The sequence below is a fragment of the Barbus barbus genome (assembly GCF_936440315.1).
Source record: "Barbus barbus genome assembly, chromosome: 30".
Lineage (NCBI taxonomy): Eukaryota > Metazoa > Chordata > Actinopteri > Cypriniformes > Cyprinidae > Barbus > Barbus barbus.
Window position 1 is genome coordinate 14,333,084 of NC_136758.1, and position 72,089 is coordinate 14,405,172.

Consider the following 72,089-nt stretch of genomic DNA (forward strand, 5'->3'; position numbering starts at 1 on the left):
TTAAAAAATAACTTTTGGGGTCAGTAAGATTTTATTTATTAATTTAAAGAAATTAATAATTTTATTCAGTAAGGATGCATTAAATTGTTCAAAAGTAACAGAAAGACAAATGTTATAGAAGATTTCTATATTAAATAAATGCTACTCTTTTAAGTGTCCAAATGAGGACCATGGAAGCAATGAAAATCAACAAAAGAGAAATGTGCAAGTGCTATGGCAAGTCTCAGTTAGCTTAATGTAGTCTTTTAAAACTGATCCACTTTGAAATTTAATTTTAATTCACTAATTAAAAAATCTAATTATAAAAGAAGCATATTATATATGCATAAATTGCATTTTTTTAATATCTTCTGTAAAAAAAAGAAACTGTAGATCTAGACATGTTGCTGAAGTAGTATAACTATAACACTAATGTATCCAAAAAAACTGAAAAATCACATTTCATATCTGTTACACCCATCTGGCCAGGGAAAAAGTTTTCCCAGAGACAGGAATATGAAGACAAGACTTTTTCATATTTTCCCTGTCTCTACTCATTAGCAAGCTTTACCGCTCTTCTTCATACTTTCCCTCCTCAGTGGTGTATCCTCTCTCTTGCATATGGCTTCACTCTGTGAAGAGGACGTCCCGCCGTCAGCGTGCCTCATTCTCTTCGGTGCATGTTGGCTGGGCTCCACGGCAGAGTTGAAGCCAAGACCTGTCTAGATAGCCCATCAAAAAGCACTCTATGTGAGCCCACACTCAGAGATCTGGTTTTTCTGTGAAGTTCTTCATTACTGTAACTCTCATTATTTCATTATCTAATAAATGAATGGCAAACTACATGTTTGATAGTATTGTGAAAAGGGAGAATAATGTCTTTGAAATGCTTTCAAAAATTGCACATCTAGTATGTTGTTTTTAGCCAGGTGCTACATCATCAGCTAATAATCTGAGTGAAAGCTTTTCCATGAACCATCACAAAGGCCATCTCTTGAGCGCATCAGCTCTGGGATGTTGTCTAACGTCCACGTCCGGTAGCTATAAGCAGGGTGCTGCTTTCCCAACATGGGGTCAAACTTAGCGTTAAAACAGGGAGTAATCAGATCAGCCAACTAGGGCTTTTTCTAATCGTCCTGATGGAAAAGTGTGTTTTTTTCGGAGGCAGGAGTCAGCGGTAGGATGAGTTATTGTGAAGTGATGGACTACCTCAGACCAGGAGCAATCAAAGAGATAGCCCTTGCATCTCCAAATTACTGCTGCCCGTGCCTCAGATTCATCAACGGGGTGCTGGTGGAGATGCCGGCCAGGAGGCTTCGTACAGTTGTAGGCCCTCACACACACACATACACACAATAGAACGAAGCACTCAGAATTATTTGTGGAAATGAAACCTCTGTAACAGAAGACTGGATCAGTGCCTTCACCTTTTCCCACTCACTGAAATTAAATGACATTTATTTTCTGTGGCAACAATGCATGGGAAATGTTTCAAAACGACTGATTCCGGGAGCGATGCGATGAGGTGATTGATGGAAGTGATGTAAGAATCCGCGTGTGACATCTGTAAGTGCGTAAACTAATGGGGGAATTTCATTAGTCTCTTTTCCAGGATCAAAATCGTTGCTGTTAAAGAATTCTTTCATCAACACTGCTGATATTGAGTGCAAAAAGCAATTGTGCGTAATACAAATAGCATGTAATTATGCTAAGAGGACGAGATGTTTTTACTCTGAATGTGGCACCGAATGTTTTCTTCACCTCATCTCACCTTCGAACTTTCTGAACCAGACAAACAAATGATGCATGATTGGATATTTAATTTCATTTATTTATTGATTCTGTCAGTTTTCCATTCGGCTATCTCATACAATATTACCAGCGTCGGAGTACAGTCGTCCAAACTTGTCAAAGACCTGGCAGGTAGTGAAGACAGTCTTGAAGGGCTGAAATGATAAGCACATTGATTGGATGTCAGCAGTTTGAAAAAGTGTTTTACACTCAGCAGAGATGGTGCAATTATTAATAGTTTTTCCATTTAACACACACACACACACGCACGCACGCACACACAAACAAAAATACACATGCTTCCACCAAAGGAAAATGTTATTGCTCAGAGTTCACAGTTATGTCGAAGTATCAACAAATATTTCTCTTTAAAATCTTTAAAAATAACTTTTGGGGTCAGTAAGATTTTATTTATTAATTTAAAGAAATTAATAATTTTATTCAGTAAGGATGCATTAAATTGTTCAAAAGTAACAGAAAGACAAATGTTATAGAAGATGTATATATTAAATAAATGCTACTCTTTTAAGTGTCCAAATGAGGACTATGGAAGCAATGAAAATCAACAAAAGAGCAATGTGCAAGTGCTATGGCAAGTCTCAGTTAGCTTAATGTAGTACATGTAGCAAGTTTTTTTATATATAGTTCTATAATAAATAAAAAGAAAACAAATAGAATAGAAAAAGAATAGAGCAAGCTAGCGTTAGTTTTATTTGTATTTATTTTTTAAGAAAACAAGCAGTTAGTAGTAGTGTTGTCAAAAATATCGATATTTCGATAAATATCGATACTGAAATATCTGAACGGTACCAATATTAATTTCCCGAAGTATCGATACACCGATACTAGCCGAGCTGTCACTTTCACTTCTCTCCAAAGGCGCGTGCCGCACTCGTCTCCTTCGCTCTGGTTAGCAAATAGTGAAAAGTGAAGTGAATAGAAAGATGACTGCTCTGGTTGTTGAAGAACACAGCAGGAGCGCTATCTGTAGGGATCTATGATCTCCGCGATGCAGAGAACGCGCACGGAATCCAGTCATAAAAACGGAATTGACAGTTTAACGCTGAATGTCACGGAATTTGTCAAAGTTTGGATGAATTAATCAAAAGTAGGTCATTACACTTAAATCAAATCGCGATATGGACTAGTATCTGTAAATATTAAGCTGCAAAAGTCCATGTAAATATGAATCCTGCATGTTCTGCGCGTCTCTGTGTGAATGCGCTGCACCTGCGGTTTTGTTTACTAATGTGGCGCTCGCGGTGATTTCAGCGTCTGCCGTCTCAATGAGGACATAAATACATCAACAATATCTCCAGAACTGATCTGAAAGGCACTTTACCAGCATTTTACCATTTAATTTGAGTAAAACTAGCATCATATCATACACACACAGAACTTTAAAGGTATTCACGACAACCCGTCAAAATAAAGGTTCGGTTTAACTTAGCCGAATTTTAATTAGTACATGTATTAGTAAACGTTAGTTTCAATTAACATTTAACTAAGATTAATAAAAGATTAATAAATAAATCAACAAATGCAGTACCTCAAGACATTTTTTTGTTCATGTAAAATATACCGCATGTTCTCGACTTGTTACATTTATCTTTAAATTAAAAAAATTACCCCCTTAATATTGTGGCAGTTTTTTTCTCCGTGGTATCGAAAATGGTATCGAGTATCGGTATTTTTCAAGGTATCGTATCGAAGTTAGAAATTCCAGTATCGTGACAACACTAGTTAGTAGAGTGCAAGTCTAAAAGGGACATTTAATTTAAAAGTCTGTGAAAGTGATTTTGTGCCTCTTTGGGATCACACAATAAAATGACGTTCACTTGCAGAACGCAAGCTTCTAGAGGGCACACAAGTCTGAAGTAATGAGTTTAGGTAAAGGAGGATCAGAACCATTTTTAACATTGATAATAATAAATATTTCTTGAACACCCAATCAGTATATTTTAATTGATTTGATTTCTGAAGGAGACACCGAAGATTGGAGTAATGGCTGCTGAAAATTCAGCTTTGCCATCACAGAAATACATTACATTTTTAAATATATTAAAATAATAAATATAAACATTTTTTGAAAATGTTATTTTACATAGCAATAATATTCAATAATATTACATTTTTCTTTTTTTTTCTTTTTTTACTGTTTTTATGCAGACTTCTTTCAAAAACTTTCAAAAATCTCACTGACCCCAAACTTTTGAATGGCAGTGCAAAAAAAATAAAAAATAAAAATATCAGGATCAAAATAGAGAAAACAGTAACAGTCAAAAAGTGCATGAGAATGGAATAGATGAGAAAATTTGGTTTATTAGGAAAAGAATAGGACAGTTTGATGGGAATAATTTGAGTTCATATTGAAATATGAATTTTGATGACAGATTATTTTTTGCAAATCTGAGCACAATTTAAGACAAATTCTAGAGCAGAGATGTCAGATCATTATGGTTTTTTCACTATGGCCAGGAGAAAAATATGTTTAAGTTTAAAGGGATAGTTCACCCAAAAATGAAAATTCTGTCATCATTTACTCACCCTCAGGTAGTTCCAAACGTGTATGAATTTCTTTGTTCTGCCGAACACAAAAGAAGAAATTTTGAAGAAAGTTTGTAAGCAGGCTGTCTTGGGGCACCGTTGACTTGAAAAAAAAAATACTATGGAAGTCAATGGTGCCTCAGAACTGCTCTGTTTCCCACATTCTTCAGAATATCTTCCTTTGTGTTCGGCAGAACAAAGACATTCATACAGGTTTGGAACTAATCAATAAATAGAAGGCGGCATCAGTTTACTGTCGGGGATTTGTTGTGTCGCATCGCGCCACATCCAGTGTAGACAGCATCTCTGATTATAATGGATTCTATTTTATTTTGTCGCGTCCGGTGTAAAGACTTGCCGAGTCACAGGTCTCAAGTCCAAGTCATGTCTCGAGTCATTGTTGTCAAAGTCGAGTCACAAATATTCTTTGATTATGTCGAGTCAAGTCACAAGTCCTGAAATTTGACTTGACATAATCAGTGACTCGAGTCCACAACTCACAACAAGTTTTACAATATATTTCCACTTAGATCTAAAATTAGGAGTTAAAAGGTGTTTAAAATGACTACACGCAGAAAGATCGTTCTCTCTCTGCTCCCTACCCTCGATCCCTGGATGACCACGCTAACCTCACAGTAGCTGCTGTGACTAGCATTGGCTCTTTATCACTGCTATAATACATTCTCCCAGTCAGCCGGTTAATGATGAATACATGAGCCACAACAAATCCTGCCCTCTTTTTTTTGCCACACTGCACAAAATATCTGCGTCAGATATTTTTAGTTGGATTGGATTCAGTTTTTGCTAGTGGCCTAGTTGCTGCAGCAGCTACACAGGCTGTCTTAAAGCGTCTTTCCAAGCACGCTGGCTCTCAGTGACCCCCCCTAGAGGCTGACCTGGTCTAAAACACGCCACCTTCATCTCCACAACTGCTTAATATAAGAGCCTGTGAGGAGCGTTGCTGCGTTGAAATGGAAATAACAGGTTTGAGTAAGAATAGGAAGAGGAAAGGGAGGTTGGGAGAAAGGCGATTTAATTATATATTTCATTTTTTAAGACTAAAAAAAGCCGAAGTTGAGCAAGGACAACCTAATGTCATAGACTGGGGCGCTGACTGTTTCCCTCTGGCAGGCATGCATGTGATCCCTCTGTCAGTCAGCGTACGCCACCATGACAATCATCTGTGTGTCTCGGCCTCAGGAAACGCTGCAACTAGCTGTCCTTGTAAACAGCACCCACACTAACTCTTAACAACTGCACAGAAAATGCAAAAGGACACTGTCTCCAAAGTGGAAAATAGATTCATTCACATTGTTCGCTATATGAAAAAAAAAATCTAATAAAATATATATATATATTATCGCAAATACTTTGATTGTTGTTTCATGACAAGGCTTAGTTGTAGACGCATAATTAGATGACTAATGACTGATGCCAGTCGGTGTAGATTGCTACAGTATGTATGAGTTGAACTACGACTGGTTTAAGGTTAATACAGGGGGATGAGAGATTAGTTGAGTTCGCAGTCTTACAGTGGCAAAGGCCAGAGGAAGGAGCAAATACATAAAAATGAAGAAGAGAAGGTATTCAGAAATAGACTGTGAATGACAGAACTCATTCTCATGGATAGAGGTGAAATTGGGGCAGCAGAAACATTCCAGTAACACTCATTTGTTCTGACATACACTGACAAATAAGCTAATTACATAAAAAAGATCATATTCGGTAACACTTTAGAATAAGCTTCCATTTATTAACATTAGTTAATGTATTAACTAACACGAACAAACAATGAACAATGCATTTATTACACTATTTATTAAACTTTGTTAATGCTAGTTAATGAAAATACAGTTGTTCATTGTTTACTCATGTTAGTTCACACTACATTAACTAATGTTAACAAACACAACTTGTGAATTTAATAATGCATCAGTAAATGCTGAAATTAACTAACTAAGATTAATAAATGCTGTAGAAGTATTGTTCATTCTTAGTTCATGTTAACTAATGTTAATAAATGCAACCTTATTCTAAAGTGTTACCTCATATTCTAATTAAGATCGTCAAATGTTTTGATTGTTCGATTGTTTTATGTACTGTTATATGCTGCAAAATTCTAAATATATTAAAATATATAGTATATATTGAGTTATATTTAAGCTACAACAGTTTATTTATTAATTTATTTTATTATTATTTGTGATTTTTGTGTGCGTGTTCTTTTACGCCAAATGATTTTACTGATACATATTATATTCTACAATTTTATTTATAAATGAATGAATAAATTAATAATAATGATTGAATGCTGCAAAATTAAATAAAAATCATATTATATATTGACTTATTTTAGCTATAACAATTTATTATTTATTAATTTATTTTATTATTATCATTTATTTGTGATTTTTTGATCCCGAATATGTATGTATGTGTTCTTTTGTCAAATTATTTTATTAATACACATTATATGAAATCTACAATTTTATATGAATTTTATTTATAAATGAATTAACGATTGAATAATAATGAATGTATTGATGAATGAATGCTGCAAAATTGCAAATATATAAAATATATTTACTTCTATTATACTATAACAATTTATTATTTATTTATTTATTTTATTATTATTTGTGTTTTTTTGAAAGGATATGTGTGTGTTCTTTTAATTCCAATAATTTTATTAATACATATTATTTTTTTAAATGAATGATTAAATTAATAATAATGAATTAATCATAATGAATTAAATGATAAATGAATCAATGAATTAACAACAATACATTTTTTTATATTGTTATATATATATATATATATATATATATATATATATCAAATATGTATTCTGTCTACAATCAAATATGGAATTTTTCAGAATTCTAGCATATGTTCATAACCGACTATAACAAATGCCCTTAATTAGAGACAGCCAGACACATTTCTAAAGTGCCCTCAGTCCTTTTGAATGTATAAAATGAATCTCTCCTCTAGCTGATGTTCTTATTTGTCACGTCAACATGTTCTCTTAAAATAGCCGTACTGATGTTCTTTGTTATCTTTCACCTCAGAGTGTGTTTCATTTAACAGCTACATAACAGCAGTGGAACAACAGAAGACTTCAGATAAGCACTCAGGGCACTTAGACACTTTTTAGCCCATATTTTAAGCAAGCATTTGTTGCCTCTCCCTCCAACATTACCCAATAAAAACAGACAAGGGATAAAAAAAAAAAAATATGAGATTGATTTATTTGCTCCAATGTTCTTCAGAATGAAGCTTTTTTATTTTTTTCCCCTCACAACTGAAACCAATTAGCACAGCTAGCACTTGTAGTGCAGAAGGTAGGTCAGCCCGGAGTAATAAAAAAGTATTGACTTTTCTCTGACTGTAAGCAGGCTGAAAGGGGTGCCGCGGCCTTGTCGTACATGAAAAGAGCTCCATTAATTTCACTTATTTCAAGAAGGGCCCCTGTCAAGTCCTAATGCGTCCAATGCACTTTTCGCATTCATACACGCTGACATCTTAGCTGGGCCTCAGCCGAAATGAGTTTACATTATTTTAGCTAGTGAGAAGTTGACGGCGTAATTCCCACTGCACAGCTCTATACAGGCTGGTAGGGAAATGGCAGAGGACTCTTTCATACGTGGCTACTCCTGGCTCATTCTAAAGGGAACTGAACGTAGCCTTTGCGCTTTTGACTGCTCAAATGCACATTAAAGTATTTGTTGTTGTTTGTGGACTGACAACATTTTTGGTAACGTGTGAAATGCTATTTGAATTTAATGTGAGTTAGATTTTGCACAAAAAAAAAAAAAATGTTGCACTAACATTTTATATTTTAAAGAGCTTATGTTCCCAAAAGCACATATGATATGCACATACACTAAAAATGGTCTCCAAAAACATCAATCAAAAACTTAATCAGTCTAAGGTAAAACAGAAGCTCTTTATGCTATATTGTAATCAGCCCAATTTGACATGGCAGTGCATAATTATATCACCTTAATCAAATGCTTGATGAAATGCGCATTTTATAAACCTAACGTACAGGTTTTTTTTTTTACGCTGAAAAAGTCTTTTTAGCTTTAAAAAAATGTAATTTAAAAAATACTCCCTTTTGAAAAACAAGGCGACACATGCACAAAAAAAAACCAAACAAACAAACAAAAAATTCGGCAATGACAACAATAATTGCAATACGTTTTAAAGATGGTGGTGGGATGAAAAAAAAAACAATAAGCAACAATATTGTGCAAATATTTATCAGTGAGGAAAACAAAAATCTATTAGAATATTCCTGTGATAGCAAAGCTGAATTTTCAGCAGCCATTACTTCAGTTTTCAGTGTCAAATGATCCTTCAGAAATCATTCTAATATGCATAATAATATATATATATATTTTTAAATATACATAACAAAATATTAAGTATTAACTTCTTTCAAATATATTTTATTGGGTTTCACTTCAAAATATTGCAGAGGGGATGTAAGGACTGTCTAATTATTTGAAGGTTTGCAAACATTTATTCAGTAAACAAACATTTTATTTTGTGGATAATCACTCTTATCTAAATCCTTATTTTACTTTCTTGCACTATTCAGAATGCTGTAGATTTGACAATTAAGTCACTGAAAATCATAAACGTGATATAATCAAGTTATTTCAGGTGACATGACCCTAATATAGCTCTCAATCAGACAACACACTCTAACACACACAGGCAATTTCAGCAAGATTAACTGGCAATACCAGAATGATGCAGTTTTCACACAATTACGTAATGTTGTGTGGCTAAAGTAATCCTTCTATCTCAATTGAAGAGACCTAGTGCATAGCATCTAAATGAGATTTCTGTTGAACTGCAACAATTCTCATGTAACACAAATCCCTGTCCTTGGATGCTAACGTACAGTAACTCTGATTTCATTAATTCATTCACACCGTGAAGAGAAAAATTATTTCAATTCATGCTAATACAAAATCTTCAATAGCTTTCAAGTAGCTGCATGAGCCACAGCACAGATGAAATTCAGAAGGGTCAGTTTTCATTGTAAAAATGACAGAGGTACCACTTCATATTTGTGTAACCCGCATAGAAGAAAGCACAGATGGAGGAAACGGTGTAAAAGAGCTGGGGGTCAGAAAAGTACATGATACTGTGGAGTCATTTTATTAGAGCTTTTCTCACTCTGCCCTACGATACAATGTTTATTTGCATTGTGCTTTTTCTAAAACTAAAGTATGAATGTATTATGCTTGAACGAAGGTGCTGATTTCTGCTGCTGGATTCATTTAGATTGTTTTGTCCAGATGCACAATTAAAATAAATAATTTGCAATGCATATGTCTTTAAAATACACTTTTAAAAAGATCACAATAGATGTATGTCTCAAAAGATGAATAGATATCTTATATCTCACAATATAATTTAGTCGTCTCATTATTTGTCTTTATATTTCACAATTTTCGCTAATTAAGTCATATTATATATTATATGTTTGCCATTTAAAAGTTTCGGGTTGGTAACTTAAGTCATCCGTGATTGACATTGTTAAATTATCTTTGCTGTTGAAGGATGATATTAATTTTCTTAATGTTTAAGGCAAAGGCCATTTCAAATCAATCGCGACGCATTATATTTATTTACTATTTATATGAATGGCTATAAAAAAGGAAACGCTGACATAATAGAAGAAGGTGTAAAGTTAATTGATACAGATGTAAGAAAAAAGTGAGAGACGTGTCAGGCGAATTGTTTATTACGTGGCAAATGAAGGGGCCGAGGGATTTTATATCCCTATAAAATAAATATAGTGAATCACCCAGAGGCTCTTGGTCACTAATGTAGTCCGGTCTGGAATATGAGCATATGTGTGTGTGCGTAATAGAAACACTCACATGCTATTTCCTATCCTGGAGTCAAAGCAGGTTGTCCTACTTTAATATCACTTATTTATTGCTCATTATGAATATCATTCGGATTTAAACACACCTCATATATCACACATATCATGGTGATGCATTATTCCGCCAGTGATTAACAAGAGCAGCAACTAACAAAGAATCATTTTAGGCTAAATATTCCAGTTGCCTACAACAATAATTAAAAAAAATAAATAAATAAAATCTACTCCGGTTGTGCTTAGAGGCGTTATTCGGCAAGGGGACAATGGAGATGGGGGTCTAGCAGAGGGAGTTTGGAAAATAAATTACTGAAGCAACATTAAAATAGAAGAGAGAGAAAATAAATGTAGGCTCAGGCTGTGTGCTGGTATTCTGGTGCTAGGATATATCAGTTTGAAAACATGATTGATGAAAGTCTAATGCAAGATGATGGAGAGGCTTTTGCACCGAGGCAATGCACTTTATTAGCCACCATAATTAGCCCTGGTTGTTCAATTTGTTAGAATCGGTGGTGATGATGCAAAAATCAGATCGTAGGGCTGGCTAGTCAGCGTATAGCCTGATGAAGGGTCATCCTTGTCAAGGGGCTATTAACTTATGCACTAATTACAGAGGAGAGGGAAACGTGCGCACCCCGTGCCTCTCTGTCTGTCTGCATCACTTCTGATCCACAACTAGGCTGACAACACACCGCTGTGGACCGTCACTTCATATCTGAAACAGCTCAAATCACTAATACCACCTTCCACTGATTCCATTTAAGGGTGTTTCTTCAACTACAAGAACTTGTGGACATGTAGAAATTAAATTTTTAAATTTTTAATAATTAAATATTATTTTTTTGATACTTTTGATACTTACCGGTGTATTTAATTGGTTTACTACCAATATCCAACAGTGTGTATGTTGTACATGCACCTCAGAAAATTATTTTTTCACCTCATTTTTTTTCCCTGAACCATCGCTATTCAATTTTGAGGTGGAAATGACATTTTTAAGCATTTTTGGAATTAAGTACCTCACTGCCTTAAATAGCTAGCAATTTAAGTTTCCTAAATACAATTAAATAGTATTTCATATTTTTTGGATAACTCAGAAACGACACAAAATAAAAAATAATCTGCTCACAATTGATATTAACAGATTTTCTTCATTTTATATTTAATTGAAAGCATTCTCTTTACAGACACCATTGTAAAGTGTGCTTAACTTTTGATAAAAACTATTATTTTAAAACTTTATAATAACAAACTTGTTGGAAATGAGAACTAAGGGACAGTCAATTTTTTTTAACTGATAAATTCAAGGGAAAAAGTGGCTTCATATAATGAAAATGTAAATATTTTAAGTTTATTTCACACTTTTTAGATTATATTTTAAAATTCAATATAATTTTTTGGATATATGTTTGGATTTTAAGATTAAATACATATAAAGATCAGTTAGTTTTGTGCCTAATAAACAGCCTTAAATGGAAGAGGAAAAATGACAGAAGGACAGACAATGCAGATTTAATGCTTAGATTTAACGTTTATATCCATAACAGTTAAATTCACTTTGTTCAGGAAAACTTTTGTTTCTAATGGACTTCAGTCTTCAAAGAAAAAAAATAGGAACCTCAAAAGAGCTCTATAAAAAGGACCTAGATTCAAATATCAGAGGCAAAGTTCATTAGTTATGTATCTGAGCATGTCTGAAGCCTCTGTAATCCTTCCTGCATCACTTCCTTTTATCTCCACAATTGAGATAAATCACCAAGCACTGCTTTCAGGTTAAGACATGTTAATCTGGGAAATAACACATCTCAAGGTGTGGGTCCTATGAGGGGTGGGATGAACAAATGAACAGAGAAGAAAGGAAAAAGAGAATGGGTGTAATTAAATCAGAGATGCACTTGGAAATTACCATATCCATCATTATCTTCATGTGAGTCAATGCGAAGGAAAAAAGTGAGGGGCTTAGGAGATTTATTAAAAAAAAAAGGATTGCGTGCAACGTATTTCTCATTGGTAACTGTCAAAGGTAGGCAAACGTGGAACATTTATCAAACCACAGACAAATGACACTGGGTTACTAGTTAGACAGTGTAATAAGTGCCATCTAATTTCCTCTTTAGAATCAATTTATATTTCAAAGCTTGGGATCGTCATCAAGGGACAAAGCTTTTCCTGTGAGAAATTAGAGATGTGAAAAGTTTTCTTTTCACATAACGTATCTAACATACCTAGCACAAAATACCTTTTTCAGGCATTTTCCACATTGCATTTTCATATAGACAAATATATTAAAATAAGAAATGTTTTACATATCTATTATTATTTTTAAAATTATTTTATTATTAGCTTTTATTATTCTTTACGTATCTATTTACCTCAGATAGATCTTCAATAAAATGTAAAAAAAATTTATATACATAACATAAAAAGCTTCGTAATGAAGGTACACAACGGTACAGTATTTTGTTTTATAAGACAGAGATACATATTCTAACTGCAGTTTGCATAAATCCAATATCCGAATCAAACCCATCGAGAGTGTCGGCATCTTAAAGCGTGTAATTCTCACGGGAACATCAGTGCCTCTGGCGCCTGGGTCTCTGTGTGACCCGGGTTAAATGGAGGGCATCTTTTGGAGTACATTACTCTCTTAGAAGTCTAATGCATTTTGATTAATCAAAAACAGCTCTGCAGTCGCACTCTTCAGAGAAGGATGTAAATAAATATATAAGCAAACAAAATAATTAGACAAGCAAAACGTACCCTGCACCCCACAGTGATAGAGGAATGGATGGGCTCCTTGATGATGAGGTGGGAGAGAATGAGCGAGTTCTTCCAGATAACTCATCCAAATAGTGTTGAGGGGAAAGAATAATCCATTCAAAGCAGAAATGCTGTGCGTACTTTGCATGAGCTAGCTGCATCAATTACAGACACTGAGGCAGCTTTGCTAAGGGTTAATGAGCCTGGCGTGTGCTAACAGATCAAACGCAAGAATGCCATGAACAAAACTGTAGATGGTTACTGCTCCATGCCTGTTCGTACGAAACCTCAAGTGTAAAAAAAAGTAATGAGGACTTTATTTCTTGTACTGTAATTGTGAATTTATATCTCAGTAAATATATGAAAACAAATATATATATAAAAATCACAGTAAATATATGTATCAATTTATGAACTGATGTAATCTTTCACAATATGATTTTATATTTCACAATAGGAATGTATATTTATTATGCATTTACCAAGCACAAGTTTGGGGTCTGTGAGATTACATTTATTTATTTATTTGTATTTAAACAAAGTCTTGTATTATTAAGATGCATTTATTTGATTATTTGAATATTGTGGCATATTATTATTTTTTTAAATTACTGTGTTCAATTTTAATATATTTTAAAATGTAAGTTATACCTGAATTTTCAGTAGACAGTATTTACTCCAGTATTCAGTGTCACAAGAAATCATTGTAATATGCATATAAATCATTCTAAAATGCTGATTTGGTGTTCAAAAAACATTTATTATTATTATCAGTGTTGAATATGGTTCTGCTGTTTAATAATTTTCTGGAAACTATGATACTTTTTTTTTTCTAACCAGGATTCTTTGATGAATAGAAATAACAACATCAAAAGTACAGCATTTATATGGAATAGAAGTCTTTTGTAACATTATAAATGTCTTTCATTTAGCTTTTGATAAATTTTATGCATCCTTGCATTATTAATATATACAAAAAAATCATATTGACCCCAAACTTCTGAACAGTTTGAACAGTAGTGTATGTAATACTGTGGTAAAGGTCTTCTGGGTAGGGAATCACCCCTGAGGCTGAGGGTTTGCCTCATGTTTAGCTATGGATCAGTGATAATCCTTAATATGGTGTCCTATGCCACATCAATTATGTTGATCATAGTCTTCATTGCTGTTAGACGGTGTGAGCACAAGCCTCAGACCTTCACAGCAGGGCTCGCAAAATTTCTAAATCTCTGGTAGCCCTTCGGGCAGGTACTCTTCAGATTTTGTTAGCCCGAAATTAATTTAACTAGCCCAAATAAAATAAAGACCATAAATGTCAATCAAAAACATTTTCAATACACAAATATCAACAAATATCAAGGAAAGAGTTTTATTTTACTACTTACAAGGTATCTGCAGAATTCTTAAAAATCTATTTAAGGCAATTTGAAAAATTATTTCTAATACCATTTAACGTATTTAAAACCTTAAACTCTTCAATTTAGTTGTATCAAATTTAAGGACCCGTGGGAGCAATGTTCCCTCTAATTTTTTTTCTTGCTGAGCAAAACTTTTCTCTATCGGGCGGACATTTCGGGCACCTGAGCAAAAGCATTCTTTATACCAGACCTGTACAGCACGCTCACAAAAAGGTGTGTACATTTGAACTTTAATGTGCTATTTATATTTGATTTGACCCTTGATGTAACTAAATGATGTACATTTTAGGCTACCTGAGAAAACATTTTTACTGCAGTTCAAAAGTTTGGATCAATGTTGGAAACAGTTGTACTGCTTTTTTATTTTTTTTATACTGTATTTTTTGGGACCTGTGATATTTAAAAAAAAGAAAAAGTTAAAAACAACAGTGTTTAGTCAAAATAGAGATTGTGTGTTACTGGATTGACTGGAGTATTGACTGGAGTAATGATGCTAAAAATTCAGCTTTGATCACAGGAATAAATGCTATTTTAAAGTATAGGTATTAAAATAGGAAACCAATATTAGAAATTGCAATAATATTTCACTATATCACTGTTTTTTTCTGTATTTTTGAAATGAATACAGCCTTGATGAGCAAGAGACTCAAAGTCAAAGACTCAAAAACAAGGTCAATTATTTATCAGGTTTATAATATAGCCCTAACATAATATATTATCAAAACAAACTATTTAAACTGATAGAATAGAATAGAAAAGAATACAAACTGAAGCAAAACTTAAGCTGAGATCTGTAAATTAAATATAAAAACATGAACATGTGAATTATTCTATAGCTGTATAAACATGGTTATGAAGTACAGTTTGTACAATACTCTTGTGTGTGACTGTACATGTTTCAGAGTTTTGTTACGTTCTTTGCCCATCCTCCGTTATTTCCAGCAATTAATCAAGCCACTCTTCTTTAATACATGAGGATGTTTTATCTCACATGCCATTGCGTTTGTGTTGTCTCTCGTGTTGAGCGCACCGCAACCATTGAAGTATTCAGTTTCTACAGCGACTCATTTGGTGCATCGTTCTCTTTCTATGAAACCTGTAAACCGCATTCACCGGCTCTAACTCTGTCGTGACATCAGCTCTATAGCGGTTTGCCCGAGCATTGCTATTCTTTCCCTTTTACTGGAGGCATTCAATCAAGGCTTCCCAACTAATTTTTGTGTGCGCGAGGCACATTATTTCTTCTGTGCTGCCACGCTCGTGCTCAGCTTAGAGGGAACACTGCGTGGGAGCCCTGTATTTAAGGTAGCCCGTCGGGCAGGGCAGTGATACATTTTGGTAGCCTGACTGGAAAACACAATAGCCCCGGGACGTCGGGCTAGCGATTTTGTGAGCCCTGCACAGTATAAATCAAGACACACTGGGCTACTTTCCAAAAGAATCAGAGAGAAGCACGCACCGCGTCTTTTAACTTGTGACATATTACGGAATGGCATAGATATGGTGAAGCTAGACCAAGAACTTTGAGTGTCTGATATATTCAGGGAATGACCTGATGAATTCTGTTCCCTCTCAAAAAAAAAAAAAAAGTCAAAAATTTTATGCCATACAGATAACAATTAAAACGCAGAGCGGAACGAGCTGCCACATCTAGTATCAACCAAGCATACATGAGCGGTGTCAGCAGTAGGGGCTCTCTTATTTATTTCATTCCGGAGGAGGTATTTCCGGGCAATTGCGCTGGATGCAGAGGGTAGTGCCTGCTGGTAAGAGCTAATAAAGAACTCTCATCCATGAACGGCCTTCAGCAGAGACACAGTCAATTACCTAATGTGAGGACTTTGAGGGGGGAGAAAGCCTTTTCTCCTCATTTACTTGTGGGTATTTATTAAATTGCTGTCAAATTTGACAAATTTGCGACGCTCAACATGGAGGTTGTTTTGGTGGGGGTGCGTGGGTTTAGAATACAGATCCCATATCCCACTTCCCGAATCATGCCAGCACACAGAATGTGTTTTGGCAGTTCTGCATGTGCATGCTAGCGAAACGTGTACCTTTTTCCCCTTGAGGTACTCCTTGTGCTCCTCTCTGAAGTGCTTGGTCCCATATGCCACCTGCTCAAAGGGGGTGGAGGTGTGCATCATGCCCTTGTACTGCTTATTTCGGCTTGTGTTTGAAAATGGAAGAAAACTGTGTGAAAAGAAAACAGAAATAGGAATTAAGATATACTTCATAAGCTAATATACAATGAATATTGAAAAAACACGTTCAGAAGTTTGGGTCAGCAAGATTTTTAGTTTGAAAGACATCTCTTGTTCTCACAAAGGCTGCATTTATTTGAGCAAAAATACAGTAAAATCAGTAATATTGTGAAATATTAAATTTCAAATAACTATTTTACTATATTTTAAAATATAATTTTTTCCTGTGATGGCAAGGCTGAATTAATATCAGTCTTCAGTGTCACACGATCTTCCAGAAATCATTCTAGTATGCTGATTTGCTGCTGATTTGAAACATTTCTTTTTATCATCACAGTTGAAAATGGTTGTGATGTTTAATATTTATGTGGAAACTGTGACACATTTCTTTCAGGATTTTTTTGATTAATAAAAAGTTCAAAAGAACAAATCTTTCGGGTTACACTTTATTTTAAGGTCCGATTCTCACTATTAACAAACTATTAACTATGACTTTTACCTCAATAAACTCCTAATTTGCTGCTTATTAATAGTTGTTAGTTTTAGGTATTGGGTAGGATTAGGGATGTAGAATATGGTCATGCAGAATATGTGCTTTATAAGTACTAATAAAAAGCCAATATGTTAATAAACTTCATGCTAATAAGCAAAGTTAATAGTGAGAATTGGTCCCTATTTTAAAGTGTTACCATCTTTTGTAATATTAGTTATGTTTGATAAATTTAATGCGACTATGCAAAACTATTTTTTTTACAGTGTATAAATAGCCAAATTGACATTTCCAACATTAATTCTATTAGCCATAATGCATAAAAAATGTAGAGCATAATCTCAGTGTCGGCCCAATTACTGGCCTCTGGTCTTGGCTAACATGCCTGCTAAGAGCTAACGCTCTGCTATTTTCACAACACAGCACATGTTACTTATACATCACCATGTTGCCTCATCCCTCCCTCACAGGCACTTTTCATTCTAGTCCAGATAATTTCCAAACCCAAATCGTTGTGATGTCTTGTGGTTGTGTCTGCACATGCTGCGTGTTTGCTGGGCACACGTTCAGTGCAAATAGCGGTTACTTAGGAAAAATGCCAGATGTTAATTACAGTGAGGTTGATTTTGTAAATTGTACCCAAGACACTTTGCCTGGAGGAAGATTTATCCAGTGCGGTACAAGAGGTGTCTGCGCGAGGCTGGGTAAATGTCCGCTGGGCATTGGCTTGGCTTGCCACAAAACAAACAAACAACCAACAACCTTGGCACTTTCTGTGAACACAATCTGCAAAATAAAAATAAAAATATTCCCAATGCTTGTTGTGTCGGTTCCCTTTTTTGATGATGAAACCAGAAGTACAGGTGAAGCCCTGTCCTCTTTAATGAAATCAAAACAGACAAATATGGAAAATGTAACCATAATCGCTCCGCCTGGAAAAGCAAAAGTTGCACAAATACGGTGCAAAATTGGCACATATTCAGAGTAAATAAAACAAAAACAGATGGGATCGTTAGATCAAAGACTCTGTCTCATATTTCTGCATTGATACTTTCTGAAACATCTGTTTAGGAAAGATAATAATACTGGCTGGGCCAACTGAAGTGAAACTTTCTGGCAGAACTGGAGTTTGTTTGACACTCTATTTAGTCATTTTCTTAAAGAACCATCCTGAACAAGATCATTATTTATTAGAGGGCCTCTCCTGTCACATGAGTACCACATAAGCAATAATGCTTCCTAAAGCTTTGATGGCGCAAGGCAAAAAAGGGGGTGACATCAAACACCGCGCTGGCCCTTTAAATAATGGCCCAATCTCCCACAGACATCCTTATCCACTAGAGACACCAGCCTCCCTACAAGACAGATTACAGTGCAACCCATGCTAATGTGCACATGGGACGGACATCACAGAGCAAAAATTAATGTGGCCCCAATGTCCCAGAATACACAACGCTTCTGCTGCTTGCCGGCTGTTTCACTTACTGCTTTCATTGCCACTGAATTGCATTTTAATAGGGTAGTTTTTATTCATTGAAAGCCATTAAGGAAAGTTTGACTTCTCGCAGGGGATCTTTTGGCAGTGCAGACCAATGCCCAGTGACAACACCCTAGGAGGCCACCAAAACAGGAAAAGGGGGAGTGTTTGAGGAACTAGAGAGAAAGAACAGAGAAGAGGCAGAGGGAGAGAAAAAGAGAAATATGTAGAGATACAAGTATTCAGTTTTCCCCTTGCACATTTGTAAGCCAACCTGCTAGGTAATATTGGTTTTAAATGGAACAGAATTAAAGACTAATTAATAATAATAATAAAATGATAAATGAAAGGAAAGCTTATATGCTTACATAAATAATTCCTTAGATATTATTAAACTTTTATTTTATTTACTAATTTATTTTAAATAAATCATTAATTTGAATTGTCTGTGCAACCTAATTTAGTCTGGTTGATTCACTAATATTAACTAATATTTCTGACTTTAATAAAACAAAATTATTTAGTGTATTTATTATATGAAACACATTACTAGTGCACCTGACAAAATATTTTATAATGTAGTTCTCAATGTTAAAAAAATTAAAATATTTTTAAAATCAATACACTTTACAGTCCAAGTACTTATTCCTTGTCAAACTATAAGCCAGCTAGTTTAGTGCAATATGGAGCTGTTTGTTTTTCTAAATAATGGTAATCCATCCCAGCATTTTCTGCATCGGAGGCTGAGGAGACATCACTAGGACTGAAATTAAGCTGGTGGTGAAAAAAAAAAAAGAGAATAGAAACATTTTGGTAGCTCTTTGAAACTTTCCGTAGAAAATTAGCAGGAAACGATAGTGGGATCCTGGATCAAAAAGACTCTAATCATGCTTCGCCATGCCCTGCAGACACCACATGTATAATACGATTTACACAGTAACCACCTCTCCTATTACAGCCTGTTTGGGGTATTCTGTGTTAATGGGGTTAGCTAATTTACTGTTTAAAGTTGGAGCAAGAAGAAAAAAAAAATTAAACATGATTAAAAAACACTGCACATTGAGCTGGTAATTAAAATAAAACGGAAGGGTTTTAAAACAGAGATGCCACTGTTCAAGTAACATTGTGAAAAATGCTAATATGATAATCCCCTGCAATAATTATATAGCAGAGAAGACAGCTAATAATGTCTCTGCAACGATGAAATGAAACGCAGTGTAGGGCTATTAATAGTCAAAAAAGCTGTATTTTTGGCCAGAGTTGCTGTTGTTTGTTAACTTATTTAGCAACTAACCCCACTTGAGATTTTACCATCTGCTCCGAACTTTGAGAAGTTCTTTTGTGGGGCTTCTCTTGATGTGTGATTAATGTGCATCTAGACAATGTCATATATATATATATAGCCGGCTTGACATTAAGCATTCTCATGTGGTTGTCTTTCGGACAAGTAAATTTGTCATTTACTTGTCCGAGTATAAAAGTTACTTGCCCGGAGAGAAAAAAATAATTGAGTTATAAATATAATTATTTATTGTGGTTATACAAAACAAATTTAGTTTATTTAGTTAGATTTTTCTTTTTAAATAAAATAATGAAAAAAATAATAAAGTGTGATTATACTGTTATATTTTAACATAAAAAGGGAGTATTAATTACAAATACAATTATTTTATATTAACCTTAAAAATAAAATGCTAATATGTCCTTCTTTTTTATATATGAATTTTCAAACTTAAATTTTTAATTTTTTAATTAGAGTTCAATTTAATCAGACAATTAGTATAATAAGACATTTGGGCTGTTACCAAACTAATGAAATCAGTATCAACAAAATTCATCTTTGCAATGCAGAGGAAACACAGAAACTGCATCTGAAATAAAACGTTGAAAACTGATATTTTAAATAATTAAAAAATACTGTAAATGTGAAATTAAAACCACCAGTAGGCGGCATCAAGTCGCTGTTTATAAGTGAGTCATTGCGACTGAACCGAATCGTTTAAATGGTTGATTCATTAAGGAACGAAACACCGTCATGTTGCTCAGAGACGCGAAACAGTGCTGTGGCTGTGTTTGGAATTATTTTTGTTGTTGACATAGCGCAAAAACAGGCAATAGGATGTCATAACGTAAGTCTCTTAATGTTAACCGCTTGTTTATTGAACTGTTATAAATTCACATTCGTAATCATGATGGTTTTTGGAGCAAAAAAACGGCGCTCGATCTTCGTGTGAAACTATATGAAATTATATAAATATAAATTTTCTGCTCCCATCTTGAATTTTCTGATCATTCTTCATGCGTTGTAATACTGAATCATGCAGCGAAAGAACGCTCTTGCACGTGAGCTAGTCTAACCTAGACGATGTTACGCGTGCACTCTGTATGTGTGTTTTGTTTGATTCTTGCAATACAATACACTTGTTAAAACAACAATTACGAAATGATCGCAAACGATATATATCGCACACCCCTATAACAAAGGCTAAATCATAAATAAAGGCAGTTATTATTGTTTTTGGTATTGACTTTTTTAAGTACGATTGGGCAAGTAAATGTCTCTTTCACTTGCCCGTCCAAAACATTCACTTTTCATAACATTCAAAACATTCACCGGACAAGCGTTAATGTCGAGTCCTGATATAGAGACCAAGCACTCAACAACTTACACTATTATGCTTCAAAACATAATTCTACATTCACATAACATCTTTAGTAGCCTCAAAATGTATTTGGACAGTTAATTTCACCAAACATTTAAATGAACACTAAGCCTTCTTGATAATGCAGTGTAAATGTACTGTACAGATAAGATGTAGTGGCTCCAGAAAGTATTTGGACACTTATCCAGTGCCATTCATATATTTTTAAATTTGCCTTAAAGGCACAGTTCATGAATCAATGAAAATTCTGTCATTATTTACTCACCTTCATGTTGTTCCAAACCTGTATGACTTTTTCTGCGGAACACAAAACATGATAACATGTTTGTTGTTGTGAATGTTTCAACAGTTTTTATTCATATAATGAAAGTCGGTGTTGTTTAGGACACCACTGACTTTCATTGTAAAAAAAAAAATATATATATATATTTTGTGTTCTGCAGAAGAAAAAATAAAGACATCCAGAATTTATGTCACGAGGGTGAGTAAATGATGATTGAATTTTAATTTTTCCCTTTAATTCCCATTTAGAAATATATGAATGCTATAACATACGTGTCCAGATCCTTTTTTGGATCATATTGAGATCTTGTACAGTGAATTTACACTTTATTATTAAGTACTGCTACAGAATATGTTCCATTGATTATATTCAGCTCCAAATCAATACATACATGCATTTCACACAATCTCTAGTGCAGGGATGTGTACATGCAAGCACTTGTGTGTGTAACTTACGTCTGGTCGATGACACGAGTCCTCCACTCCTGCCGTTTGAGCTCCTCTCTGGCCTCCTCCAGGGCAGTGATGGATGTGGCCATGCGCAGGCTTGGCTCCAGGGGCCGATGCCGCTGCTGCTGCACCTCCAGAGCTGGGCGAAAGGGCCCCTGACAGGTACGGGGGATAAGGTAAATGTTTTATTGCCCAGACCCGCCTGCCTTGTTATTGATGAGGCCCCTGTGGACGGCCAGCTGGACCCTAGAAAGCCCCAGTCTTTTCATCTAAGACATTAACACACCTGACCAGTGCTGATAATGATACCTTGACCAAATAGTGAAGGCCCTGAAGAGGCAGGGTAGAGACTTCAAGTAAATGCACTAGAATTCACTATCAAAATTCACTATCAAATCTACATGCCAATATAGAATAGCCGTGTCAATAATAATTTTTTATTTGAGACAATATTTTAAATTTTCCCTCTGTAATTTATTTTCAGGGACATTTTTACTCTTATGAGGGCATTTTTGTGTGCTGTTTATTAATGTCAAACACTTAATTCGAATCAATCATTAAACTCATTTGCAAAAAAAAAAATCTCAAGCTGTTATTTGTGAAATTCAATTAACATCAAATACAAAAACTGGTGCAAATAAATGCATATATTCCACAATAATAACAGATTTTATAATAACTGATTGATCTTAATGTTCTCAATCGCTTAACATCACATTACATTTACCTTGTAATACCTTGGCATATGATTGTGGTAATCAAACAATACCATGGTACTTGTCCAAAATGAATGGCATTACCATGTTATACCATTCCTTTTAGACAGATACCATGGTACTGTACCACAGGCCTCAGTTATTTTGAACATAAATATCCAACATGTTGACACACAAGCTTTCATATGTGTTTAGTTGCCCAAATAGAAAGTTTTCCTTTTGAACTGGCGCAAATACACTTGCGGCACGGCTACACATGCATAACTTATTGTTTTGGTTAGTCTTAGTTTAAATGTGACCTTCAAACATTGCTGTTTTTAATTCATGCTGGTGCAACATTCTCTGCCCTTGATACTATCAAGACCAGATCAGCACCTGGCACTGACCAATCCCCTTACTTCCCCTAACAATACACATAATCAATCTATCACGCGCAGATGCTTATCACACAGGGAGAGATGCTCCACCTCAGACCACAAATAATTGGGAGAGAGAGAGAGATGGCATGAGGGAAGGGGAGGAGAGAGAAAGAGGGTGGGTGCTTATTCTGGGGTCTTTGTAAGGGCAAAATGTAGATAAATAATGCATCTTCATCTATTGCACATTGTGTGAAAGATGTGGCAGTTTTTTTTTATGAATTCCCACTAACTGGGCCCAGCTGGAGTGAAAAGCCAGCCCAGGGAGAAGAGCTCGGGCTCTAATAAAAAGAAATGACTCACGCTTCATTTCTGCTCACTTATGTTTTACATTAATAGAAACCAATAATAAGAACCAGTTACCATAAAAGTCATGGACCGTAAATAACACAAATGGCAAATACATATCATCAAATCTCCCTCACAGCTGGACAAGATGACATGCTAGATTTGGAAGTACTTAAAGATATTCTTTATCGGAGCACCTTTACATGTTGCGGTATTCCCTTGCTGAGAGTCCCTTAATGGGATCCATGGAATAAAGGGGCTTGGGTTGACAGGCGTGCTTATCACCAGTTATCTGGCTGTCCAAATGCTTTGGTGGTATCCAGGCGAGAAGGGAGACACGTTTAATGATATTATTCCATTTTTACTGCAAGTTTCTCAAAATGATCTCATGGTGGCAATAAATCCTGGCTTTAATCATGGTTATCGCAAGATCTCTTTTATTAATTGTCACCACACTCTGTCATCTTTTTGAGGCCATTTCATTGGTAGAGTCTAGAGGGACGTCAACAAATGCTTTGAGTTGATAAAATATCCCAGTAAGGGGTGGTGAGAAATTTGTTATGAATATAAATGAAGATTTTAGTGTGAGTTAGCTAAAAGACAAATAAATGTTCCTATAACAACTTCAACGTCAGCTTTCAGGCTGTGTCATGCTGACGTCAACATGAAACATTAGCATATTGCCTGCCCACTTGTTGGTCTTTTCGAGTTGGTCTGAATGAAAATGCAAATTCATTCTTTGCCATTAGGTGCTGCTTTTAGAGTGGCAAAAATAGCGGTTTCCCGGTAACGCTGTACACAAAGCAGCACTGCGCTCACAAACGCTGCTTTATCAGGCATTACAGGCATGATGAAATGAAAATGAGACCAGTCGGACCAATCACCGCAGATTAGCAGTTTGGAAAAATGAATCGTTTGGGAGTCGTTGAGCAAGTAAGTTAAAAATAAAATGCATAGTCTATTATAAGACAATGGAAGTGTATTTTGACATTGCATGCATGTCAACCTGTTGTTGGGGACTCCCAAAACCAAAATATGCACCTTCCATTACCCATAATAGGGGCACTTTAAGTCTGATTCATGAACAGATCATTCAGAACTGTTTTGTAAACTGGATCAACTAATACATTGAAGAGATCAAGATTTTCAACGAATAACAACAATTTTATTGTATGACTTTAGAAGTCTTGAAATAAAGTACACAAGCCATAGTGATAGCTTTTTTTGATGATTTTTCATCTCTTTTGATGCTTGAAAGTACTCTTGTGCTCCACTAAAGAAAGAGCGTTATACATTTTTTTAAACAAGATCGGGATCAGTAAATGAAGACAATTTAATTGTCTTTTTTGCATTAACTATTCCTTTAAGGGCAATGTCTCACCTGTGGCTTTTTGTGAATGGGTGGTAGACGCTCCCGGTTTGGCATCAGGTTAAAGAGATCAGGGGTTATATTAGGGGTCTTTCTCTCTTTAGGAGCCGATCGCACTAGAAGCGGCTTGACTTTTCTCAGTCTCTGCTCCATCTCATCAGGTTCTGCTCTGAACGGTGAATTGAAAACACCTGGGCACTAAGATAAGCACACAAACACAACAATCCACAATGTTATGCTTCTGTTGGCATAATGAAGAGAAAGTCTGTTTCTCTAAAAGACTGCCCTTAAACCTTGCAGAGCAAACCTCCAAACACATCCTCATGCCCTCTTTAATAGCTCATTTGCTAGCAATGGACTGGCAACAGCTTCCATTGTACCTCTCATCATAGGTATCCATGCAAAGCCTACAGCAAAACACATTTAGCTTTCAGGAAAAGGAACCCACTTTATTCGGTCGACCACAGCAAAACAATTATACTTGTCACCTCCCCTGAATGGACACACATCCATCACTCTGGCATGTGTCATGTCTGCTGGCGTAAATGTCTGCTAGCTAACAATGAGCTGTCTGATCTTACCATAGCACTTCGGTGGTTCTTGGTTTGGCCTGAGGAATAACAGCTAGAATAATTAGTCTCTAATCAGACGATTCCTCATATGTGCTTAATTAGCAGCGGGAGCTTTTTAAGCTTTATTACTATATATGCTAATAACTTTTACAGGTAATATGCTCCTGCACCCGTTTGGATAGTGTTGCCTTGGGTGTCACATGGTGGGGGGTACACCACAAACTCCCAACTTGCCTCGGACTTACAGGAAAAGAGCAATGATGTTGACCCTCGTACCGAGGAACTACATCTATGTCAGCGCAGCCACTTTTGTCCAGCGGAATTTTCTCTGGTTAACGATGAACCATGGGAGACCCATCCATTTCACGGAGACAAGGTCAGACTGTGGGAACATAAGTTGCCCAGCGTAGAGACAGAGAGAGTGAGAATGAGAAAAGCAGGGAGGGGGAAAGAGAGAGAGAGTGAGAAAACTCGGAAGAGAGTTAAACCTTTCCTGCACTGACAAGCACTTAACTCTGAGTTTGAGTCTTGTAGTTTAAATTATTGTCCTCCTTTGGATGTATTGTCAGTCATAAGTAATGTGCAAGTTTGAGGTCAGAAATATTTTTGACATTTAAGACTTTTAAAAATGGTTAAAAAAATATTTAAAATAAATTCTGTTCCTTTGAACTTTCTATTTATTAAAGAATTAAAAAATGATCACGGTTTCCACAAATATATTAAGCAGAACAACTGCATTCAAAATTGACGATATTAATAAATGTTTTTTTAAGCACCAAGCACCAGCATATGAAAATGGTGTTTTAAGGATCATGTGACAGTGAAGACTGGAGTTATGGCTGCTGAAAATTCAGCTTTGCTATGACAGGAATAAATTACATTTTAAAATGTAGTTTTATATAAATAAAATATATGTAAAACAGAAAACGGTTAGTTTACAATATTACTGTTTTGTTTAAATTAAATGCAGCCTTGGTGAGCATGAGACTTTGTAAACATTTAAAAATGTTACCAACCCTGAAATTTAAACGATAATATCTAAGTAACCATTTCTTACTAATCATAATCATTTAAAACATTGTTTTAACACATATTCAATTCTAAAATGATTATCTGATCATTAGTTTATTTCAAATAGATTATTTCCATTATAAATGTTTTTCTTGTGGTCCACGGTCCTTTTCTCTTGTTGAATACCCTGGTGTTATATGAATTATATTTACAAAATACTTTTGTCAGCATAGAAATACTTCCAGTAATCAGATTTTTCAAAATATATTTTATAATAATTGTATATTTTTATAAAAATAATAAATTTAATTTATAAAATATATATTTTTTTCTAAATAATTTCAATGGGACAAAAAGGGAATAAAAACAAAATGTAAGGTACACAGTAACTAAAAAAGAAGAAGAAAAAAATCTGATGACTAGTAAACTAGTCAATCCCAGCATCCCCATCCCACACACCCCTCTTTTTATCCTTATCTCCCTCTAAAGCATCTTTTAACTAGCATGTGGTCCCTCGCATCTGTTGTCCATTAGCCATTAGCTGATGTGTATTATTTCTTGGTTTCTTTCCTCAGACTGCAGGCAGCTGGTAGTAATGTCCTCTTGCCCTGTTCGTGGTGTGGCTGGCACTAAGCGTCCAGTGACCAGAGCAGGAACATGGGCATGAGCGGTGTGGCCACAGGAGGCTGTGATGACCATAAAAGCATGAAGGAGAGGCCACAAAATGAAATATCTGCTCACCCCGCACTGCTGCTGAATCAACAATGGCCAGAGCACTTCATCATAATTATCAAGACACATTATAGCCAGAGGGATTTCTGAAAAGAATATATATATCAGCAGATGATTGCAGCAGTTAGGAGCCCTGCTGTAAGAATAAACGCAGGTCTTCATACTCCATACCGACACAGTTTCTTTTCAATCGTGACCTGAGATAAATGCACATATATGTATGCCGGATGTACGTACATCATGTGCGTCTCATTGATTCGCCACTGACCTGTTTAGTGCTCAGCAGGAAGTGGAGTCTCTGAGCCTGGATGTTTTTCTCTTTTTCCTCTTTTTCTAGATTGATCCTTTCTCTCTCTCTCCTCTGGAGCTCTGAAAATTCCTCCAGGTCTCTCCTGGGAAGCAGAGAACAGTACACATAAACCTACAGTTTTTCCAACTTACTCTTCTGTAAACTCTTGTCTCAGTCCCAAGACATCAGACGATGTTCAATACTCTTGTGGGCTGTTCAAGAGAACAGCATGGCTGACATAATAATAGTACGACAATCTGAATTCTTATGATTAATTCATACTAATACATGACAGACGTGTGCAAAACTGTATTTTTGTTATTTATATGATAATACATACTGTATAAACATAATTGAACATCAGTTTATATTTTCTACCACTACATTTATGCCTGTGCTAGAGTAAGCATAAAAGAAAAGAAAACAATAATGAACATAAAATGCACAAAATACTTTCTGTTACATAGTTATTTTGCTCTGTACACTGACCTTTAAAAATCACCTCGCTTTTCCTATGATGCATTTTTCTCTCTCCGTAAAAGTAAATCACAAAATAAAACAAGTATGCAGAGTAGTCTGGGCTGTGAGCATGTTTTCTGTTGTGGTCTGAGGTTGCAATGTTTGCAATGCTATCTGACCAGCCTCGGCTTCTTTTGTGTGGCATCACGCTGTCTGTGTGACCTCTGCTAACCTATATCCTCCGCTTATTATTAATTGCACTGTAGTGGACAAAAGCCAAATAGATTTGTAACCGTGGAAGGGGATCTCGATCTGTGTCTAAGAGAAGGCTGGGGTAACACATAAACCTCATTAGTGTTGATGGGCCAGTAGGGAGACATGGGAGCAGCTAACACCGATGACCTTTGTGTGTCCTTAAACAACACACAGCTATAAGCACCCTGCGCCCACTGAATTGCATCCACTTACTGTGGAATCCACCAGGTGCTAATCACCCTTACCTATCAATAGCGAGGCATGTGGCTTTCAGTCAAAAAACAAGCCGTTTACAGTAGACTTCAGTCTAGCTTGTTAGTTACTTTTTGCAACATGCCACATACCCACATATTTATTAATAATAGTAATCATATGTAGAAAGATATTCATTATCAACAGTACATTAAATATGTAAAAAATATGACAGCATTGTGTGTACATATATTTATATTTTTATATTAATAAATATATTGTTTGATATACAATATTTTGTTTGATATATGAACAACACAGAGTTATTATTATTAATTAAAACTAAAACCATAAAAAGCATTACTTTTACTAGAAATTAAATAACCGTTAACTGAAATAAAGTTTTTTAATACTCAACTGTTTAATTGCAGTTAGTTACCAAGGCAATTTATCACTTTTTAGTTCAACTTGATTAACTAAAATAAAAATAAATACTAGTATAAAAACTATAAAACATAAAATATAGACAAAATAGAAATATTTTGGAAAAAAGCCAAAACTAATAATAAAAAAAAAAACATTAACTAAAATTAAAGTTAAAACAGAAAATGCTAAATAAAAATAAAATAAATAATAATAAAATAAATAAATAATTTAAAAAATATATATGCTAATGCTAATAGTATCTAAGTGAAATTAAAATAACACAAATAATGGCACACTGGAGGAAAATAAAGAAATAAAGAAATCAGGCAGTGTTGCACATGAAGTATAATTAACAGAGTGTTTTTTTTACATTTGTCATAATGGAATTTCAGTATTATCCATAAATCCCCAAATTTCTGTTTGCTGTAATTTAATAAAATCAAAATCGTAAAGACCAACAAAAGCTGTTAAGAGAATTTTTGAAATAAACAAAATGATTAATTAGCAGAATTTAAATGCTTAAAGGTAGTAAACATTAAGATCAATTTGCCCATAAAATGGGATTTAATATACTTCTCTGTAATGAATGCAGTAATTTGTGTGATTAAGCATATGCATACCGCAGCCTGTGTATTTTGGAGTCTTGCTTTGATAAAAGACCTGCCCTAAATACTATGAAATGTTTATAAAGAAAAAAATTAATAAGGCCTGCAGTTAAGGAGTGAGTTTCACAGATGTCCTTGAAAGGGACACAAGAGCAGAAAAAGTAGCCTGAGCAATGGGAGTCCATAAATTCCCTCTGTGCTTCCAAAGAGTTAAAGATTTGCCATGCTCAAACATTACAGAGAGAAATTTATCTGATTATGGCAGTAATAATTACCCAGCTGTTTATTATAGATAGAGAAATAATTCATGCAGGCAATAGGCCATGGTGGCAATGACACTCCACATTTAGTAAATATGCAACCCGCTCAGTTCTAATTACTCAAGCCCAGAGGAAGCCCTTATTAAGTGCTGGAACTTTAAGTGTCTTCTTGACAAGTGATAAATTGTTACATTGCACAAACTCTTGCTGTGGAATTGCTGCGGTGAACCCAGGTCTTGACTTCATTAAGGTATGCAGAGAAGGACAACTGAATGAAGATGGACACTGGAACATAGTGGGCCTTGTCGTCAGTCTAGAGCTAATGAAACGACACAGATCGTTTTGAACAAGGAGGGGGGTTCCTTCACTGCTGGCAGGGAGAGAGAATGAGAGAGAGGGGCCGCCCTGACACGGGCAGTCGCTGGCCTCCTATCATTGGCATGCCGGGCTGGTCTGCTTGTGCTAAATGGGAACCATTAGGAAAATTTTGAATAATTTATTCAGGAGCCGGAGCTGTACGGATTAAAATCCTGGCAAGGAGACCTTTGAGGGGTGACTAATAAATCAGTGGGTGATCCTGAGCCCAACGTGGAACAGATTGTCAGAATCAGCGCAGTGATCTTTCACTTCGCATCTTTGACTGATTCATCATGACCTCACAAGCGTTACATAAACAACTATTTAATGCACTAGCAGACAGAGAGAGAAGGACAGGCGAACAAAAAAATGGGACGTTGTTTGTAAAACAACAATCACTGGACAAGAGTTTCTATTCCCACAAATAACTGTTTAATACTGACCAGGCAGATTGATCAGACAATATTTGACCAATTCTGAGATAATCAAATGAGCCAATAAGTAAATAATTAAAATGTAAATTGTACTTACATTGGCCTCTCACAAAACAGGAAATAGAAAAGAAAAAAAAAGCTTACAATATACAGTATAAGACACAGTGCAGTACTTGATGGCCCAGTGTTTTTATAGAGATATGCAATGTGTTAACATGATTCATAGGTGAGAAACCCCATTAAAAGAGAACATTCCCACTTAAAGAGAGGCTGGAGCAGGGAGATGGAGGGAGGGGGTGGGGTGTTGGGAGTCAATGATCCAAGGAGCACTTAACAGATTTACATTTAATTTTAGCTAGACCCTTAAGATATTTTCCCACAAAATATATTGGTCACATTAAAAAAAAGTGACTTCGTTTTTATCAAAAGTAAAAGATGGCATCTTCCTTCAGCCCCTGAAGCAGGAACTGTTTTTTTTTTTTTTTTTTATAAATGTGGGGGCACACGCAAATCAGAGGCTAATTTTGAATTTCATAAAGTTCATTTTCAAGTAACCAGAGGCAATTTATGCATGACATGCTGCTAATATATATGTCTCAAACATGCAGTTAAAGGCATGACATTCCTTTGTCTTTGCAAGAATTTCCAACAATGGTCATCTGTGAACATTAGTCTAATGTAATATTATGTACTACTTTATTTGGAGCTGTATATGTATAAAAATGTATTTTTTTCACCTGATGTGATCATTCTTCCTTGTCAATCCCTCCAAATATCTCTTGCGTGCATAATAATTGTGTACATACTTCCTTACATAATAGCCCCGCCATCTCTGCTGTATCTGCAAAAGAAATGTAATTTTTGATTATGATTACATATACCTGATTATTATTATTTATTATTTCCTTTATTATTTCACTGTATGGCAGATAAAGAGTATGAAATTGATTTTTATTTAGGATTGTAAAAAGTATTTAGAAGTTAAATTCGCAAAAGACAAATCAAAGTCAGAGCAAATTAAAGAAGCCCCTGTCACTTTAAAGCTTGCAGTCCATGAAGAATGAGAGTGATAGTTAGTGCCACCATGACAGCACCTCTGAGGACCCAAAACAAAAAGGACAGATGTCCTTCAGGCTAATTAGGTACTTAAAACAATAGTAGGTGAAAAAAAAATAATAAGGCAAAATCTAAACAAAACAAGAATTGTCATTGATCAGTAGTCAATAGATAATTTTAAATAAAGTAATTGCAGGCTTGGTTTCTGAGTTGTTTGTGACCTCTTAGACTAGTAAAATCAATGATGCATATTGCTCAATTAGATCTAATACAAATCGGGCCTCGCTTGTAAACACTGATTTCTATTAAAAGGCTAACACATTGGCTTTCGGTAAAGAGCATGATAAACACTTTATAGAATAAAGGAAATGGCTAAAAAGAAGTGCAATGCTGAAGCTTCAATGTCTGTTGTTTTCAGCTTTAATGGACAAGGGTTAGGAGGAGGAGCAATGACCTTGTTTTGCAGCTGATTAGATGCAAACTACAGACTTTTTTTATTTAAGGGCAATCAATTCAATACAAGATATCTAACTGTCTGTCTGTCTGTCTAATCTGCGATACGTGGTAATTTTAATAAAATAAGCGGGATCATAATTCCATTATTTATGGGATCATAATTGTAAATTCTGCAAGGTGTATGCAAACATATCACCACAGTTGTATAAAGTGACATTCATTAGCAAACGTCTCCGGTTACGTATGTAACCCTGGTTCCCTGAAGGGAACGAGACGCTGCATCGAAAACGTTAGGGGAACGCCTTCAGCGTGACCGCGCTCTGAATACATGTGTAATCTGTCCAATGGAAGGGCGAGACGTCACGGGCGGGTGACGTAATCGACCAGGAAGCATAAAAGCACGTGCGGTGGAACCGGCATCAGCTTCTAGGAATGAAGCAACCGCCGGCAGGGATGCTGGAAATATGGCCTAGAGATGCAGCATCACTTCAGGGAACCAGGGTTACATACGTAACCTGAGACGTTCCCTTCCAGGAACTCGAGCTGCATCGAAAACGCTAGGGGAACGAGATGCCTACGCCACCAGACTTCCAAGTACCTGCCCTGTGTGTATCCCTCAGGAGCACAGCGAGGGTGAGAGAAAAAGGGCCACGAGTGGCTAAAGTGGTCGGGCCTGCGTCCCAAAGGCCAACAGAAGTGAGTCTTGATCCCCAAGAAGGGGGACAGCAGAGGACTCGAGGCTATGGAATAGCATCCTGATCCACCACATAGCATAAGCTCTCTGGCCGGAGGCCCCAGGAAACATGTACTAGGGGGTGCCTACCCATTAAGAGGCCACCGACAAGGGCGCGGTAGGCCGATAAAGCTGCCACGTAAACCTTCAGGGTGGAGTGGGTTACCCCTGCAGAGAAAAGGGCCTGCAGGAACTCCAGCACTGTACCAATCGGCAGTTAACTGGGTCGAGGTGGCGGTCTCCGCACCATGAAGTGACAAGTTCCCTCGTAGAGGGAGCTCTGGATTGGAGGATGGTCTCAGCAACCTCGGTTGAGAGACCGGAAGCTATGAGCTGTGCCTCCTCAGAGACCACACCCACAGCTTCCACAGCTCCGGGCGAGGGTGGACAATAGACCCCCCACCTGTGAGAGGAGATCTCTCCTGACAGGAATCTCCCATGGAGAGCCGTCGAGGAGAGAAATCAGGTTCAAGAATCATACTCGGCCCGGCCAGAACAGTGCTACCAGTAGTAAACTAACCTCGTCCCGGCGCACTCTCGCCAGAACTCCCGGGAGCAGAGCGATCAGGGGAAAGGTGTACAGACGAAGCCTCGGCCAAGTCTATACCATAGCATCCAGTCCCAGTGGAGCTGGATGACCCCGGGCCTCGGCCCCTGCCTCGACAGGATATCTCCTCGAAGCACGTCCAGCATCTCCAGGCAGTTGATGTGCCCAGCATCTCCAGACGACCACTCCACAGACCGCGGGCAGGGTGGTCACTCATGACCGCTCCCCAACCAGTGAGGGATGCGTCCGTCGCTAGCATTATGCGGCGACCAGGAGCTCCCAGCACCGGGCCCTGAGACGAGAACCAAGAATGTCTCCACATGTCTAAGGCACGTAGGCATCGTCGCGTGACCTTGAATGCGAAGTGGGTTTCCCCTTTGTTCTGAGCCACCACTGTAGGGGTCTCATGTACAGCAGGCCAATAGTTATCACGTTGGACGCAGCTGCAATCAGACCCAGCAGTTTTTGAAACTGCTTGACAGTGAGTGACTGGCCTTCTCTCACTCTCTTGACTGACGTGAGGATCGACTCAAACCGAGCAGGGGACATGCGTGCCTGCATCGTGGTCGGATCCCACGCCTAGATAAGTGGTTCTCTGTACTGGAGAAAGCACACTTTTCTTGGCGTTCAGTCTCTTTCAAGTGCACGAGAACGTCATCTCGATGTCGAATCGCCAGCTGCTCCGATTGAGCTAGAATCAACCAATCGTTGATGTAAAAGTGCGGGGTGAGAGTTTCAAGACCAAAGGGAAGAACCTGATATTGGTAAGCTTTGCCCCCAAAAGCAAACCTCAGGGACTTCCTGATAGTGGGAAGGATGGAGGCGTGGAAGTGTGCGTCCTTTAGATCGATCGTGGCAAACCAGTCCTCGGACTTGATCTGAGATACTTACCTGTTTGAGTTTTGAGCATCTTGAACTTCAGTCTGCTGACTGAGCGGTTCAACTGATGCAGATCTAAAATGGGACGCAACCCTCCATCCTTCTTGGGAACTATGAAGTACCGGCTGTAGAACCCGGACTCTCTTTCGTGAGGAGGGACCACCTCGATGGCCTCCTTCCTCAAGAGAGTGTCTATTTCCTGTTCCATGACCAGAGCCTGCTCGGGGCCCACCAACGTGGGAATCACCCCATTGAAAGGCAGCGGCGGAGTGCCGAAATAAATACGATAGCCTTTCTCTACAGTACGCAGGACCCGCTGAGACACATTGGCAGTAGTTTACACGCTGCCAGATGGTCTACTAAGGGAACCAGTCTCTCGAGACTGGCCTCTGATGTACTCAAAGCTGCTAGCTCGGTGCCCTGAAGTGGAGGTACTGGCAGGAGACGGCCGAACCAGGAGCTCTAGAGACCCCCGCAGGGGTGGCGAGCTTCTCAGCTCTGCTATGTTTCCGGGCAGAAGTGACTGAGAGAAGCGCTCTCTGGAGCCAGCTGCGCCCTGGAACTCTGGCAGGGTTGGCAGACTGATCTCCTGAAGGCACTGAGGAGAGACGGACACCGTGTAATGCGGTGTAATCCGCTCTTCCCCAGAGGGGCCTGCCCTCATAAGTCGTGGGCCATAGCATCAGGACTGCCTCAGCAGAAGCCTCCTATTGAAATGATGGTCCTCAGACCCGCATCATTTCTAGGAAGACCAGGCTCAGCAGCGGCACCGCTGATCGTACGGCGGGGAGAAGCACAATCAGCCCCATTACTTAGAGCTGACGGCGCGAATATAATGATGTCGTCATTCATAATATGCTTGTGCAAACACTGCAGCTTTACAAAGCTCATCGACGTCCTTCACGTCCACCTCCTCGGAAGAAGACACGCGGAGCGTCTAGCCCTTTCTCTGGGGGGAAGAACCGTGGGGCGGGCTTCCGATCCCAGAGAGCGGGCGCTGGATCTGATGGGAAAGGAAGAAGATAGGGGCTCGCCCGTCTTCATTCCCTCCACCTGATCCATGTGCGATTCCCACGAGCGCAGCCGCTGCTCCGCCTTTTTTTCTTTTTCTTTGCCAGAAGCGGGACCGGCACCGCGAGGAACGCTAGTGAAAGCTCACTCCTCAAAGAGAGCCTTCCGAAAGCAAGCAGTCGCAGTGACAAACGCTCACAAATCGGGCAGTCAGCTGCCTCGAGAACTGACTCTGCGTGCTCTGCTCTCAAGCAGACCACACACAGACTGTGTGTGTCCCCAGTAGTGATGTAACGTTTGCAGGCAGGAACATACAGCCTGTAATGCGATCTGCTCTCGTCCAAGAGCTTGCACACATTGTGGAGCTTATTTCAAGTGATTGTGTAGGGACAAACAACACTAAATAAGACTCACAACACAGATCGACAGACACACACACACAGAGTAGCGGTTGCTGAATGACAAAAAGCTGATGCCGGTTCCACCGCACGTGCTTTTATGCTTCCTGGTCGATTACGTCAGGGACATGTACCCAGTTACCGTAGCCACCCGTTCCGGTCCGTATCCAGCCCAGATGGTCACTGCAGTCACCAGATCCAGTCCGTATCCAGATCAGATGGTGGATCAGCACCCAGAGACAATCTCTACAGCCCTGAACGTCAGCGGAGACCAGGACACCGAGATGAGCGCCAGAGACAGATCCCCAGTGAGGACCCCGCCACTTAGACAGCCATCTGAAAAGACCACTGGAACCAGTTGAGCCCTTACGATCTGACTTTGCTGCAGTTGGAATTGAACTGCTGGTTCGTTTGGCCAGAGGAGAACTGGTCCCCCAACTGAGCCTGGTTTCTCCCAAGGTTTTTTTCTCCATTCTGTCACCGATGGAGTTTTGGTTCCTTGCCGCTGTCGCCTCTGGCTTGCTTAGTTAGGGACACTTCATTTCCAGCGATATTGTCATTTCCAGCGATATTGTCGACCTGATTGCAAAGACACTATTTAACACATTATTTTCCTTTTTTGATATTGTGCAGTTGCTTTGACACAATTCACATTGTTAAAAGCGCTATACAAATAAAGGTGACTTGACTTGACTTGACGTCACCCGCCCGTAACATGTATTCAGAGTGCGGTCACGCTGAAGGCGTTCTCCTAGCGTTTTCAACACAGCTCGAGTTCCTGGAAGGGAACCTCATTCATACTTTCCCATGAAGCTTTCCAAACTCAAAAAGAACAATTGACAGTCCATTTTTCCATCCAACACACCCAGCCTGTGCTTGAAACAGATCCCTCAGTGACTGTTTTCACAGTCGCCCTCTCTTTTTTTCCTTCAGCAGATTTTTACATTACCGGTGCTTCCCGGACATAGCACTCTATCTTTTACAAGGGCTATAAAAGCTGCCTGTCCTGTTGAACAGCTTCTGTTTGTGTCTAAGTGGTGACAGGACCTTTAGTGTTATATTCTCTGACCCCTGAGAAGAGGTCGAGCTTCATGTTTCAAATTAGACTCACATAACAGAAGTGGGAGCAAAGAATACAGGGTGGGCCCTAGATATACCACAAAAGATTTGCGTATAAATCACTCCCTCAGTTCACATTACTTGTGATTTCCAATGATCACAGTAGAAATATGCAATCCTCCATTGAAATGCAACATTCTTCAATAAGCTATGAAATTTTGTAAGACTTATAAAATTCTTTAAAAGTTTCACCTCAGGGAAAAACAATTGTAAATCTAAAGTTTCTATGCATACCAATAGCTCTATAAAAGTGCCAATATATCACTCAAATATAAATGTGTTTGATTTATAGGCTGTGAAACAGAGCATGCTGAATTGATGTAGCTACCTTTTTACAACTGTAGGCCTTATAACAGATGAGAAAATATAATAGAAAATTCATTCATATTTGGATTGACTTCTGTTAACATCCCAGTATATCTAAGGAAAATATTTTATATTTTTTTAAGTCTTATGCTCACCAATTCTACAATTATTTGATCAAAAATACAGTAAAAACAATAACATTGTGAAATAAATCATTTTAAATAAATTTAAAAGAACTGTTTTGTATTTTAATATATATTTTAAATGCAATTAATTTTTGTGAAGGCAAAGCTGAATTTTCAGCAGCCATTACTCCAGTCTTCAGTGTCGCATGATCCTTCAGAAATCACTCTAATATGCTGATTTGATGTGCAAGAAACATCTCTAACACCAGTTCAGCTGCTTTGTGTGTGTGTGTGTTTTCAATTTCAATTTCAATTTCAAAAGAACAGCATTGATTTGTTACAGAAAACAATGTAAAGTTCTTCAATGCCACTTTTAATCATTTTAATGCAAATTCAATGCAAGTATCTTTATATATCATATTTATATATTTTATATATTTACAATAGCTATGAAAACATGAAAAAACTATTTAAAAAATGTTGAATATATGTAGGAATTTTTTAATGTTATGCTCCACTTAACATTTCAATGCAGTTATCACAAACCAGTAAAATTTGTTTACAGATTTCATCCCAATCAAATTTGTGACCCACTGACTTTTCACTCACTAAACAGCAAGAGAAATATTTACCTTGACAGCCATCTTATTGTAGAAATTCATCTTCATGATAAAATATGCTGTCTGTGAAGAGAGGGAGATAGCATTACATTGTGACTGGGCCCTCTGATGTTTTCCCAACATGCGAGGAATAAAATCCTCTTTATACATAATACATAAAAGTCATGGAGACACAGCAGCAGATAAGAGGGTGGAGTGGCAAGTCATACTTTGCATTGAAGGGAAGTGCCTGTTCTTAATACATAATGCAGACATGGCTGGGAAAATCTATGGAAGTCACACTGGTAAGTAATGGAGATGTATGAAGGTAAAATGCTCTTCGCTGAGTTTGATAATCAATGGAATGCTGCTGAGGATGGACCGACTAAACACAGTCAGGAATATTCACAAGACACAAGGCACAAACGATTCACTCACTGGGGACACAAAAGATACTTGATATTGCTTCTCTACATGATAGTAGAGGAAAGATGTACATATTTTCAATTATAGTTAACAAACAAAAAGGACACCATGTATGTTTCTTTGCTTTTTATATGGAGAAAAGATGTCATGTTATCCATGATTTATTTTCTCTTAAAAAAAAGTTACTCCTCAAATAATGCAGCATTTCCATATTATACTGGATTTCCTGGATGTTATGTAAAAAAAAACTAAAACAATACTGTAACTGTACATTTTAGAAAGATATAAAATATTAGGCCACTAACTGTAAGTCATAATTACAAAAAAAACAAAATTTTCCTGAACAAATAAAATCTAATATAAAATCTGTTCTCACAAAACCCTTATGTTTTATTTTAGAAAATTAAGAAATGAAGACAAGAAAAATTTGTACTAATTTGTCAATACCTTTAAAACATAGATAAAAGCATTCCATTGGTAATCAATACGAATTGTGAAGTTACAAACTTACGCCAGATGTATGTAAATCATGGTATGCCTGTTAACTGCTAAATGTTAATGAGGGTTATCATAATATAATCAATATTACATATCTCCACAACTTACCTTTACCCTTTGTCTGAAAAGCACCCTTGCAGTGAATCCACGCCATATTTTTTGTATTAATGTTGCATTTTTATACAGATGACTGAAAAATAAAACAACACTTAGCAAGCTGTAATTATAGTTCTGTAATTTCAAACAGATTAAATCAAAACGTTTTTCCTCAAAGTCCCCTTTTTTTCCCCTCTGCATGCCTGGCGGTAGGTCTTTCTTGGACAACTGTACATTTGCATTCATCATTAACCACCCTCTAAATGCATGTCTATGGCAACTCTGAACTCAACATGGCCATCAATTTCCAAAAGGCCATTTATAACTCCAAAAAATCAATGCGTATAGGGACGGTGGCAACCCTGGAGCTGCACTCAAGAAGCCTAGATTGCGCTTAATTAGCCACTTAACACATTGATCAATTAACTAAAGTAATCTAAATTAACCTACTGTCTGGGAGTTTGTCTGCTCACTGCACAGAAATATGTTGAGGTTACACACTGTAGCGCCCTGTGCACTGGCTAATTCTTGCATTTAAGGACCAAATGCGTTAGATTTAGGCTTTAGCAGCCATTTACAGGTATATGCTGAGAACATAGAATTATATGCCTGTCCTCATTAACACATCTGTCTACCCTATACAATATGGATCCTAGAAATGTCTCACCTATAGAGTGCAACAGCGCCCACCCACTTTTTCAGTGGCCTTGGTTCAGGAAGTGTTTGTGTCATTCATTTTTCCCATAGGTATTTTAAAAAAAGTCTTCGTTAAAGAGTTATAAGTCATGAATCAAACCAACCAGGTTACAAGGTGAATAACAACATTACAAACTTTGATTTTAAGCAAAAAAAAAAAAAAACTAAAAAAGAAATTTAAAATATTTTATTTGGTTTTAAGCTAAAAAACAAACAAACAAAAAAACCCAAAGTGATATATTTGGTATTATACCGTTGAATGCTTGAATCTGATTGGCTGACGAACGTTCTGAGGTGTGCAATTATTTTCAGGGAAACGCACGGCGAACGTAGTTCCAGGCAGCTTTCTTGACCGCATTACAGTTCCATATCACTTCGCATCGTTGTCAGCGCTGCCCTGACGATTTTATCAGTTAGCCTAGTGTAGCAACTTAAAGGCTACACATGACATTTCTCACTAGCGAGGTAATAACAGCGCTGCATCTTAAAGCAGACTTACAGTTTAGAGACGGTGCTTCAGAACACTGTTGAGGGACACACAGAGGTAGCCTAATTCATACAATCTCTCTCTCTCTCTCTCTCTCTCTCTCTCTCTCTGTTTCTCTTTCTCTGTGTCTCTGTCTCTCTCGCTCTCTTTCTAATAACTTCATTATTAACTGCATTAGTCTGCTATCAACGGCTCAAGCCTCCATTGCCAGCTTTAATATGACGTTTTGGAACTAGCAAAAGAGTCGTTGGATGAGATGCGGAAGAAATAATCCTACTCACAATAGCGATTTAAGTAGAAAAACCGGACGAATCCCTTGAAATATATAATCTGATCGATGTCTTGAGGTGTGGCAACCGTAGTATAAGCGGAATAATTGACTCCGGACCGTTGAATTATTAGAAAAATAATGCACACCCGAGGTGTAACGGCCACTCCGCTTCGCGTCGTGGCCGCATCACCACCTCGGGTGTGCATTATTTTTCTAATAATTCAACGGCCCGTCGTCAATTATTCCTTACTTAATGTTGCTTTTTATGCAGATGACTGATAAAATAACAAAAAAAAAAAAAAAAAACCACTTAGCAGGCTTTAAGCATAGTTCTGTACTTTATATATGATTATATATGTACCATAATGTACACACACACATACAGTATAACTGAATCATGGGTAATGTAGTTTTTCACCAATCATTCCGCTCTTAAACATTATTATTTAAATGGCTGATAGCTTCAGCAACAGCATATCAATTAACAACCTTGTAGTTGATGTTAAAAATCTCTTTGGAGAAAATGAATGGGATTTTTACTTCCAGACTTGATTATTGCACTCTCTTCAAAAAACTACAATTAGATGTTAAAGCATTTAGAATTTATTTAAAAATAAAATAAATAAAAATTTAATTACCTGATTACTATAGGTAAAACGTGTCTAAAACACTGCAGAAAACTATTATTTATTTATTCGCCCATGTCTTATGTAGCATAGGGAATGAACTGAAACAGGACTACCACTTACGTTCCCTCTAAATAAACAAACAAATAAATAAGTACATACAAAGAGTTCTGTACATATTGAAGCTTGACAAACTGATCATATTGATAGACGAAAATAAGATCTTACCTGAGGTATGCTCTCACCTGGCAGCCCCTGAACCAGCTCTGAATTCTGACCGCAGCCTCGTTCTCTTTCTGTCTGTTTTCTTCCGCAATTCTGTAACGAGATGTTATATCTTAGGCGTTTTATCCACTGATAATATCATTATAAAGCATATATGTCTTATTTATTGTTTTCTAAAAAAATGCTTTTTAAGTTTTTAACGTTTTGATATAACAAAACAATACACCACTGTTTTCAGATGTAACGAACTGAATAATTTGCGTTTTTCATTACCTGTTGCGGATAAAATATTGCTCTTTTATGTGATCAACCTGCTTGTAAAGTTTCTCAAGTCTCGCCATGTTTCCGGAAGTTTGTTGGTGTCCATGACAACGGAAGAGTCCGTGCGCGCGCAGGATAGAGCTCTTGCTTGTCAGGCACGCGCAGGGAAGGAAGTGTCACGCGTTGAATTCAGTTGCTAAGCAAAATTCTTGTCAACAGTTAAGTTTAATTTATATCCCGTTATAAGTTATAACGTTATAAAACGTTACAAGTATGGCAAACGAATTTTCAATATTATGAATTGTTTGGGTTTGCATGTATTTACTTATTGTTTTTATGATATTTCAGCCCGTTGCAAAGTTAATTTATGCAAACCGTGTTCAAATGTATTATACTGTATGTATTTAATATGTATACAAGGAATGGCATTACAGTAGGTAATGATGTGGTTGGTATTAATATTATTATAACAAAGCCCCTTATTGTTGTTTTTACTAGGGTTTTACTTTTGTATGCTTATAATAGCATATAATGTACTGTATATTAATGTTTACTACTTTAATGTCTGTTGTTTAATGTTTTATGCTAGTAGTTTATGCTAGTATGTATATTTGATTATTTAAATCCTTGGTTCATGTAGTAAATGTACACACTTCATAACATCTTACTGCAAGAGAAAAACAACACAGAAACATGATTTCCAACAGATAATTTGAAAATTTCATCCATTTACGGAGCACTTCTCTCTGTTTTCAGATATTCTGTTTTGATCTGATACAGGCAAGATACAAGACGTCCTGCGAGTTCACGGCAATACAGATAACCGCTGACAGACGCCAGACAATTTGCTGTCCCGCCGCACCAGAGCAAAGCGCTAGAAATATGGGCAGAGGAGTGACCCTTTGGCTGTGTCGCCCATCCATCCGAACCTGGTGGTGGGCTGGCCACTGTGGTAATTGCCTGCGAAACAGTGTTTTGACAAGCCAGACGGGTGTAAGCCATCATTCTAGCAGCACGGTGATGAGGTGTCACCTGGAGAGAGCTGTTGAGAGCCCACATGTTTACATGCAGCCAGGTGACCCAATTTTGCCCTGCATCAGACCACCACTGCATTCTTCACATTGGTTTCACTTCTCTAGATCACACTTTGCTGATTATCACTTTGAATTGGTTGTCAGTGCCAAAGGCATCAAGGTTCTGGGAAGTTTTAATAGTCTGTATTGAAGCTCTTCAAAATAGTGCAACATATTTATTTTTTTAGTGTGGGATTTTTTCATATCTGTTGACTTATGAAAGATTCCACACTGGTACAAATAAATATAACACTTAGAAAAAAAATGCTAATTATTATGCTATGTTTGAAATGTAATGTTCCTATATAAAAGAAAGAACAAAAAATGCCAGTTTTGCAAAATAATGAAATACCGCATGCAAGTACTGTAGATTTGTTGAAATTTTCACTCTAAACCGTCACACATTTTTCTTTTTCCTCGCAATGGTGCAACCTTGTAATTGTGATGATGGCCGTTATTGCTTTCGGATGATATCACCTTCCCCTTCTCCCTTTGTTTCCCTTAAAGTATAAAGGTGTGACTGTTCCGGTGCAAGAGAAAATCATATTTTTATTAGCTGGCCTTTATCTGGGGAAAAGGTAATGAATTGAGTATTGTGTAAGATGGTTTAATCTGCAGGTGTTCTATCATTATTTGCAGTGTGGTTCCACTGAGACAGCAGTAATCCATTAAGAAGGGGGCTGATCCTGCGAGGGGTTTGATGAAGTTGAAGCTCCTCTGCCCCATGCAGAAGGGCGTTTAGTGCTGCCGGCCCCACTGCTAGTGTGCAGGGATATATCACCTGCGTACTCACTGTTTCATCATAGCTCTCCATTCCTCTACTCTCCAAACGGTCTTCGGTGCTTTAGACTGGGTGTCCAATGGAAAGGCAAACTCACCTTTTGTCCACTCAAAAAAAAAATAGAGAAGAATCTTTTATATGTTTCAAAAAGCTTAACTGATTATGTTTCTACCCGGGTTTCTGCAGTTCTTAAAAAGGTCTTAATTTGGCCTAAAAAGGACTTAAATTGGAGCATAAAGTCTTGAAGTCATGGCATTAAATGTTGGATGCACTGCAAAAGACTTCCTCTGTGGTTTTAATTTGTTTCCCAATACAAATATCTAAACATCTTAAAATAAGATAGGCCTATTTGAGATGCAAAATGAACATATGAAGTCTTGTTTTCTGAGAAACAGAACAGAATTGAGTATTTGCTTAAAAGAAGACCAAACATCTGGCATTGGGAATGAAAACAGCAGGATTGATTCTGATTGGAGTTTTTATCGTTCATCAGCTGGAAAAATCGTTCTGAAAGGGATTCCAACGATATCGTTTCTCTGTGCCTCTATCATTATAGTTGTGGTGTGGACGCTGCTATTCTTTAATATTGAGAACGATTTTTAGAACTATATCTTTATCGTTATCTTTATAATTATCGTCCTTGGTGTGAACGGGCCTTTAGACTTCCAATTTGAACTGGAAAGCAAGACAGAAATACTGATGATGAATTTTTTTGCAGTGCGATCAGAAGGTGCAGTAAAATTTATTTCGATATTAAATTAAAATATAATGGAAATTCTATTTTAAAACTTTACATTTACTTTTACATACGTTTACATTTACATTTAGAGACCATATTGATGCATTGTGCGCTCCATTAAATTTATTCCTTAAATTGTCTTTACTTAGTCTCAGATAAGTCTTAAGTCTTAAATTTACCTTCATACCTACTCTGTACGGCTTCATTAGAAGCTTACAGTAGCATGCATGATGGGATTATCATGCAAGCTATAAATGCAGCATGTACCCCTGCTGCTTATTATTCATCATCAGGTAATTCATGTTATTTTCCATCCTCCTTCTGTTTTGCATTTCCTTTCTTCCCTATTCATCTTCTCCCATTCTCTCTGGCAGACATAATATCAGCTAGAGGAGTGCTCTGTTTCATGTCCTGAAGAAAGGCTTAGCTTACGTTTGATTGAGGTCTCTCCCATCTCACACGAGCGCTGTGTTTGCGGATCTGGCGCCAGAGAAGCAGATGCAAGGTCCTATTTGATGGCAGCAAATAATAAAACGTATCATTTGCGTTTGCAGTTTCTCCTCCACTGTATCAGGCGCACAGATGCTACTGCACAGTTTTATTTGCCAAAAATCATATGGACTGTAGTTAATGGAATAGGGAGTGTTTGCCATCCAATTTTGAAGCGAGCTGAAGAGAAAATAAATCAAGTCATGTTCCTCTCTGTTATCTCGCTTTGGCTGTGAACGTCCACCGTAAGCACAAACTTGATTCTTTTTATCATTTTACAATTCATCTGTCGGTTACCCCTTCATCTCTCTATTGAGTCAGATTGTTTTTGTTTTGCAACTGTTGTGTTGTTGTCATATAGGTATTGCCTACGGGCCATGAAAAAAAAAAAAAATTCTCCTGGGCAATGTTACACCATAGTCGTATTTCTGTGGCGTTTACTTCCACTCGAAAATCTTTTGTAGGAGAGGAATGTAGTACTTGAAACATTTGTGAAAAGTAGAATGTCTCTGTATTGGCAAGATTAAGTGAGACTTTGATTTCTGGAGCTCAACGGTGCCAGAATTACTGTGCTGTTGTTAATAATGGCGGTTTGAGAGTGAATAAGACTACAAGTCTCCTGGGATTTGGTTGTCACAGTGTTGTTTGGTTTTGTGAATTTTATTGTTAGACAAATCCCCTTGTTTGCACTTTTCTTTTCTCTATGGTGTACTGTACTTACATTCACTGAAACATAAAATGACATTTCCCTCCTCCAGGGAGCATCTTTCTGACGATAAAAACATGACAGTGCATTTATTCAAATATGGCTGTGTAGTGTGATCGGTAATCAAATGTGATGACTTTGGTTATGACTTTGGCTTTGATTATTTCCATTTCTGTAGGGCTAAAAAAAACTGTCTGAGGCAACAGAGTTCAATCTGCCTGACTAGCATCATGTATATATGAGACTCAGTCAGAGAGTTGTGCGTATAAAAAAGGAAACCATAGCTCTGTAAAATAAAACAAGGGGAAAAATGGTTATATTCATTACATATTTTTTAGTTTTAATTTATTTTATAGATTAATATTATATCACATTTTAAAAGTCATAAAATATACTGTAAAATGTAATTTATAGATTTATAAAATAATATGAGAAGTAACAATCAGTATTAAATATATTTTGGATTTATTTGCATGCATTTATATGCATAAAATATATAAATGTATCTCTCTCCCTCTATCTCTCTCTATCTTTAAATAGACCTGTAACAAATAAGTAAAAACATTTTCTTTATTTTATGATTATATAAATATATCATATAATAAATAATGAAAAAAAAATTGAATTCAGTCCTAAACCGAGTATACAAAGCTATCCATCTTGTGTATGGGAGGGGGGCAGCTCTCGTAAAGACCTTGACCTATGAACTCTGGCCTATTTTAGTCATGGTCCAGTGTGCTCCATCCAGGGCCCGATCCCATTTCTAGCTTTTTGTTTGCTTCATTGCCCACCTGAGCCAAGAAAAGGATTTGTTGCCTATTTACTTGCCTCTATTTCAATGGCTCTGTCCACTTTTATAGGAGCTATTACTACTGAAAGATTAGTTTCCTTGGGCCTGATGACATGGGACTTTAGTAAGTTGTTGGTTTAAAATTCTATTTGACACTGAAAAGTTTTCTGCTTTCACTATCAAATCAAGAGAGTAAGTGGAGCACAGTGACTGGACACAGGCACTCTTGGAACAAAATGGATTTCTGTTCAAAGAGACCTTGGTGGGCATTTTATCATTATTATGGACTGAACTAATAGAGTGGTTTGTTGTGGTCAGTTTTAGGCATAGCGGTCTGTTTAAAGCCCAAAAAGGGTATTTGTATATTAAGATAATTGAAGATTAGCTTATATTGTATATTGTGTTTACATTTAGTTCATTTTGTAGCCTTATATATATATATATTTGCACTGGCATTAATGAGTAACAGTTGACTTTTTGTTAAATGCATAGTTTATTGAATTAATGTGTGTATCTCCAGTCTAATGGTTTGTCAGTAAATCTAAATTAATTGACAACAACACCCCAGATAAATTTCATGAAATTTTCTTTCACTGCTTATCTTTGCATATCTAATACTATATATCCTTTCTCTCTCTCTTTCTCTCTCGCTCTCTCTCTCTCTGTCTCACTTGATCTGTTTCCCAATCATTATTGCTACAAAATCATTATTTAAATTACCCAGCTATCATTTAAAGAGTTAACTACTGCCAAGTTATTATGCCGCAAAGGTCAGACTTGTTTCTAAAGGATTATCCTTGTTAAGGAGTCGGAAAACACTAAATATTTCTAATCCTATGTTATTTGCCGCTTGGCTGGTTAAAAGCTACTTTAAGCCTCATAAAATTAAAACAGAGCGTTCCCTCAGCTGTGGTGGCCATTGAATTTGGAGGAAGAGGTGCAGAGCCAAAATGTTGCGATAGAATTAAATGTCAAAAATCTTCTGAAGTTGTAGATATATTGTTCACACTGGGTGGTTTTGATTAATACATTTAATCTAAATCATGTGAAGGTTCCACCTCCTTTTATCCATAAAACCCAATAGGACACAAATCAGTTTTACTGTAGCTTGATAACAATTGGAAAATAATGCATTTTCCCACCCAATAAATTGTTGCTTACACCCCTAACCAAAATCAATTCATCTCCCTCGAATTTATTAAAATTCCAGCCATAAATCTTCCACAATGTTTGTTCATCTGCTTTTGTGATACATTTCTATCACGTTTGTTCTGGTCTAATGTTTTCCCTGTCGCTCCTGCGTAAAATGGAAAAATCTATTTTGGACCAATTGAATAGTTAAAGAAGTGCGATCCTGGTGAGGTGCTGTAAATAGAATCGATAAAGATGGCAGTGTGCGGTGAAGATAGCACCTTTCCCCTTGAGTTTTTGATTAACCCATCCGACAGTGAACCTGACAGCAATATACCGGCGCAGTGTACGCGAGGTATTCCCCGAGGCCCTCTTTTTGTCTTTTCATAAACCGTTCTAGACATGTTTGAAAGAGTTTTTATTGGCCTGCGTGTGTGCGCATATGTGAGCCTGTACATGTTTTTGTGAGGATAGTTTTCTTATTCTTTTCTTTTTTTTCAATAAAGGTGGGCTGGAGAGACTGTTTTTCAGGCCTAATAACTGCATTTGGTATATTTAGAAATCATTTACACCATTCCATGTGACCAGATCTTTACCTGAGGCTATGAACTGATTGGCCACGTTAAGAGTATGTCGCACAGCAGTTCCATTTAAAATATGATGCAAACTTCATCAGATGCTGTCAACATCCAGCTAACACTTTGGTAGTTACCATTTTATGCCAAGATTTTCTATTGCAAAGAGATGGTCCTCAATCCATCTGTGCTCTCAGACTAATGATTTGGGTGTGCTTCAAATATGAGGATACAATACGCCTCATTGCTGCACATTGTCCAATTTACTCTTGATCAATTACCCATTCTACACCGACAGGGTCAGTCGAGAGAAGCAGGGCTTTGTGATTTATTCTGGGTGTTAAAAATAATTTGTTTGGATTGATTAACGTTAATTAATTATGCTAATTATATGGGACGAAAACAGATGTTTTCCCGTCTAAGACTTTAATTATAGGCTCTTGCTTTACCTAGAAAACAACATTTAGTGTAGTTTTAAAATCTTAAAGGCTGTAAACCCATCATTTAATAATTAGTCCTGCATGACAATTTGCATTGCTTATGAAGTTAATAAAACAAAGATATGCACAATATATGTCAGTATCATATTGGATAGCGGGCATTATTTATTTATTGGTTGGTTGGTAGGTATCGTTAAATATCGTAAAAATATCGTTAACACCTAAACCTAAAGTTAATTATTATAAACACTAATAATTGAATAACACTGTTAATAGCACTGTTTAATAATACTGTTAATTTTAATCTACTGTAAAGAGCCCAAAATAAATATTTATTTTCTAAACTGTCAATTATAAATGCCTAAATTCACTAATTGCATTAAAATCTATTTATTTTAGTGTTTCATTTTTAATTTATTTGAAAACTGTGGTATGGAATTTTAATATTTGAAAATAAATGTTGAGCATAAGGTGAAAATGATTATAGGCTTATCAATATCTGCATATCCCTAAATGAATGTCATAATTCTGCTAACATTTAAAGATGAAAAGAAAAACTTTGTTTTTCCTGTGATCAGTAGGCCTCCTAAACTACACAAACTACAAAAATGTTTTCTGGATTCTCCCCTGTTCCTTTGGTGTTGCATGTGTGATAGGGTTGTCCTCTTTCTTCGACAGGAGCTGTCATCATAACGTGCCAATCATTCTGTTCTCTTGTCTGTCAGGCTTTGATATGGTAATTCACCCTGACTGACTGCAATAATGACTTCTTAGACTTCTTCTGGGTGTGATTAAGTGCATAGCTCTTCTGCCTGGCCCCGCTAAACCAGAGAGAGCCACACTGACCCTTGTGTGACTGCCTGGAGGCCCCTGTCAGTCCCACCGTCCACATTAGCACACTTGACTTGAACGTATAACAGAATGAGCCTTGATACAGCAGACTTGAATATTTGTTTCTTTATTTATGTTCAGTTTATGAAATCCAAGCCCTTGGATCAAATTGGAATCAAATATATTTTCTTTAATGCCATAGGCTTGTAGATCACCCTTTCTGCATGTATAATGTAGAAGATCTTTAAACAAATTGCAGTATACAAAAAACTAATAAGTCTTAATCGCTTTCATGTTGCTCATGACATGCTCATAAATGATACATAAACACCGCTAATTGCTTGTGAATAATGCACATAATGACTGTATTTCATTATCCAAAGCTGAATGTTAGTATGGCTATTAGTATAATACACAAAAGCAGAGGATGTTTTAAGTCAGCCTGCATTTAATGGAAGAAAATACTTTTTTATTTTAGAATCTCAGCAATACAACTGTGTTCTTTTATGCAGGCATGGGGGCATGTAATGCTTTATCATCATCTCTCTTCTCAGGAATTTAATGATATAGAGGTTGATTCTGAAACTCCGAGCCAGTGACGTCCTGCATGCGGAGCGAGAGAGGAACTGCTGATAAAGAGACACAAGCTGTCCGCTTTGATGTAGTTAAACTGTTATCGATAGCAAGGAGGAGACATAGATCATTCTGGAGTGTATTTTTGCGCATGCCCGTGTACACTCTGTGAGTATGAGGCCGTTCTTCACACTGCTCAGCCTCAATGTCATTTAGCTTCAATGGCAGTGAGGTGTGGCTACAGTAAAACATTTAATGTTTTAACATTTATGCAGTTTTAACATTTAACACTTGTGATAACCAGGACATATTTGTACATTTACTGTAGCAACATAATGCACTTAAAATTATTTTCAGTGTGGTTAATCAAAGACATTTAAAGCTGGATTATATATTTATTTTTTGACCGAAATTTGGGGTCAGTAAAATATTTTTTTAATATATTGTTTTTAATGTTTTTGAAAGAAGTCTCTTATGCACACAAAGACTGCATTTATTTGATCAAACATACAGTAAACAGTAATATTGTGCAATATTATTACAGTTTAAAATAAATGTTTTCTGTGTTAATATATTTTAAAATTTAATTTATTCCTCTAATTGCAAAGTTGAATTTTGATCCTTCAGAAATCATTCTAATACGTTGACTTGGTGCTTAAGAACCACTTCATATTAATATAAACTACTAAGATTACTATCAAAATGATTTTTTCACATCTAAAATTACATCTAAGATTCCTTTCAGATATATCTGTTTTATATATATATATATATATATATTTATTTATTTATTTTTTCAGAATAAAAACTTCAAAGGAACAGCATTTATTCGAAATAGAATATATTTTGTAACACTGTATATGTCTTCCTTTTTTTTTTTTTTATTGTTTCCTTGCTGTTTTTTTTTTAAAACAAAAACCAATCTTACTTATCCTAAACTTGTATATCTTACAGATTAGGTTGACATTATTGTTGTTGTTTTTTTAAAATGAGATCTTATTTAAAAAGCATATATTTAAGCTCTGAATAATTATTTTAAATATAATGGACATCTCACAGTGAGCCAGCACAGAAATAGGTGCAAATTCCCTCTACTGGACCTTGTCTATCATGGCCTCCATACACTTGAATGGCTCAATGACTCTCTCTCCTCTCCACCTGTAGCTGGTGTGTGGTGAACGCACTGGCGCCGTTGTGCTGTGGCTGCCGTCGCATCATCCAAGTGGATGCTGCACACTGGTGGTGGTTGAGGAGAGACCCCCCCACATGATTGTAAAGCGCTTTGGGTGTACAGTAATACACAATAAAGCGCTATATAAATGCATCATTCATTCATAAACAGGTTTGTGTGACTCTGAGCTGAACTGCAGGTTAAAAAGTCACTTCAGCCAGTCTATATCAGCTGACAGGAAATGTCACGCTGGAGGAGGCTGATCCAGGATCTGATCTACAGCAAATTTCTATCTCATCCACCCCCTCCCTTGCCCCCTCTCACCCACTCCCACAACAGCTTAACTGCATGGATTTGCTGCTGAAGTTTGAGCAGTTTGAAATTAAAATGTATTGCTCATTCTCAATGTATTGATTCACACCTTGCTGTGTCAATATTAACTGCAGCTAGTTTTCCAATAAGAAGTAAAGATCTGCGGGATGGGCAGAGTGGGGCTCTCTCTCTCGCTTTTGCTCTTGTTCATTCTCTCTCTATTAGATTTGAGTTAACTTGTCACAAGTTTAAACACAACACTTTCATTTACAATATCATATCAGCAACAGATGTCACTGGATATGCTTTGTGCTGATGTATATTTCGTCTGAGAAGTGTGCTAGTGTCTCTGCACTTGGTTTTTATCTTTTATTCTTTATTTATCCCGACCCACCAGCCCTGTTGTGCAATGCTCATTTGCACAGCTGTAATCCTCAAGCTGTTTACTTCTTTCTCAGTAGCCATTTTCATTCTGCTATGGAAATCTATCACTTCCACTTATTTATTTATTAGAATTTTTTTTAATAGCAATTATCTATATGGATACTACTACTTCATTGGCTGAATAACAATAAACTGACTGACGCTGAACTTGGTGAATTAGGGCAGTGGAACTGCTATGTTTAATTTGTATTCCTGAAACAGAAACTAAAAAAATTAGATTTTTTTTGTATGAGCAAAATAAGATCTGTGTTTAACATGACTTAAAATGATTAATTTGTTGCGATGCTTTGGCAAAAGTTTGGACTTTTAGATATTATCTGTTTTTAGTCTCTTATGCTGCATTTATTTGATAAAAAACTGTTAAAATAGCAATATTGTGAAATATTATGGCAGTTTAAAATTCCCGTTTTCTATTTTTATTATGTTTTATGTGTAAATTATTTCTAGAATTCAAAATTACAGCTTTTTTAAATAGAAATACTCGGTAACAAATATTTTTACTGTCACTTTTGATCAATTTAATGCATCCTTGCTGAAAAAAACCTGAAACATCAATTTTAAAACTGTTTGATTTCAAACAAGAACTAAATAAGGGCAGCTTTTATCTGATGTCAAGTACATAAACTCTCATTTTGTGGTAGTTGTACATCATGACTGAACAACTTTATTTGTGCTCATCGAGGTTTGTTTAACTCTTCACAGAGAATTATAAAAATAGCATCTCCTTATAAAAATCAGAGATGATTTCATATAGAAAATGTGCCAGAATTGTTCTCAAAATTAAGCAAACATAATCAAAAGTAAGATATGAACCAGCAAGATGAAGTTTATAACACATCCTTCAGCTGAAACAGCTCTAGCTCTCTCTCACTTCAGTGCAGTGGCCCTGTCAACCTAATCCTATTCCTCCTCTCATTGTCAATACCCATCTAATTCTACTTTAACAACAGTAATTGTCTGGTAGAGTAGAGGCTATAGATTTGCTTTCCTGATGACTCCTTGACTTTTTTCCATTGGTAATACTAATAGAATTCCAAATCCTCGCCACTGTGATCGTGTCATGAGTAGGTCAACAGTTATGTCAAGGTCCTATTGGAAACTACACATCTAACATCTTAATTTAGATTTAGCCATCTTTTTTCCTCCCCGCGCGCTCTCTCCACTATCCCTCTCTCGTTCCATCTTTCTTCTTAAACTAGTCATGTATGAGAAATTGCGAGTGCGCTTTCAAGCTAAGGCGCTCGTTCCATTATTACAGAATTCATTTAATTCTGCGACATTCAATTCTTGCATGTGAATTATTTGGCTCGGGCCATTATTGGATGCGTTCCTGTCGGCACTTGAAGGATTATAGATTTGATTTCCATACAGCTGGCACCTTCTGGGAGGGACCGGGTGACTACCGCTCATTTATTTTTATTTATAGACTTTTGAATTGAATTTCTGATCAATGAGGGAGGACGGTTTGTGCTCGCACACTAAGTTTCAACTGAAAGAAAGCGCGCAGGAGAGAACTCAGAAGAACACACAATTGATTGTGTCTTCGTGTGGGGCTAGGTTTCGGAGGATGATGTACGCTGTACCGTCCCGATATAGCAGAGCCACGTCTAGGCTCCTGAGAGTGCAGTTACCTTGCGAGGACTGTGAAGGGCAAGAGGCCGTCTGTTTGTGACTGGAAATGGTTCACATTGTGTACTGAAATCACTGTCCTCTGGGAAGCAGATTTTATATTTCTCTATAGAATAAGTCTATTTTAACAAATGACCTAAACCTTACATATTTGTTCAGCTCCTTTGGTACACGTTTCCTCCCATGTTTACCATTTTCACAGTGGGTGTCGTAGTTAGTCAATTTTGAAATCACTTATTAGGATCCGTAGGATTAGGATTTTTGTTCATCTGGTTTATAGTAGATACTAAAATTAAAATGTTATTGCTCCAAGGTTTTCATATCTTTTGAGATTTTATTTTCAGTTTTCCAATGTTTCATTTAAGTATCATATTTGAAAAGTTTCTCCTGAAATTCCTTAGAAGAAATGAAATTATACAAGTATGTACAAATGAGATCATTTGTTTACATATAAATATAGTTTATATCTATAAGTTCATGTTCATTGCTCAAACAGTTTGGTAGAGGAAAAGCTTGAGAAGGAAGTTACAGGAAGGAAAGTCTGACATTATTGAGGGTATTTTTCTCCTGAATAAAATGTAGGAAGCAGGGGACTACGGTGAAAGTCTCTACATTTTGTGAATATTTCAGTGTAAAAAATAATTAGAAATTATGAACTATTTTACAAATACAGATGGTACAGATCCTCTTTTAATAATTTCTTGGTAGTACAATGACAGTAAAGTTGCTTATTTTGGGGGAAGTTGTCTGTATGGTATCACTTCTTATTATATTTATTTATTTATTTATTCATTTATTTTTAGCATAAAATATATGGGTCTTTATATATGACATTATATAGATGCCTCTATATTTTAGGGTCAAAAGCGTATTATAATATTTTGGCATCAAAAGTTTAAAAACTCTTGATCTACTTTAGTTGAAACAACTGAGATCAAGTGAAGTCGTGTGTGTGTGTGTGTGTGTGTATTCACTCAGAAAAGCTCTACAATGCAAAGCTCCGGTAATTCTGCATTACCTGCTGAATTATATATTATATTTTCTTATTGTTTTAAATAAAAAAGACCAATAAATAAATAAAATATAGAATTAGAAATTGTGTTGCAGATATCCTTTTTACAGATTCTGTTTTAATAATTAATTTTTCAATCATTTATTTTTGTTTAGGATGTCTTTATTATATCACACATTTATTTTATTTTTTGCACAATATAAATGGGTCTTTATACATTAAATGTATAGATATCTTCATGTATTAAGAAGCGGTTGACTTAAAAAGTTATCATAATGTCATGTTGTCTTTGGTATCAAAAAGTCTAAAAATCCTTGATGTAGGAAAAAACAATTAGGAGATCTTTTTCCCCTCAGAGAGGCTCTCCAATACAGCAAGTTCCACACAACTACCTGCAGCTGTGAAATATTTTTTCCAGTTTCTGTCCATTTCTTCCCTGATTTTACATGTCTAGCACCTCAAATCTCCATGTTCAGCAGCCTTCATCTCATACTATGATACATCTACTCCCCGCACGTGCCCACCACCTCAACACAAGGCCACATCCAACCATGTACGGTAACAAGGTCAGTGATGAGAACAGGCTCCACAGAGTGGGATTAATTTCCCTTTTTACAGTTGCTTTTTATGGTTGCCTGTCTTTTGTTTCATGTGCTCTGGCGGTGCGGAGCAGTTCTAAGTAGGCAGCACTTCATTAGGTCAGCCTGCAGGCGTGAAGGTTCCACTCATTACTGAACACTGTACCTCCAGCGCCCCTGCACTGATGGAGCTTAATGGGATTGAGTATGGATTTAAGGACCTGATTGAGGCCATTTTCCAATTCCTCAATAATTAATATAGTCAGACATTTTGAAAATATTATTGGTCTTGAGTCAGTGGGCTTAAGGAGGAACTTGTGCTGACCAAGCGATCCCTTTCTCATTCTTTGTCTCTTTCCGTCTGTTAGTCTGTCCGCTTGTCTCTTTCAGTATCTCTCGATCAGATTTTCGCCGGTGTTGGGAAGAAGAGCGAGCGAAGAATGTACACTCAAACGGGGTGAAAAGGTAAATTAGGTTGTCATGCTAATTTAGTGTCAGGTGACTGTGTAATTGAATGCATAAGGGAGGCAGTGGAGGCAGGCTGAACTTGACCCAGCTAAAACGAGCTGACCTTGAACCCCCCTCCCCCTTCCGTCGTTCCTCGCAGATCCACTTGCACCGGCGGCGGCTGCCGATTCGCACTCGCGCTGCCCTCAAGATCCACGTGCTAGAGGTCAGCAAATTAAGCCAATAAATCTCTCAGCTTCTCCTCGGCTGTAGACATCACTTACATTAAAACGGGACATTTGCAAATTTTGACTCTTGTCTAAATGTAAATGCAGCCGGAGTTTCTCAAACGCTCATGTGAAATTTTCGGTTCACTTTTGAGCGCTGCGTTCCAACGCTGTACTTTGGTGTCATTTTCGAGGACATCGTTCATGCATAGTCCATGTGTTCGGGCAAACAGTGTTTTGCACATGCAGTACAAACAGTTTTTTGATCGAAGCGGAATGAAAATGGCTTTCTAAAGCTCTTGTCTTGTTTACATTAGTGCTTGCGCTGGAACAGATCCTTCTCGGAATGTCTTTTAAATAATTCACAACACAATCACACCTGTTTCCCCCCGATCAAAAGATGGATATCACAGGTCATCCATTCTTCCAGATAAAGGTGACCTCTCCTTTCTCCCTTTAAAAGACCGTCTTAGTTCGGCTTTTACTAAAAGCACCTTTACTCTTAGGAAAAGACAACTTTTACCTTGTACTCACTCTCATTATGTTTTGCATCCAGGCCCTGGTGACCTTCTCCTAACTGTGCGGGAGATTTATTGCTTGAAACGCAACTTCTTCTAAGCATGGGGAAACAATGTGCTGCCCGTGTCATTAGGAGAAAGAGAAAAGGAGGAGTGTGTGGAAGGTGTGTGTGTGGGTGTCGAGGTATAGGATTTAATCAGAGACACAATGAGGGGACGGAAAGAAGGAGAGGACATCTAAGGGATAAGGGCACAATGAGATGCCAGAGATTGAAAGTAGCATGGAGTATTCCGGCATGTGGGCTTATGTGTGAGTGTGTGTGTGTGTGTGTGTGTATACGTGTGACACAGAGACGGAGCACAGAGAATTCATTAGCATGGAAAGGCAAGATAGAAGCCTTTGAAGGACAGCCGCAATCCGTCTGTCTGTGTGTGAACCTTGGAAAAGCTCCAGAAGATTGTGTTGTCTGTATTGCTACAAAATAATAGAGATCATAAAAATGCTTTTTTTATGTTACTAAATTATGTTATATTATCATATTTAGGACTTTTACGCAAATTCTCCAGTGCAAAGTTTCTACAACCTTTGGTCTCTCGTTGCCTTCTATGAGCATCAGTTACTGTTTGTGGTCTTTTGTGATAGTTGTGCATGAGTTCCAGGTTTGTCTTAAGCAGTGATGTCTCCAGGTCATGCAAGTTCTTTGGTTTTCCTGAATGCTCTGCACATTTGAGTTCCTCTCCACAGTTACTGTAGAATGTTGAGATTTTGCCATTTTATTGATATGTACTCTACTGTTCAAAAGTTTGAGGTTGGTAAGATTTTTTAAAATGTTTTTGTAAGAAGTGTCACCAAGGCATTTATTTGATAAAAAATACACTAGCAGTATATAAATATAAATATTTTGTAAATGTCTTTTTTGTCATTTTAATGCATCCTTGCCTAATGCTCAATAATAGAATACATTTCTTTAAAAAAAAAATCTTCCTGACCACAAACTTTTGAATGGTACTGTAGTTACATATTGATGTTCAAGGAGGCAAAATATATTATTAATAACCAGTGGTATGTGTTTAAACTGGATAACATGCTTTGTCTTGGAATATGTAGATATCTGTTAGGCAGTTTCATTAGGGCAGTTAAAATTTTTTATATTATTATATATTTTTACTTAAATTTAGATTTTCCTTTTTTTTTTACCTTACATCATTTATTACATCTTTATTTGATTTGACAAATGCTAAACATCTTACATATTCTGTGATGTATGTAAACATGAGAAAAACTATTTTGTTATAGTAATGTTCTGTATAGTAAAGTTATAGTTGAGAAATAACAATAAGTGGCAAGTAAAGCTATTGGTAAGAGTAAAAATATTAAATGAGTAAAATTCATAGTAATTGAGTATTTTTGCATAAGCATCACATTCCAGAGGGGTCATGCTGCCCTTTAATGAATGAAGTCGTTTCTCAGGCTAATCAAAAACAAGATTCATTGCTTTGTTACATTTTCTTATGTTATGTAAGCAGACATTTCAATATGACAATATGGATTGCGCTGTTTTAGAGATGATTGTTCCTAAGAGCGGTTCAGTACTCGTGATGACAGGTGGTCCGTTTCCACCACTCGCTGACTGCTTTCTGTGTCATTGTCTTTAGCTGCGGCACAGAGTGTGGAGATGGATGGAGCCATGTGGGTGAAGCTGCTTCAGTTTCCCCACTGCCGGTGCCTGCCTGTCATGCCAACTCTCACTAGACCAATTAATTATGATGGCCTACTTATGATGTTTAATTGTGATGATTTATTGAGTAAATAAATATATTTGCGAGGACAGCATCTGCTCTGTCGGGATGAAAAGGTGTCGCTTTATTTCTGTTGTAGTTTTTTTTGCTTTGTTTATTCCAAAGAAAAATAGGACATGAAGAAAAAAAAAAAAAATGTAAGTGTGCTCATTGGGCAAGGAGGAAATATCCAAAATAAAAATTAATATAAAGCTTACAGAACAGTGGCTTGGGATGTCACCTACAATGAAACATCACTGATATCATAAACTGAAGAAAAAAAGGTGGATCCAGATGGTTAACATATTTTCAAATTAGTTTAAATTGCAAATGGAGAAAAAAAACTTATTCTAAATACTTACATAATGTTTCCTTAAATTATTTTGTATTCATCCCCAAGTAAAAAAGTGAAAGTTGCTTTGGATTTAACTTTTTTTGTGCTGACATGGTGGTGACAATGCTCATGTCTCTATTTTGAGAAATATTTTGAGTCCTTGGTACATTTTTGAGTATGTGTGTGTTCAGAAATTCACAGATGCAAGAGGCGAGCAGTTCCCCTGGTGAGCAGGGCCGGCTGGGACAGGGGCTTGACCCTTCCTCTGACCCCTCATCATTTCCGCCGGCAGGTGACGCTGGCAATTACAGCCCCGACTACTGGCCGAGTCCGGCTGCTGCTGTAGGGCCGGTGATGAATTGCAAATGGCTGGCACCCAGCGCACAACTCCAAACTCAAATAAATCTTCAGCGTGTAATAATGACAGGAGCAGGGAGAAGACTGGCAGCTATAACAAGGCAGCCAGTGTCACCCACTTACGCGAGGCTTTCAAGATCCATCATTACCTGCCAGGCCCCACGCTAAGGTGAGCCGGACATGCAGGCCCAAAAGAAAGATGTGTTGTTTGCAGTGGAGCATCCAGCCAGTCCCATCTGGCATGCTGCAAATGGGATTTTTTCCCCCCCTTTCTTTCTACCCTCTTCTCAGACCAGTCTGACTGAAGCTGTCTGTCACCTCAGGTAGGTTTCGGACGTCCAGTCTCGCCGAGAAAGGGCCAGGCTGTGTATGCTGGTTATTTTTAGCACAATGATGTCATCAAGACCAGGGAACATAGTTTTGTCCTTTTGACTTCGATTAATGGATTTTTCTGTCTTTTTAATTTTTATATTTTATTTTTAGACCTAGATACCACTTATTTTTTGGCCTTTTGCCTTAAGCATAGTAGGAGGAGGACAGGAAATGTTGGGGAGAAGGGAGGAAACAAGATTGCTAGAAGCTGATCTGAAGCTGAAGTAATGCTTTTTTCTAAGTACGTTTATAAAAATTACTTAAAAGTCCTAATTGAACTATGGCCTAATCCTGGCTTAGTTTAAGCCCTGTCTGTGAAACTGAGCCATAATTTATTATGCTTCATAACAGTTATATTTAGTATTACACTAGTATTTTCACCAGCTAATAAAATGATTTTAAGTCAGTTATTTCTATATTTTGCTGTAGTGTGTCAGTAGGAAATATCTGTTTACATTTCCAAACATTCATTTTGCCACGTCTCCAAGATGCTTCAAGAGACCTACCTGCAAAGCTCCTGAGAAACTCCGCTCAAGTGCACAGAGGGCAAAAGTTTCTTTAAATGCAAAGGATGGTCACACCAAATGTTGATTTAATTTAGTTAATAGAAGATAACTGATTAAGAAAATCTATTTATGACATTATTTTTGATAGCATCCTCATTTTACGGCATTTTTAAACAAGTGCCTAAAACTTTTAACATACTGTAGCTTTGCAGGTAGGTTTCTTGAAGCATCTTGGAGACGTTGCCACAGTTCTTTTGGATTTAGTCTGTCTCGGTTTGTTCTGTTTCTTCATGTCATTCCAGACAAACTGATGATGATCAGATCTCTGTGTGGAGCACTGGCTGTTGTCAGACTCCTTGTGCAAACAAAAATCACTAGATTATTAAAATTAATGGTAAAATAAATGTTTGGAAATGTAAACTGATATTTCCAACTGACACACTACAGCAAAAGATAGAAATAACCGACTTAAAACCATTTTTTTAGTTGGTGAAAATACTAGTGTTCTATTTATTTTGGCCACCGCTGTATATAATTTATTATTTATTAAAAATTCCAAAATCTGTTTCACCATAGTTTTATCAAAAATAAATAAATAAAATAAATGATAAGCTGTGTAATTTGTGACCAATAAATCATATAAAATTAATAACCATAATCAAATAAATTATTTTAATACAAAGTAGACAATCTGCCATTTGTGCAGGCAGTGCTTCTTTTTAATTAATCTCTCACACGGTTAGCGCTAACTGATCACAAATGCCTGGAGTCAATACTTCCTGTGAGTAATAAACTCTCGGTGAGATGGAGCAGCTTGCTGTAACACTCATGTACATGGCTCATCAGTGACCTGTGAGTCCTGGACCCAGACCCTGTGAATCCCCTCTCCTCTTTGTATTGTGTGTGGTGATAAATCTTTAGCTCCCTGAGAGGTGCTGGGCTGATGCAGATGGGTGAGAGGGTGATGAAGCAGGACCTAACCGTGGCCCTTCTCTCTCCTCACCCCTCTCTCTCTGGACTCTGATTGCTGTATAAACAGGGGTGTCAGGAGCTGCAGATATCACGAAGTGAAATTTAGGCAATTTGTTTCCACCCAGTCAAAGGCTGTTCTGTGGCCTATTTTTGGAGGCCCCTTTGGTGGCCTTACCATACGTTTCCACATAATTTATGGTGGCACTGTAACATGGACTTTTCATCACTGTCCGGCCACAAACTCCCTCTTGAATGTTATGTTCTGAGCATTGTTGCTACTCTCTCTCTCTCTCTCTCTCTCTCTCTCTCTCTCTCTCTCTCTCTCTCTCTCTCTCTCTCTCTCTCTCTCTCTCTCTCTCTCACTCGCTCACTCACTCTATCACACACACACACACACACACACACACACACACACAACTCTCTCTGAATAATTTTTTGAACTTGAAGATTTTATTTTCCTTCTTTCTTCTCTAAGTTTTGTAATTCCTTTTAGTTTTTGTCTACTCCAGGACAATTCATAGTTCATATCTTTTTCATGTAATTTCATTACCAAATTAAATCATACAGAACACACCAAGGCTATCAGTAACTATGGGTTTTTCAGTCAGAAATTCAATTACGTAAATATGCACATTTTCTCTAGCAGTGGTTTTGTATATTAGTTTCAAACACCTAGTTAATTTTTTTTATTAGATTAATTTCTGTACACTAAACTATATTCCATTATTATAATATTTTTAATGGCTTCTTAATAAGAAGTGAGCACCTTAAAATACACTGAAATACACTGGCATACATTCAGACAAGACTATTTTAGACTAAACACAATTAAATTAAAGTAGATATGATTTGTGTTCTTAGACAAGAATTTTCTTTTTTTATGTCTGGTAGGGAGCAAGTTGTCATGTTTTTTTAATTTACAGTACTGCTTATTGTATTTCAGTCTATTAATTGTAAATTTATATTTTTGTGTTACATATTGTTATTTCTGTTCCACAAATTATTTTACTTTGTTAATTGCTTTTTTAAATTAGATGAAAAGCCCTGCAGGTTCCATTGTGACAACTTACCTTATAAAGTGCGACAAAGTTTCCATTATTTGTTGTCAAGACTTTAAGATATGTGCCTATACAGAAATTGAAAAATAAATAGTAAAACTCTGGGACACACACACAGAGAGAGAAAGAGAGAGAGATAATTAAACAACAGTATATTAAGATTTATATATATTTTGTCACACCTCTATTGTAAAAACAGAAACTGTGCAGTGGTTTTTAGAAATTACTTTATTTGCTGCAGCCATAGTTAGATTAATTCAGTAATGTTCAGTATTTTCACTTGAATAAGATCACTTGCTTCATGAATGACATTCTAACGTTGCCTTTAAAAATATATGTTTTCTTAGAGGAAAAAAAGGAAAGGAGCCTAGCAGCAAAATACACAAACTACAGCATGTGTTAACACACACTGCTAATTAAGCAGCGGCCAGCACGCATTAGATTTATCACTATAACTCTGACTGGTAATTTGCCGGCGTTTGCATGGCCGATGCCTCTGACGATGGTACGAGAGTGGAGTGATTGATGTGTGACTGGACACTTACCATTTCAAGGACTGCATGTTCTGTGTATGTTGAATAAAAACTAGCTTCATACTGGCTCACGGCTGTGACATATTTATGTTATCACAACATTTCCTGCCATTACTGAAGCCTCATCATTCTGAATATAAATGACTGATCTTTGCTAGCCAGTGAAAGGTCCTTGCGTCACTGAAATTTTTAAGAAACTCTTGAATGGAAAATGTTTTGATAATCTGTATGTCTTCATGCATTTTACTATGAACTAAAATAGCATTAATGACATAAATCACTAAAGTATTTAAAAATACATTTTGCAGCAATTTTAACTTTGATACTATTTTGACATTAAAAATAAATACTCCGGTTTCACTGGATATTTGTAATAAATAAATAATCTATAGCCACCCCAAAATTTTAATTGTCCTCAATTACTATAAAATAAAAACTACTACAAATAAACATTACACTAATTTACTTCATGTTCTGTCAGTGGGAAATTATTATATTGGTTAGTTTCATATTATATTTGATGCGTGTGTCTGTGTAAAACACTTGCACTTATTAGACACATGCTGTAATTTCTCACTGAGACACTGAGAGATATCCAGTGATGCTTAGCTGCAATCTGCTTGTGTTTAGTTAATGGATGAGAAGTGTTACTGATGTCTTCTCTGACGCGCTGGAGCCGTAGCTTTCACAGACAGCATAGCAGTGTGTTTCTGACTCATCCTCCCTACATTTATAAACATCAGCATCAAAGCTTTGCTTTTCAAATGACACTGGAAATCCCCTACCCTCAGACGCACACTGACGTGGATGTCTGCTTTTGTCACATGACTGCATTCATATGCAGTCACGACATTGTCACCTCAGTACTTGGTCTACTTTTCAATTTTGATATATGTGGTGAATATATTGATTATTAAAAAAAATCTAATTAGAATTGTTTTTATTATTATTATTATTACTCTGACTGAAGACCGAATGATTCTTTTTTAGTTTCATCAATTGAAAAGTTTGCTGACTGTTAATAATAATAATAATTTAAAATTATTTTTCATATATTTACAGAAAAATAGTACATTTCATTCAGTTTGTTCTAAGTGGCACAAGAGAATTAAGACTAGAAGCAGGATAACAAATATATCTTAAGTAATTACATAAACAATTGCAACAAAAATGTGTATTTTTCCCCAACCAGATTGCATTTATTATTAGATTTCAACTATTAAGTATACTGTTCAAATTTAAAAAATATTAAATGATGATCATATTTTTTGAGATTATATTCTGATGCAGGTGAGTGATTTAACTCTACAGTTAAATATTAATTAAATGACAAAAAAAGAAATGTATTTTCAATGAATATTTCTACACATTCCATTTGGGAGACGCTTTGCCGTTTGTTATTGAGGACTGGCTTCTCAGTCTGACATTGAGATGATTGTGATTGTTTAAAGTCCTCTGCGGGAATGAACCAATCCCTATTAAAACACTGAAAGCAGTACATTTTTGTAATGCCTTACAAAATAAAACGGAAACAGTCAAAACCGAGCCTCTGATAAATCTTCCTACTGCGCCGTGCTATTGATTATTTCTGCCAAAAAGCTCCCCTGAGGACCCCCTCTGTGTTTATGCCGCCATTCGTTCACATCAATATATCTATCTAGTATATTCATGTCGCTGTTCAAAACGGGCTGCACTTATGAAATCCATGTAGACCACGCAAGTCCTGTTGTCTTGTTGAAGCCGAACTTCAGATCACTTCAAACAACAGCAGCACTTGTACAAATCTAGCTGTGGAAGGTTTAATAAGCTTTGTCAGGTTGTTGCATTACTCTTTACTATTTATGGAGGGGCATGTATAGAAATGTGGCTTGGTGTGGTGTGTGTAATTGCATGTGACAAGAAGGGGCAATTCGGGGGTGGATGTTAGATATTATATTGTACCCCATTCAACCTCCCAGCCTCCTGCCCCTCATATTAGCACAGTCTTTTGTTTCAGTGAAGTCAAATACAACAATGTCTTGCTACAGTGAATGAAAAACAGAGAGTGTGTGTGTGTGTGTGTGTGTGATTGCAGGGTTGCTGCTCTGTGACTCATGTTGCCCTCAGTTAGCCAGCAGAGGCCACTCACAGCATATCATACAGCTGACAGTCAGACGCTACACACAGATCTGACTGCATTCACCAGCACACACACATTCCCACAATCAAACGTTCACACACACAGTCATTAATATGCTATGCATACATAAAGCACTTCCTTTAAACAAGCGCTGTGTTACATTGTAGTTCAATTTGCATTTTATTTTGTTTCTCAAACTTGCATCCTAAGTTTGTTCTGTATGCTAAGTAATTTAACTATTTGATAATTAAAATGTGTTTGTATTTTTTTCATTACATTTTTTAAATGACAATAATCATATTTTGTATTTTAATAATGTAAATATACATCTAGTCTTTTGTTCATGTTTTAGCATTTCAACAAGCTTTCTGGGCTGATCCGATGCTAAAAAATCATCAGTCAGTTGCTCGTAAAAGCTGATAAATGATTTATCCATGAAAAAATATTAACTGGAGTCTAGACAATTGATCGGCCGATGATGAATGTGAGGCATGTGGATTACAAGAGAGAGCGGAAAGGCAGTAAATACAGGTGTCGTTTTGCTGAAGTACTCCATGTTACGCTGCCATCACGCGGCTCTAAAATCACTTAAGAGTGACATGCTATAGATTCATCACATATGGCTTTTTATCCTTGTCTTTTTATGCCGTGTTATTGTAGTCCTGTGAATCTTATATAATCAAAATGGAAATATGTTTTTTTGTAATTGATTTATGTTCTAAAAATGCATAAATATTTTAGATTTAGGCTTGAATACTGAAAAAAAATGGTTTAATGATCAAATTCTAAGAATTTTATAATTGTACTAACCATATATACTTATGTTTTAAAAACAGAATAGTTCCGGTGTAAAGCGCACAGTGCCGGTCTCATCTCCCAGATGAACTCAGCAGCTCATCCTGTCATACAGAAGCGTGCGGTACGCCGTGATCCGCCTGAGAAATTAAAAAAGGGAAGTGTTTCTGTCAGCCTAAGCCCAGGATTCACGACCCAATCCACCACGGAGGACTAATGAAATCATCCTAATCCTTCCACCTCCCCTCACCCTCCTAATGCATTCATTCACTATTCTATCCTTACCAGGGGAAAGGGAAGCCAAATCAATATAGTCCACAGCTTTGAAAACCGTCAGGACAGAGAGAGGAAATAAAGCCTCAGAAATGAAGACATATGTGCTGGTTTCGTTCATCACGCTGTCTCATTCTGTATGCTTTATTCAATTGGCAGTAAGCAAAGGAAATATCTCACTGATGAAGGCATATAAGGGAATAAACCTAATCACTCTTCAGCCCTTTTTCTTTCTCTCGTTCTCTCTCTCCCCTTGCGCTCTCTCTCTCTCTCTCTCTCTCTCGCTCTCTCTCTGAAGGTTGAGGAAATTCCAAGCTTCGAAATGAATATTTTCCTGTAATCGGTCCCTGAGGCTGTGTCATAATTCTGTATACAGTATCACGATAATGACATTCCAATAATCATACGCATCATAAACCCAAGCTCTCGGGTTCGCAGAGTGAGGATGATCAGACGCTCTGTGTCACGCAGCTGACCTGTAATGTTACAATGATGTGATTGGCCACAATCCCACTGTGAATATAGGTTTCATTCACTTTCAATAATGGTTTCCTCCACATTTTCAGTAATTTAAAATTCATAAAAAATAAGTGTAAATAAAAAGAACTTAAAGTTGAAGAAATTGATATTCTTCTAGTGTAACCAAACTGAATTACTGAAAAAATAATTGTTTCAAATAGGTTTCACGAACACACTGCCATTGGTCAGACAAACATATAGCTCCGCCCCAAACTCACACCATTGGTTAAACCACTGTTGCTATTATTGGACTTGTTGAGATAAACAAACACAGAGCAAGTTGCTTACACTTTCTGGAGTGTACTGTAAATTATTTTGCGCATTAAGGTGAAATTAGAGAAAGTATTTTAACTTAATGTTAAAATAATTCAATAATCGAAAAAAAAAATTACACATGAATTGTAAATCTACACCTTAGATTTCGCACAACTTCACCCAACACACACACACACACACACACACACACACACATCTTTTCCACTCTAATACTCCCACTTCTCAAAAGACTACTTTCTTAAACCCACAGGTAGTAAACAACCAATTTTATTCTCAAGAATAGCCTCAGCTTCCATCAACCTCATGTTTATTTTCGAGCAGTGCGAGGGGAGAGAGCCCAGCGCAGAGTGGTATTGTGATATTTGTGCTACGATAAGTCCATAAATAAGATTAATACGGCGTAGAGGAGGTTGTCGGCAGGCCGGGCTAAAGGAAATAAGTTGGCTGTGAACAGAGAATACTGTAAACTGAATGAATCAGTGGGGTCCAGGGCCAGATAATGTGATCATGAGTCCATGTAACTCAGCATGACAATGGGCGCAGGCTTCTCTGCCTCCATGCTTCACTGTTGAGAATGGATTACAGAGCTCCAGTGGCACGCCGTAGACCCATTTTCAACCTGCCACTGAGATAGCAGCCAGATTAAAGTCCACACACGCACACATACACACGTATGTAGCCAGCCAGAACAGAACCAGACATGAACACTAACATGGACACACATCCACATACAGTGATTCGAAGTGAGTATATCTGACTGTTAAAGATAGTATGAATTGTTCAGCAACTTTTGTTGAAACAAGACGTTTGGGAGAGACCTATAGAAAGGCTTGTCTTTTTTGTTTTACAATGCTAAATTCTTTTTAAAATTATTTATTTGCTAGTTATTAGAAGGTGGTATTTCAGAATGTTATATTTCTGAACCATTGAAATTTATCTGAACGCTGTAAAAAAAAATTCACCTGTTTCATATTAAAAACTTAAGTTCAGTCGCTGCCTTAAAATTTTAAGTTAGTCAACTTAAAAGTACAAGTCATTTCAACTCACTTTATGATGAAATGGGTTGAATAATTTGTACTTTTAAGTTGATTTAACTTAAAATTTTAAGGGAGCTACTGAACTTAAGTTGAAACAGGTGAAATATTTTTTTACAGCGAAATGGAAAACTTTTGTAACCTTAGAAATGTTGGATCAATTTAATGCATCCTTGCTGTACAAAAGTATTAATTTCTTAAAAAGAAAAAAAATATCATACCTATCATTTCAATAGTAGTATAGAGGACCTCAAAGTCAAATAACAGGGACTAAAAGCCTCAAAAAACACACAGATTTCCACTGAGTCATAAATTGACTGGCAAAAATTTGAAAAAGATACCGTCTACACACATATATACACAGTATCAGAATACAATATGCAAATCAATCCATACAACACACTTGCTTGTCTGCTCACTTCAGTAGTCCACAGGCCAGGGGCGCATCGAGTTGCCTCCCGGTGCTCGGCGGCGATTTCAATAAGTTGTAGGTTTGACGCCCTTATTTAAATCACTCAGAGCGGAATGGCACATAACAACAATAACAAATTACTATACAGTCTCTGGTGCAATTAGGTTACAGTATGATTAAATACGAATGCCGTCTGGTTGCCGGTGTGTAATTTGGACCTAGCAGGAGGTTGTGGGAGGCCAAGATGATAAGAGTTTGTGTGCATGTGCGTGTTTGTGCTGTCTGCCAGTGGACCACTTCATTACTGGTGTGTGTACACTCAGCACGCGGTGGGAGGGAGATAGCCTCCCTGAGGAAGAGCGCACTGCATCTTCCCCCCGCTGACAGCCCCGCATACATCACCACCCTCCTTCCAGTCAGATGCACTTCTCCCTCCGCACTCTCCCTTTATTATCCATTTATTCCCCTTGCTCTTTCTGTCTCTTTGCTTCTCTCTCCTCGCTCTCTCTCCCTTTCTCTTATCCACCCCCTTTTTGTCACCCCTTTGATTTTTTTCTTTTGACTTTCTTGCTCAAGAGTCTCATTATTATTGCTGGGCATCATTAACATTAATAATTATTCTCAACGTTACCTTTGTGCTGTTTTATGCACAAAGATGGATCCAAACTTTTTTGCAACACCTACTAATGTTGGGAAAATTGAGAAAATTAACTATGGTAGATTATATTTTATTTTTAGTTTTTGATTAACTCAAGTCACAATTTCAGTGAGGGGCAGACTATAATTATGACAATTGATGTTAATAGCTAATGTTATAATTGTATAATTTGATTTATAGGAATAGTTCACCCAAAATGTTTTTTTAAAAATGGCCAAAAATTGATTCACCATCAATCTATCCAAGATATAGATGAGTTTGTTTCTTCATTGGAACAGATTTGGAGAAATTTATCAGTTTATTTGGAGTTGTTTGAAATTTTGGACTGTTTTCACTTTTTCACTCTTTCATAAACAGGTTGATCTCTGCACATTTCTCTGCTTATTCTGACGAGATGACTTTTTTTTACTGGAGAAAGCAATGCTCATTTTAGTCTGAAGCAGTGGTTTGAAGTTAAAAATGTCTTAATGATAAACTTGTTTCTTAGAAAACACACAGATTTTTGCTTTACAAGACGTTAATTGATAGACTGGAGTTGTGTGGATTGTGCATGAATAATTATGTTTTTATCAGATGATGAACTCTCATTCTGACGGCACCCATTCACTACAGAGGATCCATTGGTGAGCAAGTGATGTTCCAATGAAAAAACAAACTCATCTACATCTTGAATGGCCTGAGGGTGAGTACATTTTCAGCAAAGTTTCATTTTTGGATGAGCTGTTCCATTACATTTTTTTCATTGATTTGCCAAAGCCACTTTTTACCCAAAATGGTTGCCTCCTGAGTCAATTTTGGACCCTGTTTGGACATTTAATTGAATTAGGCGCTTAGCTGTCTCTACTCTCCTCAGATGATATGTTCATTTTCAAGTGGATGATGCCCAGAATGCTTAAATTTAAAGTTTAATCAGAGCCTCTGTTTTCATTTCATCCTCTCCTTTTTTTTCCTTTTTTTGCTTAATGTGTTGCACCATCAAGGCAATCGATACCATCATGGCAAATATTGATATCAGATATTTCCCAGACTATGAAGCAGTATCCCATTGAATGCATAGATTACCATGCTTTGTTTGTTTTATTCCACTGCCTTTTGCTAAGCAGTAGCAGCAGGCATGCAATCATGCCAGAGAAGAACTTAATGATATGAAAGAGAATTGATTTTCCAGAAAGAGATTCAACTTTGATAAGGTATTAGTATAAGAGAGAAAATGCTGTGAATCTTCATTATGGCACTTTGATATGCACTGGCACCATCATTAATAGAGCAAAAGAAAGACAAATGAATCTTGAAAATAGATTCCCACATTTGAGAAGGAGATAGAATTTGGTGTCTAGTTAAAAGAGTTAGGCACAAATTTTAATAACACTATTCCCTTGAAGATAATACTGACATTAGACAAAAATGGAGATACAGTGAAAGTTCATTGTACTGTATTAAACACAGATGAGTTTTGAGTTGCTTGGGCTCAGTTTTGACTATATTAATAATCCAGAGCAAACAGTGAGAACTCAGAAGAGAGATAAAATAGTATGAAAGCTCCAGATGAAATCTGCTGACTTGACTATTCATTTTCAAGAGTATTACTGAAGATCGGAAATATGAGTTTGAGGATCATGGGATGCTGACTTTACTGCATGGGTGATTTTTTCTTTTTCTTTCTTCTAAAACTCAATAATCAGAGAAGCGGGAGACATACTGTAAGTAAAAGTGTTGAGAAAAATCAATTAAATTAGTTTCTGAAATATGTTCTTTAACTTTAATTCATTTTATTTTGAATCAGTTTTTATGTGGCACATTAGGATATATTGCATTACTCTATATATGGCGGGCTACATGAATTAGGCATGTGTTGTTGTTGTTGTATGCATGTGTGAGTGTGGTTGGTCTTGAGAAGTGAAGTGCTCATTAAAAACTGCCAGCAGGTAAAACCTCTTTCCTCTTCTACTTTTCTGCTTCTCATCCCCCTCTCCCTTCATCTCCATCAGCATCTGTTCTATTTTTCTCTGTAGGGTTGGTCACCCTTGTTGATCCTGCCCTGGCTCAGCAGTGTTTGAACTGAATTGTGTGACTGTCAATCATGAAATATACTGTCCTCAATGAAAACAGCACTGGGGCAAAATGCTGATAGTGCTCGGATGTCTGGGAAATAATTGGCTTTGGGGTGCAATTACAGTAGAACGACCTCAAATCAGGTAAAGTGACCAATTAAAGAATTAATTTAATTTATTCATCAAAACAGAGAAGACTTATTAAAATAAATAAATAAAAATAAAACTGCTTACTTTTATTCAGACACATTTAACTTTCTATTTTGCACTGATATAGGACCACCCATATGATCGATTTGCTTTTCCACAATGAAGTAAACCACACTGACCCCAAACCTGTGTAAAGTGTCGAATTCCTTAGACTGCATGACTTATGCTCATATAAAGGTAAGACAAGTGCTGGTCATTGAGGGATTGTTTCATTTACAACTCTGAGATCTTTCCTGATGTTCATCAGTGGATACAAATCACTGCCTTTTATCACTCTGGCCCAACATAGCAAATTATTCAGCTGTTATTTATCTTCAAGAGCAACTTGATATAGCTTTACAATCACTGCTTTATCATCTGTTAATAAGGGTTTATTTCGTTTGTTTGACACAACAAACGAAAAGAGGTGTTTGACACAAATTTTTTTGATGACAGAGATAATTTAGAAAATAGAAAATGTCTGTTAGTCAAATTTATTTGGAGATAGATTTGGGCTGCAGTTTTTGTGGTGAGTTTATTCTGAAAGTGCAATTTGCAATTTAATCTTAAATGTTTAATTTTTTTAATATTTCATTTCTAGAACTTTTTTGCATATAGGTTTACACTTTTTTTTCTTTTAATTTCCCCTTATTTACATATATTGTTTCCTATAAAATAATGAAAATGCACTTACTTGATTTTAATAATAATAATAATAATAATTGATTTTGATGTTTTGTGTAGTCTAAGGCTGAATACAAACTTAAAATACATTACTGGTGTATTTCTCATATCAAGGAATAGGTGTTTAAAACAAAAAATGTTGACGGTTATATCAGTAATCATATATTTTTAAAACATCTGGTGTTAAATCAATTTGGAATTACAAGTAAATTGCACAATTAATACAAAGAAACACCAAGTTACAATTAATTACAAATTAAATTGATAAAAATTTAAATAGTATTTGCTTGTAACACATACTCCAATAATCTTTGCTTACAACTTCGAAAAAAAAAAAAAATGTTATGGTGTAGGAATCAGTTAGACCCCAAAGGCCAATGAATGTCAGGCTATAATCAATCAGAATATAAATTTGTAATGCTTGAGATTGTTGTAATTTTTGAGGTGATGACTGGCAGCTGTTGTGAGCTAATCGTTCATTCGTGGTGACATTTGTTGTGTTACACACAACAAGGGCTTGCGTTATACAATCGAGGGTTCGATGCTTTCAGTGCGGTGCCAGTCGCAGCCTAATGAAGATTAATGCACTGAAGCTCAGACAACAGGCGAAAGAAAGAAACTTTGCTCTGTTAGTCTGAGCGTGTCTGCAGGGCCGCCCCTCTCCCACCGGCCACACCGATGAAACTAGACAACTGTCACACCGCGACACGTCATGCTCCTGACACAGACTGCTCACTGTCACATGACAGCTTTTTCACACACTCTATCACTGTGTTGTTCCATCGTGCACCACACACACAGCATTACTTTTTTCAGTTTTGCCAATGTTTTGCCATCGCTTCAGCGCAGTTTTATTTTTTATTTGTCCTCTCAAGCTGAGGCCAAGACTTACATCTTGCAGATGTCTTCAGCAATTTCCCCCCATGCCGATCTGGCCATGGGTCATCATCCTCTTGCCCTTTTGTTTTCTTCTAAATGCTGTTTTGTCTTCCTGCGCAAGTTTGTTTGTTTATCTGGCTTTGGCAAGCTCTACTGTGTCCGACTTGGCAATGTTGAAAATTTGGCGGGGAAAAAAAACACCTCAAGAGGACGCATGTAATATCGCATGTGACGGCGCCTTTTGCGGCCACTTAGCTTACTAGCGCGAGCACCCGATCCTCTCCTCTCCTGACTCTGTGCTGTGCACTTGCAGTTTCCCCTGTGGGGCGGTGATGGCTTGTGACAGTGGGCGCTGCTGGCTTGTGATTGCGGAGGGAGAGTCGAGGAAGGAGGCAAAGAGAGATAGGGTTCTTGGCCCCCCTTATGTTATGACACTGCCAGGGCCCCCTGCGCTGCACTACAGCTGATGCTCTGTCCGGCCCCATCCCCGTCTGCTTGATGCTGAGCGGTCTTGCCAAATGCCAAGAACCATAGTCACATCTGCCCGTTTCGAGGCCGCCCTCGGGCCGGGAGGTACGTGCTAGCCGCTGCTGCTGATCCACTGACTGACAAGAGAGAGAGAAACGTAGAAAAAGAGTACCTGTTGTCTACGCTTCAC

General features: G+C 36.8%; 1 protein-coding gene across 1 annotated transcript; it reads right to left on the reverse strand.

Annotated features, from left to right (window-relative positions):
- Positions 1–1,790: 1,790 nt before the first annotated feature.
- Positions 1,791–41,262, reverse strand: LOC306850208 (spermatogenesis-associated protein 17-like). The gene is made up of 10 exons (XM_079385715.1): positions 41,178–41,262; positions 40,908–40,997; positions 38,612–38,693; positions 37,613–37,663; positions 31,088–31,191; positions 27,342–27,465; positions 24,771–24,956; positions 21,976–22,124; positions 16,461–16,596; positions 1,791–1,925 (listed from the first exon to the last, which is right to left on the reverse strand). The coding sequence occupies exons 1-10, from the start codon at positions 41,243–41,245 to the stop codon at positions 1,845–1,847; spliced, it is 1,071 nt and encodes a 356-aa protein (XP_079241841.1). The 5' UTR covers positions 41,246–41,262; the 3' UTR covers positions 1,791–1,844.
- Between the last annotated feature and the right edge of the window lie 30,827 nt (positions 41,263–72,089).

What these genes read in the sequence shown, in the direction of transcription:
- LOC306850208 (XM_079385715.1), bottom strand. Translation starts at nt 41,245, where the DNA reads ATGGCGAGACTTGAGAAACTTTACAAGCAGGTTGATCACATAAAAGAG. An exon ending in TTTTCAGACAAAGGGTAAAG is followed by an intron (nt 37,664 to 38,611) that starts GTAAGTTGTGGA and finishes CTCTCTTCACAG; the next exon opens with ACAGCATATTTTATCATGAA. An exon ending in TCCTGCTGAGCACTAAACAG is followed by an intron (nt 24,957 to 27,341) that starts GTCAGTGGCGAA and finishes TGCTTATCTTAG; the next exon opens with TGCCCAGGTGTTTTCAATTC.